Source organism: Setaria viridis, chromosome 3, assembly GCF_005286985.2.
Source record: "Setaria viridis chromosome 3, Setaria_viridis_v4.0, whole genome shotgun sequence".
Lineage (NCBI taxonomy): Eukaryota > Viridiplantae > Streptophyta > Magnoliopsida > Poales > Poaceae > Setaria > Setaria viridis.
Window position 1 is genome coordinate 30,890,966 of NC_048265.2, and position 72,089 is coordinate 30,963,054.

At 46.0% G+C, this 72,089-nt stretch overlaps 1 protein-coding gene and 2 pseudogenes across 2 annotated transcripts; all 3 read left to right on the forward strand.

The window, feature by feature from the left end:
• The first annotated feature begins 16,836 nt into the window (after positions 1 to 16,836).
• On the forward strand, positions 16,837 to 50,634 carry LOC117849208 (serine carboxypeptidase II-1-like; annotated as a pseudogene).
• LOC117851139 (small nucleolar RNA Z247) lies at positions 19,435 to 19,519 on the forward strand (annotated as a pseudogene).
• An 11,502-nt stretch (positions 50,635 to 62,136) lies between the features above and the next one.
• Positions 62,137 to 66,206, forward strand: LOC117850057 (serine carboxypeptidase 2). 2 transcript variants are annotated; one of them, XR_004639172.2, is made up of 9 exons: positions 62,137 to 63,022; positions 63,109 to 63,204; positions 63,278 to 63,370; positions 63,474 to 63,559; positions 63,643 to 63,927; positions 64,180 to 64,307; positions 64,567 to 65,122; positions 65,631 to 65,736; positions 65,950 to 65,984. XR_004639172.2 is itself a non-coding variant. In XM_034731836.2 (9 exons), exons 1-9 carry the CDS (start codon positions 62,596 to 62,598, stop codon positions 66,103 to 66,105), a joined length of 1,473 nt encoding a protein of 490 aa, XP_034587727.1. In that variant the 5' UTR covers positions 62,141 to 62,595; the 3' UTR covers positions 66,106 to 66,206. The 2 variants fall into 2 exon arrangements, 1 of the variants encoding a protein (XP_034587727.1); XM_034731836.2 differs by having other exon boundaries at positions 62,141 to 63,022; positions 64,567 to 64,662; positions 65,950 to 66,206.
• Positions 66,207 to 72,089: the final 5,883 nt, after the last annotated feature.

Sequence of the window (72,089 nt, forward strand, 5' to 3'; positions counted from 1 at the left end):
TCAAAGTTCTATGATAGAAAAGACTTGACCTCATTGATCAGATCAATGTTGGTGCCAAAGATCAGTATGTCATCCATATACAAGCATAATATAACTCCTTCACCCCCACCATGGTGATAGTACTGTTGGAGGTATGCCCTAGAGGCAATCATAGAGATGATGATATTCCATTTGTATCCATAATTTGTATGTTGTGGTCATTGAATATCCATTGAAGGCTACTTGAATTGAGTTGCAATTATGTGAATTGTATGTGAAACTCTTTACTTGTATGGTTATTCTAAAGTTGTCCCTAGTCGGAGTTCATGTGAGGACACACATGAATATTAGACTAGCACATGTATTAGTTGATGACTATGTTTCACAAGTCATGGGCATGGAGATGTTGAACTAATAATGTGGACACATGTAGAGACATGTGCTAGGACTGACCCAACATGAGAAGTAGTTCTCTCTTTAAAACAACATATACGCTTTGTCCTTAGACCTGAGACTGTCGCATGTATTCTAGATGTGGATCGACCTACTTAGGGGCTATCAAACGCTACGCCGTAACAGGGTAGTTATAAAGGTAGCTTTCGGGTTTGTTAAGAAGCATGCTATGAGACATGGTCAATCAAGATGGGATTTGCCCCTCTCTGATTGAGAGTGATATCTCTAGGCCCCTCGAGTGATCGGATCCGAAAATGCATGGCCATGCTACGTACGGTTAAGAGTTAACCTACAAAGGGATTCCGAATCACAGGATCGAGAAAGAGCGGTCGGCTTGAAGCTAGACCAAATATCGTGAGGCAAAGGGAATAGCATGTATATTATGTTGTGATGGTTCGTCTGATATGATCTTCGTGTGCGTATAGGAGTTGGCACGTCTTGCTAGAGGCCGCTACCGACTATTGGGCCGAGTAGGAGTACTCGGGCCATGTCTATACGTATCCGAACCCATAGGGTCACACACTTAAGGGGCTGGAAGCCCAATTCGGATCTGATCCGAGTTGGATTAGGTTTAGGAGTACTAATGGGCCTCGGATCCAGAGGCCCATCAGGAACCTCTATAAATAGAGGGGTGGGGGCGCCCTAGGGTTTACACCTTTTTGGCGAAACACACCTGCCGCGCCTCCCACGCCCTCGCCTGTTGCAACTCGCGGATCTAGCAGTCCGGCTTGTGACGCTTCCTCCCTGCACGTGTGGATACCTTGGAGGTGTTGCGCCTGCAGCACTTGGACGAGCCATCGACGAGCCGCCGACGAGCCACGACGAGCCGACGACGAGCCGCGGCACCGGAGGCGATCTTGCTGCACGTGGATGATCTGCTGAGGAGCTGCTGGACGTGACGTGATCGACTACGTACGACGACGTTGATCGACTACGTACGACTACGTGATCGTCTTCACTGCATCGACGCATATCTACATCTTCCGCACTAGTAGTGCGTCGAGTGGTAATCCCGTGATCCTTATACGGCAGTTCTTCCTAGTTATACGCGGTAGAAATTTTGATTTACGCTAGTGTAGCCTACCTCGTATCCCAACAAGTACACACATCTATCAGCCTCGTTAATGACAAAGCCCGCAGACATTAAAGTTCTGTCAAACTTATCATGCCATTGCTTAGGTGCTTGTTTCAGGCCATACAAAGACTTCAACAACTTACACACCTTACTTTCTTGACCCTTCACCACAAACCCATTAGGCTGATCCATATAGATCTCCTCATCCAACTCTCCATTTAGTAAAGCTGTCCTTACATCCATCCGGTGGACGATAAGACTATACGAGGCAGCCAAAGAATGTAGTGCTCGAATAGAGGTCTGTCTAGTGACAGGTGAATAGATATCAAAGAAGTCTTCACCTTATTTTTGTGTGTAACCTTTGGCCACAAGCGTAGCCTTGTAATTTTCAATAGTACCATCAATCCTAAGCTTCTTCTTGAGCACCCATTTATAACTCACTAGTTTGCAACCATAGGGTCATTCAGTGAGCTCCCATGTCCCATTAGAAAGAAATCGAATCTATCTCACTTTGGACAGCTTCTTTCCAATCGTCTGCATCTGGAGATGCATATGCCTCAGTAATGGGTGTGGGAGTATTGTCTACAAGGTACACAGTGAAATCATCACCAAAGGATTTTGTAACCCTCTATCTCTTGTTCCTTCTAGGAGCTTCACTGTCATCCTTCTCTAGGATGTCCTCATGCTCATGCTCATCGGGTTGTTCAGAAGACTCAACACATGCAGTAGGTTCAGGAGTTATTTCAGTAGAAAATCTAGAGTTGCTATGCATATCTTTAAGAGGAAATATATTATCAAAAAATGTTGCATCACGAGATTCCATAATAGTGTCAACATGCATATCAGGGACCTCAGATTTAACTACTAAAAATCTATAAGGATGCTCCTCTGAGCATATCCTAAAAAGACACAATCCACTGTCTTGGGTCCTAACTTGTGCTTCTTTGGAATGGGTACATTGACTTTTGCCAAGCACCCCCAAGTACGCAAATAGGAAAGTGATGGTTTTCTCCCAATCCACATCTCATATAGAGTTTGATCTTTATTCTTGTTTGGAACTCTATTCAGGACATGACATGAAGTCAATAGAGCCTTCCGCCCACCATGCCTTAGATAAACTGGTAGTATCTAACATGGAATTAACGAAGTCAGTCAGTGTGCGGTGTTTCCTCTCAACAATCCTGTTGGACTCGGGTGAATAGGGAGGCGTCCTCTCATGCATAATACCATGTTCCTCATATAATTCATTAAAGATTTTTGGAAAGAACTCGCCACCACGATCAGACCATAGACGCTTGATCTTTCTCTCAAGTTGATTCTCAACCTCAGCCTTATAAATATTAAAGTAGTCTAATGGTTCATCCTTAGTTCGCAATAAATAAGCATAGCAAAATCTAGTTGCATCATCAATCAAAGTCATGAAGTATCTCTTTCCACTTTTTGTCAACACACCATTCATCTCGCATAGATCAGAATGTATGAGTTCTAGAGGTGCCAAGTGTCTCTCCTCAGCTGCCTTGTGAGGCTTCCGAGGTTGCTTTGATTGCACACAACTATGGCACTTAGAACCTTTGGCAATGGTGAGGTTAGGAATTAAACACATGCTGGAAAGTTGACATTAAACTAAAATTAATATGACACAAACGTGAATGCCAAGTACTTGCATCATCACTAACGTTGCCACAATTATGGTTCACGGACTTATTACAAAAGTCTGCAAGAGAAAAGCATAACAAGTCTCTGCACTAATAGCCTTTACCAACAAATTGCCCATGTTTTTGACACGACTAATTTATTGGACTCTAATACTACCTTAAACCCGTCCTTGCACAGGACCGACCTGCTCACAAGATTCTTGTTTACGGTAGGAACATGATGCACGTTCCTCAGCTACACGATCTTTCCCGAAATAAACTTCAGATCTACCGTACCAACACCATAAACAGCAGCATATGACCCATTCCCCATCAGCACGGAGGAATCCTAGGCAACCTGGTAAGAGGAAAATATGGAGATGTCATCACACACATGAACATTAGCATCCATATCAAGACACCTACTAGTTGAATGAAAAACTGAAAGAACAGTAGGTAGATTACCGTACCCATCTCCAGTGTTGCCTATGGTCACTATGTTGACATCCTTGGACCCATTGGCCCTTCTACCCTTGCGGTCTGCACGATCTAGACAATCCTTAGAGAAGTGTCCAAGCTCACCACAAGTGTAGCAGTTCATCTTAGCATGATTCTTCTTCTTCTTGAAGGTAGTAGTCTTGACGACTTTGTTCTTCCCCTTGTTCTTGCCACGTGGGAATTTCTGGACCATGTTGGCGCTGGACTAACCTTGGTCTCCTTTCTCAGCAGTATCCTTCTTTCGAGCTTTCTCCTCAACATCAAGAGATGCTACCAGATTTTCAACTGATATCTCCTGTCTCCTATGTTTCAAAGTACTGGCGAAGTTCCTCCATGAGGAAGGCAACTTTGCAACTATGCCACCAGCCACAAACTTGTCAGGTAATTGACACTTAAGAAGCTCAAGATTCTTCACAATGCACTGCACCTCATGGGCTTGCTCTACCACAGAACAGTTGTTCACCATCCTGTAGTTCATTGCTTGCATCTGTTGCATCATACCTTGCAACTAGAGCATCCCACAACACATTCGCATCTATCCTGTCTATGTAGACATCAACCAGATTGTCAGATATAATACTAATGATGCATCCCATGAAAAGGTTATTGGCATCATCGAACTTTTTCTGCACTTCAGCAGTAAGTTTGCCTTTAGGTTTGCCAAGCCTTGTGTCCCAGATGTTCATAGCTTTAAACCTGATACGAACCTTTGATTTCCACCTCTTAAAATTCACACCGGTAAATTTTTCCGACCTCAGTGACTCAGCAAAAGCAGCCATACCAATATCAATTGATTGCCTAAAATAAGGTTTTTGGATTGTTGGAAAATTAGACAATCAAGGAAACATCAAGCACACCAACATAATCTTATAAAGCATGTTGAAATAGCAGATCAGATCATGGTGTACGTACTCAGCTATGACGACAAGCGGTGCTGACGGAACGGTGATGGTGTTGTGGACAGAGCGCAGTAGACAACGTCGAAGATGATGGCACGCCGTAATGTCGGACTTGGACGGAAGACGAGCCGTGGCGAAGATCCTGAGCGGTCGCACGGAGTGCTTCCCAAAAACCTTATTTGCCCTCTTCCGGTGTAGGTGTCGGGCATGCACCCCAGGCCCACAAGTAGACCTTGGATGGCCCACTAAGGGACATACTCAGATGTGATCAGGACAAGGGGATAGGCTTATCCCACTCGGACTAGTCAAGTATGCATATGGAAAACTACTCGGGCCATGCCGAGTAGAACTCTGTGATTGTACTCGACTAGGACTCGGACTTGTAACCCTGTCCTCCCGTGTATATAAGGGCGGGCAGGGACCCCCCTCAAACAGAACAACTCCAAGTGCATCTAAAATCAATACAAACAAACACACAGGACGTAGGGTATTACGCGATCTAGTGGCCCGAACCTCTCTAAATTGTGTTCGTTGCATCACCATTGATTCCTAGATTCTCGACGGCCCTTACCGCACAAAAGACCACCTAGGGTACCCCCTAGGCGGGTTGCCGGTCTAAAACACCGACAGCTGGCGCGCCAGGTAGGGGAGCTCGTTGAGTTTCTCAGCGCGAACTCAATGGCAACGGTCATCATCAAGCTCGTCTTCAATATCGAAGCGGGCGCAACCTTCATTTTTGGATCCTGGCTCTACATCGCCGATGGTGCTGGATCATTCCGGCGCTAAATCGTCAGCGTCCAGGTGAAGAAATCGGAGGATTCGATCAGCAAAAACCAAAATTTCAAACTCGACAACTTTGAGTTCGACTACACGTCGGACTCGACTTTGGTTCAGACTAGTCGGTCCCAGTCGCTCCTCAAATCGACTTCGACAACAAAACGGTTTCCAAACGGACTTCGCAATGCAGCCGAAACCCACCAGAGTTTCCTCACTTGAATTCAATATGAACTCGGGAACAACAAAGATGACGACTCCGACTCGGCCTATCTCCTAGAGATACCATTATCCGGACCAGCCCAAGGTCTCGTAATAACTACAACATCACAAGGCAGATTTGTTCACTGGCCAGGAATGCGACCATCCCTTGCCCGCGACTACGAGTCACGCCTTGTCGCTCACATAGATAACCTCCTATACCAGGAAGGCGTCCCACTCACTTCCAACCGCGAGGAAAGTTCCACAGAGATTACAACATCAAGCTCCGGAAGCTACTACCTAGACAGAGAAGTCTTTGCTATTACTCAAAACAACAACCCGCGTACTAGCCAGAACAGAACCCCCAGGCGATTAGCACAACTCGACAACATTTCAGAAGATGAGTCTACAACTGACGCCCCACAAAATGAAACCTCCGATCAAAGAAACCAAAGAAGGCCACGCAATGCTACTCGACCTGAGCGACGACAGTTGATGGCTACAAATATTCCCATCACAAACCTTGAAAGAGCATTTGACGCACTTCAGGCTCAGGAACATACCACTCCACTTGCAGCAATTGCTTCCATCAATCTTTTAACAACACTCATACCTCGAGACAGAGACAACGAGGCCACAGCTCAGCTCGTGCAGCGCGGCAACGGACTAATCGCACAACTCGCAGAGCAAGCTTCAAAGCTACTTGACAAAGAATAACCCCTCGCATCACAGCTCATCAAGAAGGTAGCAGAGGTGCTGCAGCCAACAACAACGATGCTCAGAGAAACGACAACGAAGTCGTGAATCAGCCAAGGCAACATAGCCAAGGTCCGAGTAAACAAAATGCCCCAATAAGCCAGAAGGACGTCGGGGAAGTCAGCTACACTAACTCCGTAAAAAATATTCGCCCTACTCGGAAGAACCACGAAGTGTCAAACTTCAGTGATCTACGAGAAATACTCAACAGTCGGCGTGAGCGAGAAGTCGACAACTACAACCACTTTCCTACTTTCACAAATAGGGTAATGAAGACAAGACTACCCGAGAAGTTCAAGCCAACAGGAATCACCAAGTATGATGGCAAGCAAGACCCAATTCAATGGCTACGATGCTACTCGCTAGCAGTCCAAGCAGCTGGGGGCAATAACGACACCAAAGTCATCCACTTTCCCATATGCATGGAACCCGCACCGCTGACATGGCTCGAGTCCCTCAAACCCAAGTCAATCGACTCTTGGACAGATTTGACAAAAGCTTTCACCAACAACTACGCCGGCTCCATGGCTAGACCAGGCAACAAGATCAACTTGAGCCAAATTAAGCAAAAAGAAGGTGAAACCTTGCGCGACTACCTGCGACGATTCTTTGAAAAGAAGGCAACTATAGTCAACATTTCAGAAACAGACGTCATCGAGTGTTTCAAGAACGGACTCTACGATAGATGGACATACCAAGACTTCGGTCGACGACGACCAGCTAACGTCAAAGACCTCAAAGTCTTGGTGCAACAGTGGGCGGACGAAGAAGATAAAGAGCACGAACGGTTTGGCTCTCATCGCAACCGAGAACGTGACAACAACAATGACCAGGATCGAACCCAACACAATGATACTTGAAACAACCTTTCAAGTAATCAGAATCGCAAAAGGAAGCCCGACACACCGTTGTTGCCATGACCAACTCCGGGAAAAAGGGATCCCGTAAAAATGACGAAGGGCCAACCTTCACCGAACTACTCAAAAAGAAGTGCCCATGGCACCCGACTAGCAAACACTCGGCGATAGACTGCTACAGCATGCGCCGAGTCATGCAAGACTTACCTGCACCACCACCCCCTGAAGAATACAGCAAGAAAAAGGATAAGGGCAAGAACAAAGTCCACAACGATGAAGAAGAAGAAGGCGACTTCCAGACCACCTCCAAAACAGTCAACGTTGCCACCCGACTAGCAAACACTCGGCGATAGACTGCTACAGCATGCGCCGAGTCATGCAAGACTTACCTGCACCACCACCCCCTGAAGAATACAACAAGAAAAAGGATAAGGGCAAGAACAAAGTCCACAACGATGAAGAAGAAGAAGGCGACTTCTAGACCACCTCCAAAACAGTCAACGTCATCTTTGGTGGAATCCTAGGCACCGCATCCAAGTGTGCCAGCAAACTCGTGCTCAGGGAGATCATGGCCATCGAACCAACAGATCCAACATCGCTAAAATGGTCAGAAGTGCCCATAACCTTCACTAGAAAGGACCAATGGACCAAGTTCTCAGAACTAGGCCGGTTCCCCCTAGTACTGGATCCTGTCGTGGCAGGCTCGAAACTGACAAAGGTACTCATTGATGGCGGAAGTGGCCTCAATGTCATTTTCGCCAAGACTCTAAGGAAAATGTGCCTCGACGTCATAGAAATGCTCACCCCCAATAGATTCACCCTTCTATGGCATCGTACCTAGAAACGTAGCTATACAGCTAGGACAAGTCATCCTTCCAGTCACCTTCGAAACTAAGGAACACTATTGCACCGAGTACATCAGATTTGAAGTCACCGACTTCGGGATATCTTACCATGCCATACCCAGAAGACTAGCACTCGCCAAGTTCATGGCCCTACCACATTACGTTTACTTGGTACTCAAAATGCCAGGGCCCAAGGGAGAACTAACGCTACGGGGAGATCTACGGCGATCCTACGAATGCGATACGGAAGCCGTAGAGATCACCGCAACTTCTCAAGCACCTAGTCCCATGCAAGAAGTCTTCACAGCTTCAAAAAAACTCCATCCAACCGAACACGAAATCCCGGCAAACAAGTCAGGATCTACAAAGGTGAAACCCGCAAGCGAGCAGGATTTCAAAGCAGTCGATCTCCAGACGGGTGACTCTTCCAAGACAGCCCTGATTGGAATAGGGCTAGATCCTAAATAGGAATCTGCGCTCGTTAGTTTCCTTCGGGCTAACCATGATATCTACGATTGGAAACCAGCTGACATGCCTGGTGTGCCCAAGGAGCTGATCGAGCACTCTCTAAATTTGGATCCCAAAGCTACTCTAAAACGGCAGCGACTCCGCAGGTTCGCTCAAGACAGACGAGAAGCAATCAAAAAAGAGCTAGCCAAGCTACTCGCGGCAGGGTTCATCAAAGAAGTCTTTCACCCTGACTAGCTAGCCAATCCCGTACTCGTTCGTAAGAAAAACAACGAGTGGAGGATGTGTGTCGACTACACCGACCTCAACAAGCAATGTCCTAAAGACCCTTTCAGGCTACCCAGGATCAACCAAGTGGTCGACTCCACTGCTGGGTACGCTTTACTATGTTTTCTTGATTGCTACTCAGGCTATCATCAGATAAGCCTCAAAGAAGAAGATCAAGCTAAAACAACTTTCATCACCCCTTTCGAGGCTTTCTGCTACAAGACAATGTCCTTTGGACTAAAAAATGCAGGGGCAACCTATCAACGAGCTATTCAGATGTGCTTCGAAAAGCAACTTCACCGCAATGTCGAAGCTTATGTGGACGATGTAGTCGTCAAAACAAGAAACTAGCTAGCGCCGATTTGGAGGAAACTTTCTCCAGTCTACGAGCTTTCCGATGGAAACTCAATCCTACTAAATGCGTATTCGGAGTACCTTCTGGCAAGTTACTCAGGTTCATCATTAGCCATCGTGTCATTGAGGCCAACCCGGAGAAAATATCTGCCATCACAAACATGCAAGCACCAGCTAGCATCAAGGACGTGCAGAAACTCACAGGCTACATGGCAGCTCTCAATCGGTTCATCTTGAGACTTGGAGAGCGGGGACTACCCTTCTTCAAGCTCCTCAAACGATAGGACAAGTTTAAATGGACAGTAGAGGCAGACAAGGCACTGACGCAACTCAAAGACTTTCTGTCAAAGCCTCCTGTACTCATTGCTCCATCTCCAAATGAGGACTTCCTCCTATACATAGCAGCTACTACTCATGTCGTCAGCACGACAATAGTAGTCGAACGGTCTGAACCAGGCCACACTTACAAGATCCAAAGACCTGTGTACTTCGTCAGTGAGGTACTCTCGGACTCCAAAACTCGGTACTCACCGATACAAAAACTCTTATATGCAATCCTGCTCACCTCCCGGAAACTGCGCCATTATTTCCAAGAACACAACATCACAATCATCTCTGACTTCCCGCTCGGTGAAATTCTCCACAACAGAGATGCCACGGGTAGAATCTCCAAATGGGCAGTTGAACTCGGAGCTCTGACCTTGGACTTCAAACCAAGGACAGCCATCAAATCATAGACTAGAGGACACCCTTCATCGAATACATCAAGGATCACAAGTTACCCTCTGACAAAAACAAAGCTGAACAAGTCTCTCGCCAAGGAAAAAACTACGTTCTAGTCGGAGACAAGCTCTACAGGAAAAGTGCATCATCAGGGGTACTCATGAAGTGTGTTACCCGTGAAGATGGCCAAGAAATCATAGAATAAATTCACAAAGGGATCTGCGGCAACCACGCATCTTCACAAACAATAGTTGGCAAGGCTTTCAGGGCAGGTTTCTACTGGCCAATGGCTCTAGCTGACGCCAAACAGTTAGTTCGGAAGTGCAAGGGATGTCAATTTTTCACTAAACAACAACATGTCCCCGCCTACAAGCTAGTCACAATACCTCCAACATGGTCGTTTGCCTGCTGGGGGCTCGACATGATAGGGCCATTACCAACTACGCGAGGAGGATTCAACCGAGTACTCGTGGCAATCGACAAATTCACCAAGTGGATCAAGGTCAAACCAGTCACTTGCCCCAAGGCGGATTGAGTCCTCGACTTCTTGGACGAAATCGTACACCGTTACGGTTTTCCAAATAGGATCATCGTAGACCTAGGGTCAAACTTCAACAATCATAGACTTCTGGGAGTACTGCAAGAATAGCGGAATCGATGTCCGCTATGTCTCAGTTGCTCACCCGCGAGCTAACGGACAAGTCGAGCGTGCCAATGGCATGATACTTGAAGCTCTCAAGAAGCAACTACATGACGTCGGCAACACAAAGGGAGGCAAATGGCTCAAGGAATTACCCAATGCTCTGTGGGGACTACGAACCCAACCAGGCAAGACTACTGGGCTCTCTCCCTATTTTCTTGTATATGGCTTAGAAGCTATACTACCCGTAGACATCATGTGGCAATCTCCTTTAGTCGAACAATACGATGAAGAACTGGCACAAGAAACAAGGCACACAGATCTAGATAGTCTAGAAGAAGAAAGATGTGCAGCGCTAGTGCAATCTACCAGATACCTCGATGGGTTAAGGCGTTACCACGACCGCAACGTCAAAGAACGATCTTTCAACTTGGGCAACATGGTCCTCAAATGAATCCAAGACACGTCAGGGTTGCATAAACTCAATTCGCATGGGAAGGTCCTTACATCGTATCCAAGGTTACGGGACCCAGATCTTACAGACTACAAGAGCTCTCAGGAGAACAAGTACCAAACTCTTGGAATATAGAACACCTTTGACGCTACTACCCATAGCAAAACTTGAGTAATTGCTTCGAGCAAAAACTCGTCAACTACTCGAGCCAATAGCTCGACTACCAACTAGAAGATGTACTATTCTTGACTCAAGACTACCAACCTAACAACCATTCCAACTCTGGTACAAAGCCTCAGCGGTATAGTAATTCTTTACTCGAGACCGAAGATGCATCAAGATTACATACGAGTACAGGCACTCGAAATACAATACAAGAGGATTGCAAGCAACTGCCTACTGGCGGGCTGCATTTAAGGCTCAAGCTTTTACAATATCACAAGGCCGCTCAGGCCTGCCGACTACAATAGGTGGGACCTACACGCAAGGAAGCTGCGGAAAACGCAGCCATATCCAGGTCCTCTACCCAAGGTAACGCCAGGTACTCCTGCACCGCCGCTGCCTTGATAGCGGCAATGATGAATCTCGTGCGCCGTGCCAAGAGGGAACCAACGCTGCTCTTTTGCTAGCCTTGCTGAGCCAACCCATTCTACGGCCACACCTCGACCTCTAAGTGACCGGGATAAAGACCGCGACACTCATCACCCATCACCCGTGAGTTCTAACGCGTACTCCGCTGGATCACGAGCTGCAAGATGAGGCGCACGATGAAACCTCCTACGAGGATTCTTCTAGCATCGCGGCTATCCCTACGAGCGCTAGAGTCTGTGAAGGGAAGGTTGTCTCAATCTACAAGGAATCTTCTAGCACCGGTGTACTCTTTGAAGGCTCTCTACTCTCAAACAACAGCAACCGAAGGCAATCCATCGCTACTCAGAAGCTTGATTCGGGTCGACCTCCAGAGGTGGCCTATTTATAGCCAGGTGCTACAACTACCAACCACCCAGGAGTTACTATGCGCCTGTGATCGATGAGTCTGATGACCCCTAACTCTACCCACGTGAAAGCATTCACGCCAAAAAGGATAAAAAAGTACAGTACACCCGTGCACCCCCAGTTCAAAAAGCAGGGTACTCGACAAACACCGCGACTACTCAAAACTCAGAACTACTCCAGCCAAGCATGGCCTGCGCTCAAAACGCATCCTTGTCTCGGGGGCTTGGATAAGTCCAACCCTCTAGGCCAGGGGTTGGGCGATATGAAGCCTTACAACAAGGGGTCGGGCACATCCGACCCTGGGACCAAGGGTCGGGCGAGGCGGAGTTTCATCCTCAAAGGGTCAAGCGTGTCCGACCCCAGGATCTTGGATCAGGCAAGATGGAATAAACTACTCCTCGCCCACGTCAAGACAACCACTTCAAAAACAACAATATGTACAAGGGTTCATTCATCAGACAAAGTATTGTTTAGAGTACCCGGCCATTTACAAGAGTGCATAAAACTTCAAGGCTCCTCCAGCGATACAAATTCAGACATCTTGGATGCGATTGGCTCCACCTCCTCGAGGTACTACGCATAAGCTTCTTCTGTGCAGTTGTGAGCAACACCGTCACCAGCCGCCGCCAAATCTACCCTCGGGTAGTATGACTTGACCACAGCAAGGACTTGTTTGCAAACAGCCTTGCAGAGGTTGGCCACCTTACCCGGAGCAGCCTTCAAATGCTCGACTAATGATTGAGGCCCTGCGTCCTCTTCCAAGGGGGCAATAGCATTCACCAAGTCTTGAGCGGCATCAGTTAGCTCTTGGAGCTCGCCTCGAAGTCTTCCTACGGTCTGGGCATGATCCCTGCATGCCACCATGGCCATAGCAAGCATCACCCCATTTTAGATCTTCCTGTCATGTTGATGCTCACAGGCAGCTTGTGCTTCCGTCAGCGCGGTCTGAAGATGTTTAGCTTCATCTGCCACTCGGTCATGCACGTTTCTCCAATCAAGGAGTTGGCTACTCGCAGCAGCCTCTTTCCTCTCAAGCTCTGCAAAAACAGCCAAGTTCAAACACAACCGACTATAGTCGGACATACTCGGAAGATGCAAAGTACTCACTTTGATACTTTTTATTCAAAGACTTGTAGCGGCTCTCCAGTTTCTGCTGCAAGACTTCATTATCTGACCGCTCCACAACAAAGGATTTTGCTCCAGCTTCATGAACCCTCAAGGATTCTGTAAGTCGGGCACACTCCTGCTCCAATTGATGGTTTCGTTCCTGAAGGGCCCGAGTGTTCCTTTGCGTCTGGTCATACAGCTCCTGCAAAGCAACGCAATCGGTCAAGTCCATTAATCATTAACTCTGTTAGACAAAGCAAAGAAAACACACCTGGAAGCTACGAAAAATATCAACGGCCCTCTGAAACTCCGACTCAGATGGAAGCCCGAGTACTGGACCCTCAGTACTCTTCATAGCATGCGGAGCCGCACCCAAGGCTGTACCTAAGACACAAGCATCAGTCAACTCAATATCACGACTACAATACCAAGACCCCGGTTACATACCTGCAACAGTTGGTTCTTTGGATTTCTCCACGTCCACTATAGCCAGAGCTCCGCCAGTTGATGCCGTCAAAGTTATATTTCCTGAACCCGAAGCAGCCGAGGGGTCCTCCACCAAGCGGATCACCACTTGAAGCATAGACATGGTAGCTCCAAGGCAACCAGCATCAACTCCGGATACTTATTCAACAATCAAATCCTCCAAAGGAGCAGAAAGCGTAGTAGGGGGACACAACTCTACTCCTGCCTCCACAGGGATAGTCTCCTCCACATCCCTACATCAAAATATAAAGTCATCTCACGGCCTCAAGAAAGCTTGAAGGTACAAACAAGGACAAACAACTCACCGAGTTGATCGTGGTGGCAATCGCACACGCTTCTTCTCAGCGACAGGCGGTCGCGTACTCGGCACCACAGGAGCAGCTGCTGGTGCTATCTTCTCGCCAAGACCTGAAAACAACAGGGTCAAGACTACAACAAACTCAGACCAACAAAAAAGTCGGGAAGAGAACTCACCACTAGCAATCACATTGGATAACAAAGAACCAGTAGCAACTACTGGCGATACCTCCTTCGCAATGCCAGTCCCTCCGGCAGGCAAACCCAGGACTGCCTGGTTAGAGACTAGCAGCACAAAAGCCGATGGAGCCTGGACTGTCAGCTCGGGGGCTACTCCAGCATCTTCTGGCGGCACCCCCTCTAGCACCTTCTTAACAGACGTAACATCACCGCCCTGGGTAGTCATGACTACTTCATCCGAAGTAGCCTCATCATCACCAAGCGCCGCGTCGTCAGCCTTTTGAGGCAGACATAGTGATCAAAAAGATTACAAGTTCAAATCCATCAGCTACAAGTGAGTACACAGCTACACACCTTGGTACCTAGAGACTTCTCAGGAGGAGAAGTCGAAGCAGACTTAGCAGCAGACCTCTTGCGAACTACTCGACGTTTCTTCATAGGAGGAGAAGGCTCGTCCTCAGACTCCTCAACAACAGATTCTTCCTCTGATTGCGCCAGATAGCCAGCAAGGACTCGGGACTACATAAACAAGTTGATATTCAAAACAAATATCCCAAAAGTTCAAAAAGTACAAATCAAGTGAAAGGACATACCACTTCTGGCTCATACCAAGCATCATACTGACAAAGAGCTGAAGGAATAACTGGTACTCCTTGATAGTTCCTGAAGAACTTGGCCAGCAGCGCCTCCACATCATCATCAGATATATCCTCATTAGACATACGTGATGGATCGTTAAATCCCAAGTACTCACCCCCCGAGTGAGCCCGTTTCTGAAGAGGCTGGACCCTTCTCTTGAGAAAACTGGCCGCCATGTTAATCCCAGTCAGACCGAGTGCTTTCAACTCGGTAATCTGGTGCAGCAAATGGTCAAGCTCTGAGGTATATTCAGGTTTGCTCACCAGTTCTCTGCGTGCTTTGGTACGTGACCAGTAACCACCGGCAAGCAAGAATCATGGTTCCCAATATAGAACCACCTTTTTTTCCACTCCCCATGGGAGTCAGCCAAATTGTATTCAATATACACGCTCGAGTACCTGAGTTTGAACCCCGCGCCTCCAAAGACCTCCATCCTAAGTGCACTAGGTTGAGGTTTACAACGAAACAATTTCCTAAACAGTTCAAGGCTAGGAGGAACCCCCAAGTAAACTTCGTAGAAGTGCACAAAAATTGACATATGCAATACACCATTGGGGTTCAAATATACAAGTTGAAGCTTATAGTACTCGAGGATACCTCTGAAGAAGTCGGAGGTGGGCACTGCCAACCCCCTCTCCACAAAGTGTGCAAGCATCACCATCTCGTTGGGGTGTTCCTCGAACTGCCACGCATTCGCAAAAGTAGGGCGCCACTCGAGTACCTCTTTCGACTGCAAAAGCTTGGCATCGACAAGCGCCTGAATAGCCTCCTCCTTCATCACCGAATGTTGCCACGTCGCTCCAGGCGACAGCGGCGCAGTCTGGTTCATCGGCCCCACCTTCGGCGCCGGCAACACTAGCTCCTTCCTCTTCTTTGACTTCACCTTGCTCGCCGCTGGAGCCTTGCCCTAAGCCTTCTCGGGTTTCTTCCCCATCTTCTTGGTGCGTATCCGCCGGTTTCAACCTCAGCAAAATGCACTCACCCTCGGATCTCTCTCAAGGGAGCAGCAATGGTGGCGGCAGCACTAGACAATCGCGACGGCGCAAATGCAGAATAGAAGCGCAGGGGAGGAAGAAAAGCAGATCTGTTACAGTGGCGTGTAAACCTAACCAAAAGAAGGCCCCCTAGTTATATCTCCGCCACCTCCGGATTCCAAGCGTCAGTTATGCAACGGAAAGGTTTAAAGTAGATTAATTGCCTTAAACACCAAACGGCTACTCTTTTCAATGGGTTTTGACCACTTCAATGACAAAAATCGCCTAAGTGCTCGGGGGCTGCGGGTACCGTACCCGATGGTCAAATTTTTTTTCAGTTACCAAGGGTAAAAAGAAAGATTGACCCTAAGCCTGACTCTTCGACTCAACCTGAGGCTTGGGGGCTACTCCATATGGAGTGCGATTGTCATCGCACTACCGTATAAAAAATTCTCGGAACAGAAGACACTCAAAGGAGCAAGAAGAGTACCTTCCAGCCACGCGACAGTACTCGAGCACTTCGGACACTGCAACCTCTACGATGAAATACTCGGATAGTGCCCACAGTACTCGACACTATGGTGCACAAACGGAACAACTCCAAGTGCATCTAAGATCAATACAAACAAACACACAGGATATAGGGTACTACGCGATCTAGCGGCCCGAACCTGTCTAAATCGTGTTCCTTGCATCACCATTGATTCCTTGATTCTCGACGGCCCTTACCGCACAAAATACAACCTAGGGTACCCCCTAGGCGGGTTGCCGGTCTAAAATACCGACAGCAGGATCACAAGACCAAGAGGTTCCGGAGACCTGCTCTCCCATTCGTTGATGCAAGCCAGCGCTCGAGATGGAGTAGACTACGGTGGCGGCGCAGCAGCGAGAAGAGGCAAAAACCTAGCTCGATTAGATATCTTTTTGGTAGAGGCCAATAGGTCGTATATATAGGAGAACCTAAGATCTCACGTTGCGATCGTGATCTAAACCGATTAGGCTTCCATATATCTTGCTGACTTGAAGGTCAAGTAACCAAAAAACAAAATGGCAAAAGGAAACCGCGCCACCACAAGGCTGGAGGCCGGATTTCGGTGGACCATGCACGTAGGTGTCGCACGCCCGCGCCCTTCGCCCTGCCCCACCCTGCCCGGCGAGGTGAGGCGAGGCGAGGCAAGCGAGTGCGCGTGTGGAGATTTCCTTCTCTCCCCACACACATAGCTTGGAGGAGTGGAGACAACCTCCATATTTATGTTGGTCATCCTTCTCCTTCACTAGCAATGTGGGACTTAAGGTTTGCACCACTCCAACCCCTTTCTCATGCCCACATGGGCCTTTCAGATTTTTTTTGGAATTTTTGACATTACAATGGGCAAAGCCCATTATTTCATCAAGTGCTCCTGAGGCCCAGCCAGCGCCGCTCGTCCTATGGCTGAACGGCAGGCTAGGGTGCTCATCGGAGGCGTACGACGCGTCGGAGGAGCTCGGCGCATTTCACATCCGGCTGGATGGCGTGACGTCTTCCTCAACATGTATTGGTGGAACAGAGGTGTGTAAGCTTACTGCCATCTATGATCTATCTGAGCTTGCCTTGTTGAGATGATGCTGAGGTTGAATTTTGAGTGGGTGCAGCGGCGAAGATCCTGTTCCTGGACTCGCCAGCTGGAGTGGGGTTTTCGTACACCAACACCACTTCTGACCTCTACACCTCCGGCGACAACACAACAAGTACACTTTGATGCACTTGACACTGCCTTGCTTCCATGTTCTATTATTCTAATGCTCTGTGGCTCAATAATCAACACTATGCGAAAATAATGTTGTAGCTCATGATTCCTATGCTTTCCTGGTTAAATGGTTCAAGAGGTTCCCGCAGTACAAGTATAGGGATTTCTACATAGCCGGGGAGAGCTATGCAAGTGGAGTGGGAGTACTTGCTTTTTTTCTTCTGACCTATATATTTCGGGATGTGTCTCCTTGTCAGTCGATTGCTTTCTTGGTTTTCCGTCAGTCACTGGTATTGACCATTAGATTGCGATCAAATGGCTCCCGTCCTTACCTTTCCTTCATGTTCAACCCGAATCTACTGTCCTCTATGGTTGAGACCTCCGTCCGCGGTCCACTGAACCATCACCGCCTTCCAGTCCATGCCCCATGCTTGCCCGGCGCCCCCATCTTCTTCAACTCCAGCGCGACCATCTTCTTCTGATCTTCAACTCCGGAGCCTGACGCCCCCATAGCCACCGCATCCCGTCCGGCTCTAGTGGCACTGCCGTCTCCGCCGCCGCCCTCGGCCGCGGCCCAACACTAATCCGTCTTGCTAGACGCCCCTGCTCCTCCATCACCCACCGGGTGTCCCCCGCCACCCGGCTCCAGCAGCGCCCTCGCCGCCTCCGCTCCGCTGTCATTTCTCCCGCCTCCACCACTAGCTGGCGAACCACCCCGAAGCTCTCTCTACAGCTCGGCACTGAGGTAACTCCAAAACCCAAATCCCCCAAATTCACTCAACGCTAACCTCAAATTCTCATCCCCATTTAATTTCCAATGCAATTTTGGGTGACTGATGGATAGGCAAGATTTCAGTCACCTGAGGAGGAGTAAATCTCTATATTTTGTGTGTTCACTGAAACATCATCACAAAACTAATGAAATTGGCAGGGCACTACACTTCGTAGTTGTCCCAACTTGTGTACCAGAATAACATCGGCATCGAGAAACCGATCATAAACTTCAAGGGCTTCATGGTACTTGCGATCTCTCAACGTGTTTCATTCTTCTGTTTGGAACGACGAACCACAACCACCACACCTGAAACCATATATTAACCTAAAACCTTGTGCAGGTCGGGAACGCGGTGACCAACGACCACACCGACTACACCGGCATGTTCGAGTCGTGGTGGAACCACGGCCTCATCGCCGACGACACGTACCGGCTGTTTCGTGCCTCCTGCACCCGTCGCTGGCGTGCAACGCCATCCAGGATGCTGCCGCTGAGGAGTAGGGCAACATCGATATGTACAGCATCTACACGCCCCTATGCAACCAGACATCGTAGTCATCATCCATGCCATCATTAGAGAGCAAGAGCTGGAGGTCCATGCTGTTAGAGATATTGTTTGTAATCACATGTAACCGAGTACAAGTATTGGACTCGGATTGATCCTCTGGTTGTTGTGTTCAGGTTCGGTTGATAGCTAGATTAGAGATAGATTACTTCTTGATCTAAATTACACCAACTGAACCAGATAACAACAACCTCCTCAATTGTATTATGTTGGGATTTCTCCCTATATAAACACGCAACCATGGCAATGCCGAGATAGGCAACCACGTTCTAATCTTTTACATGTTAATCAGAGCACTTCTTCCACAATACATCTACACCACCAAATACATCCATGGCACCATCATCCTCTACTCCATCCTCAGCACATCTTGGAACTCTGTAGCTAAAAAGCTTACACGGGAGAACTACATCTTGTGGAAGGCCCAATTTCTTCCTACTATGTGTGGTGCACAGCTTATGGGGATCCTAGATGGATCTATCAAGGAACCGGCCAAGACCATGGAGTTGGTGAAGGCCGATGACAAGAAAGAAATAGTTGCCAACCCTTAATATGATCTATGAGTGGCCAAAGATCAGCAATTGCTGAGCTACCTGCTCAACTCCATCACCAAAGAAGTGCTTGCGCAAGTGGTGGTGGAGACAACTTCGGCAGGAGCATGGAGTGCGTTGTAGACAATGTTTGCAGCTCACTCAAGAGCACGATGAAACTATGCATGCGGCTATCTACTCTCAAGAAGGGTAGCATGACTTCATCAACCTACTTCACAAAGATGGTAGCCATCAAGGATGAGCTTGCCATGGTAGGAACAATCATTGATGATGGTGAGATGGCATCTCATATACTTAATGGTCTTGATTATGAATACAATCCCTTTGTTTCATCGATGCTTGATCGTGCTGATCCTTCCTCTCTCTCCGAGCTATACTCTCATTTGAAGTCTTATGAGCTGTGCCTTGAGGCCTACAATGAAGGGGGTCAGTACACGTCCTCAATGAATTCAGCTTACCATGGAGGCTTTCGAGGACATGGTAATGGAGGCATAATCGTGGACGCAACAATAGTGGTCGTGGAAACCAGCCCAAGAAAACTGTCAGCCAAATATGCAAGAAAGTTGGTCATGAAGCATCAAAGTGTTGGTATAGATACGAAGATGATGATCAAGAGAATACCAAGACGGGTAGAGCTGCAGCTACTGACTATGGTTATGATACCAATTGGTACGCAGATAGTGGTGCAACAAATCATATTACTGGAGAGCTTGACAAGCTAACGATCAATGACAGGTACAATGGTCGAGTACAAGTTCAAGCAGCTAATGCTTCCGGTATGAAAATTAGTAATATTGGTCATTCAACATTACATACCCCTGGTAGAAAATTGCATCTGAACAATATCCTCCATGTTCCTAGTGCTCACAAGAGTCTTGTTTCTGTTCATAAATTAGCATTTGATAATAATACCTTCCTTGAATTTCATCCAATTTTTTTTTATTATGGACCAGGATATGAAGAAAATTCTTCATCAAGGTAGATGCAAAGGAGGTCTATATCCCTTAGAATCCATCTCGTCAAAGGACGGAGTCAGCAAAAAGGTCTATGGAGTCAGTAAACTATCCACTTTTAAGTGGCATAATCGCTTAGGTCATTCTGCTTTTCCCATTGTTCAGCGTGTGCTTAGTAATAATAATCTCCCTTGTGATAGCATTGCTAATTCTGAGTCAGTTTGTGATTCATGTCAAATGGCTAAAAGTCATCAGCTTCCTTACTCTAGCTCAATAAATTCGTCCAAAGCTCCTCTTGATCTTATTCATTCATATGTCTGGGGTCCTGCACCTATGTCTGTTGGTCATCATTCTTAATATGTGAGCTTCATTGACGATTACAACAGATACACTTGGATTTATCTTCTGAAAAAGAAATCTAATGTCTTTCAAGTATTTAAAGACTTTCAGAATCTAGTTGAATGAAAACACAACAAAAAGATTGTATCTATGCAAACCGACTGGGGAGTGGAATATGAAAATTTGAACTCATTCTTTCAACAAATTAGTATAGCACACCGTGTTTCTTGTCCCATGCTCATCAGCAAAATGGCTTGGTTGAAAGAAAGCACTGCCATATTGTAGAAGTTGATCTTGCCCTTCTTGCAAATGCATCTATGCCTCTCAAATTTTGGGATCAAGCCTTCTTGACCACCACCTACCTAATCAATCTACTTCTAAGCAAGGTTATCAATTTTGAGACCCCTATAGAATGCTTGCTTCATGAGACACCTAACTACAGCTCTCTTCACATATTTGGGTGCACCTGCTGGACGAACTTGAGGCCTTTCAATAATCAGAAGCTTCCTTTTCACTCCATTAGATGCACATTTCTTGGGTATAGTTCTATACATAAGGGGTTCAAATGTTTAGACCCAACCACTGGTCGGATCTACATATCACGTGATGTTGTCTTCGATGAATCTTATTTTCCCTTTGCTCATCTACACCCAAATGGAGGAGCTGTTCTTAGAAAAGAAATTCCTCTTTAGCCTAATCATATTTGTAATCAAGGGGATGTAAGTTTTACTAACCGTATTACTAATGCTCCTGATTGCTCAGATATTAGCAATGTGCAGGACAATATACATACAATAGCTTTAACTAGCTGGATCCTGGCCGATGTAGAAAATCCAGGCGGCAGTCGCCAGGTTGATGTGCTGACTCCTCCAGGTGAATCACCAGGTGAATCAGGCTCGGATCCCATGCTTGATCCGCCTGCCCCTGCCCCGGTCACCACTATCCCGACAGCGCCCGCCTCCACCTCTCCGATTTCGACGCGTGGGGGGGAATTTGTTGCCACGCCAACACCCATGCCAGCTTTGCCCGCTTCCACTGCGGATTCTGTGCCCGGCACAAATACGCCTGGGCTCGGCGTGCCCAGATCTTCTGCAGTTTCTGAATCAAATGTGGATGCTTCTTCGGCTCCTGCAACACCGTCTTCTATTCCGTCGCCTATGCCTACTACAGTATCTCACCGACGTAGCAGCCTTCAAAATGGCATAACAAACCAAAGCAATTCAAGATGGAAAGCAAGATTTTCAGGTATGGCATGTTTTCAGGTATGGCATGTTTTCAGCTACTAGAGAACCGCAAGATTTTCATGAAGTGTTAAGTGATCCAAGATGGAAAGCATCTATGCAAGATGAATATGATGCTCTCATCAGGAATCAGACTTGGCATTTGGTTCAAGAAAAGGAAGGGTAAAAATATTATTGATTGCAAATGGGTATTTAAAGTTAAAAGAAAATCAGATGGTGCTATAGATAGATTGAAGGCAAGACTTGTTGCAAAGGGTTTTCGACACCGATATGGAATTGATTATGAAGATACATTCATTCTTGTCGTTAAAATTGCAACTGTGAGGTTGGTTCTATCTATTGCTATTTCAAGAGGATGGTGTCTTAAACAGTTAGATGTATAGAATACGTTTCTTTATGGTGTTCTGGAAGAAGAGGTATATATGAGGCAGCCCCCAAGTTTTGAGCATGAGGAAGGTTCACATCTTGTGTGTAAATTGGATAAGGCCATATATGGATTGAAGCAAGCACCTCGAGCTTGGTATGCTAAGCTAAATTCTAAACTTATTTCACTTGGATTTACAGCATCTAAGTTAGATACTTCCTTGTTTATTTATCAAAAGTGTGACATCATGATTTATATGTTAATTTATGTTGATGCTATCATTGTCACAAGTTCATGTAGTGATGCCATTGTGGTATTACTTGTTGATTTAAAGAAGGATTTTTCTCTAAAGAACTTGGGGAACCTCAGTTATTTTCTAGGAATAGAAGTGTAGAGAGAAAAGGATCGGCTATTGTTAACTTAAGAAAAGTATGCAAAAGTAATTATAACTTGAGTAGGTATGATTAATTGCAAACCGTCTTCTACACTATTATCTACTAGTGAGAAGCTCTCAAAGCATGAAGGTGATCTGCTAAGCTTAGACGACAGCACAAGGTATAGACGTGTAGTAGGTGCTTTGCAATACCTTACATTGACTAGATCTGATCTAGCCTTTTCAGTGAACAAAGTATGTCAGTTCTTGCATGCACCTCCTACTGCTCATTGGACTGTTGTGAAAAGGATACTTCGGTATATCAAAAATACTCTAGATATTGAGCTGAGTTTTTGTTCGTCCAGTTCTACTTTGATTAGTACTTTCTCTGATGCTGATTGGGCAAGAAGTGTTGATGATAGAAGATCTACAGGAGGTTTTGCGGTTGATTTTGGGCCTAATTTGATTTCCTGTAGTGCTAGAAAACAAGCAACTGTCTTAAGATAAAGCACGGAGGCTGAATACAAGTCAATGGCTAATGCTACTGCTGAAATAATATGGTTAGAACCTTTGTTGACAGAACTTGGTATAGTTCCTGATCAAACACTGTGCCTATGGTGTGATAATCTAGGTGCTACTTACTTGTCTACATATCCAGTATTTAATGCAGAGATAAGCATATAGAAATTGATTTTCATTTTATTCAAGAGCGTGTTGCAAATAAACAACTGTAGGTGCGTTTGATTCCTTCGAAAGAACAACTAGCCAACGGCTTTACTAAAGCATTGCCAAGCAGGATGCTAGAAGATTTCAAGAGCAATCTAAATCTCAAGAAGAAAAAGGAGTTTAGATTGAGAGGGGCTGTGAGAGATATTGTTTGTTATCACATGTAACCGAGTACAAGTATTCGACTCGGATTGATCCTCTAGTTGTTGTGTTCAGGTTGGGTTGATAGCTAGATCTTGATGTAAATTACACCAACCGAACCAGATAACAACAACCTCCTTAATTATATTATGTTGGGATTTCTCCTCTATATAAACACGCAACCATGGCAATGCCGAGATAGGCAACCACGTTCTAATCTTTTACCCATACGCCGACACGTGAGTGACGAGGATCTTCCCGTGCCTGAAAAGTTTATAGTTCGGAGTTTGCAACGCACGCTTTATGTTGCATCTTTTTCCCCTTTCCTTTCGGTTCACTGATCATCTGGTCGTCTACGCTGACTACGCGTATGCGGGTGCGTGTACTTTCAGCCATGGATGAGAGGATCGTATGACCCGTGCACTGAAAGCCACTCAACAGTTTACTACAACCGGCCGGAGGTGCAGAGGGCCCTCCACGCTAACGTCACCGGCATAAACTACACATGGGTGGCCTGCAGGTTCGTACTTGATGTGTTTGCTGGCAAGGGGTCATATCTTAGAAAATAAAGAGAAAAAAGAGTATCGTGTTGGCTAGGCCTTTCGAATGATGGATTTAATTCGTACATGAAACTTTGTAGAAAAGGTGTTACGGGGTGCTTTAAGTCGTTCCCACATTGCTTTCATATATGGGATGTATATATGCTTATTTGTCTTGTTCCATGATCGGCACGGCAGTGACCCTTTATATGATCACTGGGAAGATTCACCAAGATCCATGCTTCCTATCTACAAGGAGCTTATTGCAGCTGGCCTTAGGATATGGGTCTTCATGTTAGTTCCTCATTGCACCCTGATTGGCTAAAATTTGGCCACGCTATTTCCTTCTCAACCAGATGTTAAACAGTTAAAGCTTGCATGCTAAGTCCCAATTCAAAACACAAATGTTTTCAGGATTCCTGCAGGAACTTAATAGTTATACTCTGAAGTTATAAAATTGCATGCACTAATTCGACTGAATAATCACTTTAGAAGGTGTAGCTCGGGCATTGCGTCATCGTTAGAATATTCCCCTGTTGACCCGTCGTTTTCCTGAATAGTCGCAGGTCACAAATGGACCACTCAGTTGTCTCTTCCTCCAGCTCCTTGCCCTACATAGTGACGTTTGCGTACTTGTTGTCGTCTCACTACTAGAGAACTCGGTATTAGTACTGGTTCGTAGGGTGCATATCTCCCGAAAATGCATCCGGAATTAACCCGTCGAGATAAAAGGGGGCGGTCTTTTATCACGGGTCCCTAAACCAGGATATAAGACCCTCTTTTAGTCCCGGTTTGTAAAACCAACCGCGACTAACAGGGCTACCACGTCAAGCGCTGGATAGACCCCTTTAGTAAAACAAACCGGGACTAATGTCTCCTCTTTAGTCCCAGTTTTACAAACCGGGACTAAAGTGCATGTATACAGCGCCATGCAGGCGCCTGCATGGCGCCTACAATTTCGTGCATCACGTACCCCTTTAGTTAGTTGAGAGTTTTTTTATAATTAATGAAATCAATCAAACTATATATAGTATTTAAATGAATCAATTTAACTATTACATACTTATATATACAATTCTTATACAATTAGCTAGTAGATGTACAATTCTTGATTAGTATATATATAGTACAATTAATTCCTAGCTAACTAGCTATATAGCTCTAGGATCTTCGTCGAGGTCTTCCGATCCAGGTGTTGCTCGGTGCTTCTTAATTTCATCTACCGTAATGAAATTCTCCTTGTGGATTTATCATCTTGTCCAGCAGGAATCCTACGAGACTTTCGCATATTGTATCTATTCTTTTCTTCTCCAAGATCTTGTCTCAAATATTATGCATCTGTAATTTGGAAGTGAATAATGTTACAGGGACAATTAAATATAAGGAGCTAGAAAACAATTAACTATTAATAGTATTATTTTATATTACGTACTTCCTATTTTTCCTGCGGCGTCAACCTGACCTTGTGTGACTGAAAACTTTGCATGTTCTCACAGACTTAGTACCCACATAGATTATTCCCTTGTTCCTATCTTAAGCACTTTAGTGGGAAAAAAACAAGTTATAAAATATTCGTCATATAGAATATACAAAATATGCAAACTTCATACGTACCGGGAAGTCTGTGTCCCATGTAAGTTTTTCTTGGAATGCACCTTGGCGTCGTTTTTTGATGAATTGTTTCCATGCCCTACGGATTTAAATAATGAATGATATAGTGTTAGGAAAAAATTTATAAAACACACTTTTGTATTGAGATAAAGGTCCAAAATTGTTAATTACAAGTGTAGAATGTCTTGAATCTCTTGGTGCTCCGCTAGTGGTTTCCTCAAGGAATCGAGGACGGTAACTCAGCTTCTATCAAGCTCAATAACTATTAGGTTCCAGTGGTAACAGTGTATGTAAATATTCATTAATCAGATAAGGAAAAGGATACTAAGCTAGACGGTATACGTACATATGAACACTTACTTGAAGTTGTATGGAAGTAGTATGTAGCTCTTGCCACCTTGAAGGTCCAGCATATTGAAACATTCCACCAACATTTTATCTGTAAAATCTCATAGTTGGGTTTGGTTAACTACGGATGGATCCATGAAGTCAACATGCAAATATCCTTCTTGTCAGCACTTCTGAATTAGCCGCCTACATAAAAAGGAAGACAAAGTTAGTAGGGTGACGCATGCATAAAAAATAATGATATGGTCCAAAATTTACATATAGATAAACGGATACTTACAGAGCCCATGCGCTGATGAGAGAGATGTCTAGAGCATCTTTATGGTACACTTCGTATATATCTTTGAATTTCAGCCAGAGGCATTTCTTGCCTTCGCCGTAAAAATCTATCGGTTTTACCTTAAGGGCGAACATGGAAGTCTGGTCGGCGGACGTCTTCATGTACCATTCATGGAATTTGTACATCTTCGGTGATAGGCTCCCTAGCAACTCCGGCCTTACCAGAGACTTTCCTAGCTCAAATGTCCATCTCGATTGAAATGGCTATGAAGCTGCTGGCTCGTGACCACCTAGCTCTATACATTGATCAAGTCCCACTCCAAATTCTTCCATGAATTGCAATACTTGATCTTGTTGAGACTTGGGCATTGCTGCTATCCTTCTAGCGTCTCCTTCTGGTAGATGATGAAGGCGGCAATCAACAACACTTGAAGATGACTTTCTTTTTCTTTTTTTCCCTATATTCATCGCTTCCTTGTTTGAATGTGACATCTTTTGAAAAAATTATAATTTAGTTGGATCAATTGTTGGTTGTGGCTCCATCTCCCTTGCTTTTTTTTCAGCCCTTTTCCTGAACAAATCCTTCCATTCTGCTTGGATTTCGGACCAGCGTTCCTCTCGAGTCATTACATTCCAGCGTTCCTCAGGAGTCAATTCAGGCTCCTTATTTGTTTTCCTCTTTTTAGGTGCTGGCTTTGGAGCCGCTGGTTCCGACTTCATAATCGGGTCTCCAGCAGGTTCTTTTCTCGGGGCTGCAGGTACCTTACTTGGGACTGCTCTTATTCCCAGCGTCGTCGGTGAGCGGGGAGGAGTGTTGCTATTGTCATCGTTGCTAGCTGGATGTGGAGATGGAGACTTTGCTTGAGCATGCATCGACGATGGTCCTGGTACTGAAGGTCCTAGTGATGATGGTCCTGGAATTGACCGTGGTGGAGAATTCGGTGTTTCCATTTGAGGAGATGGTTGTGGCTCGGGTTCTTCTAGGAGGGGTGCTGCGTCCATGCCCGAGATGATGATGTAGTGCTTGTGCCATGGAATGATGCCTCCTTGAACTACATCTCCTAATGTCCTTTCCGCAACGCCTCCCGGGAGCTTGAGCCCATAGCCTTCATATTTCTGATCAACGAGCTACTCTACCGAGACACTAGCATAGCCACGTGGAATCTCCATGCCATGGCTCGGCTACGTTGCCCAGCTTGGTAAGGCACTCGCGTACGCTACCTGTACATATAGCAGAAATAAAGATGTTATTAAACTCCAATCCTGAGGCGTGGTGGATCGATGGATTGAGAAGATTATTGCATAAATATTAATTATGTATAAGAGTATACCTTATGCCGACTGGTACATGCAGCTCACAAGAGGTGCGTTGCCTGACGAAATCAACATGAACTGTTGGTCCTATGGATCGGGCTGTGCTTCTGATTGTGAAAGGGCCACTCGACGATTGACTTCATCATGCATTCTTTGTTCCATAGATTGCACTTGAGATTCTAGGTTGCGCCACCAGTTCTGCTTGGCACGATCCTTTCTTCGCTTGCGGCTTCTGTAGGAGTCTCTGTCTTCTTTGAAACCGTACTTCCACAGAATGATCCCGAACCTGCGGACACGTCCTGGGTGCTCAGGATTCCCGAGGGCCAATGTGAGCTCATCCATTTCTCGATCCACCACCAACCTCCCAGCCTTAACATCTTCAATGTTCTTGGCGAGCTGTTCGCCCTTGAGACCTATTTCCTCAGTTAAGATCAACATCCCATCCTCTGGGTTTAGTTTGCCTCCATGAGTGAAAAACCCATTTTTAGCTTGTTGGCTCCATTCATGAGTTGCTGGTACGATACCCCGTTCGAGCAGGTCTTGTTCCATCTTCTGAAATTTGGGCACTGCTGTTTTGTAACCACCTCGCCCTAGCTTATGGTGCTCTTTCTTACGACTAGCATTTTCAACGTTGGTGTTGACTTTTTGCTGACCATCGTGGCTCCTCTTGTGCTCGATAAATGCCTCCCAGTGGCCGCTCAACTTTGGAAATTCATTGAAATCTGGATTTTTGTCCTCCTTAATGTACTTTGAAACTAGAAATTTCTTGAATGTTTGAAATTGTGTGGCCATCTTCTTCAGCGCCCACGCTTTCACATCCTTTTCAATATATCTAGTGAGAAATATGAAATGTTGCTTGACCTGTTCCCACAGCATATCCTTTTTTGTTTGCGGCAACGCGTCTGGATCATTGCTTTTTCCTCTCCATTTCTTGAAGCTGATGGGCACATTGTCCCTTACAATAGCCCCGAGCTGAGTCACGTACTTGTTTGCCACATTGACGGGAGCAACCGGCCTACCGTCTTCTAACACTTCTGTGATCTTTAGCTTTTGCGATCCATCCATCACCATGCTTCGACCTCGTGACTTCTTAGGGTTCATCGATCTAGACGGCTAACAGTTCAAGATTTGTTAATTAGTACATAATAACAAAGAAGAAGACATTCTAAATGGGGTACAACATTATTAATGACATATACCTCGGCGGTATCTTCTGCAGCGGCAAGGTTTTGCTCGGGCTCTTCATTGCCATCGGAGGATATGTTGAGGTACGTGTTTGTCTGGTTACTCTCTTCTTTGGTGTACGTTACGTTATGATCTCTACCAGCAATAATGTCCTCTAGCATGAACCTTGCATTCTCGTCATCCGCCATCTCAACTCAACTACTCCAAACACACATGAAATCATAATTACATGTACGTTATGGTATATAAATAAAATCATAGAAACGTACACATGAAACCGTACATGAAATTAAACTTACATGAAAACTTCTTAATTACATGAAAACTAACATGAAATGTCTTTAATGTATTACAAGTTAATGTATATACATGAACTTATATAAGAACAACGTGAAACCATACTAATTTCTACTGAATTCTATCAAAATTGAAGCGTAATTTATTTATAGAGATTTCTACTAATTTATTGGAATTTTTCTAAAAATTGTACTGATTAGTACAATTTCTAAGAATTTCTACAAAATTTTATAACTAGATAATTTTATAACTACCAAATTCTAATTTCCTATAAAATTTTACTAATGCATAATTTTCGATCAAATATATAACTAGCAAAAAGTAAAAAACAAGGCTTGCATCATCACTGCCAAATGTATTAACTAGCTAGAGCGGCGGGTGCTAGGGTCGACGAGGCGCGAGGGTGGCCGCGGCGGCAATGCGTGCGAGGCGGATCGGCGCTCGAGGCATGGATGGAGGACGGCGCGCGGACGGAGGAGGGAGGATGGGGCACCGGATGACGGATCGATGATGGAGTACATAGGAGGACGGGAGCCGGACGGAGGAGGGGAGGACGGGACGCCGGACAGAGGATGAAGGACGGGGTGCGCCAACGGAGGAGGGAGGACGGGGCGCCGGACGGAGGAGGCTGGATGGGGCGCCGGATGGAGGTGATAGGTCGCGGACGACGACAAATGGCAGCGCGGATGGAGACGGAGGATGACGGCATGGACAGAGAGGAGGCGGCGACGGGGATGAAGACCACCGGCGGCGACGGCGACGGAGGCGGCAGTGTGACGCTCGTGGTGCCAGCGACAGAGATGATGCGGAGGCTAGAGAGGAGTAAAAATTTTGCTAAGTTACCGGGTGCGGAGGGAGTAGAAACGCCAGTTACTTTTATCCCCCCTACCATTTATCTCGATTTGTAAGAAGAACCAAGAGAAATGGGCTTTTAATCTCGGTTCTTCTTACAAACCGAGATAAACGGCCTGCCCTTTTATCTCGGTTTGTAAGAAACCGAGATAAAAGGCCTTACCTTTAATCCAGATTTTGATGCACCCGGGATTAAAGGGCAACCCTTTATCTCAGTGCGTCAGTAGAACCGGGATAAAAGGTCACGTCCAGGCCAGAACTGAAATTTACCCTTCTGTCCCGATTGTAATTATGAACCGAGATAAAAGGCCTTACCAACCGGGATAAAATATCCCTCTCCCATTTCTCATCTCCCTCTTCTTTTTTGGAAATAAATTTTTTTATGTTTTCACTGGATTTCATGTAGCAAAAATTAAAATTTTACATATTTCGAACATGCAAAAATATATTTAATTAGCAATTATATTTAAAATAAGTTTGAATGACCCATTAATTCTACACTAGTTATATTACCTTCTTAAATAATTATTTTACTGCATCACTATCATCAAGAAATTATTAATTAAATAATTTATACGTGCGAAAACAACTAATTTAAGCACACATGAAATTGTATCAAGTAGTACATGAAATTAATCATAAATGTGAAGCAAATTTAACGCATTACAATGTAACATTAAAAAACTTCTTCATCAAGAATGTTCTGTGGTCATGATCACGGTGCAAGTATGGAGCCTCTTCTTTGGATAGCAGGATGCTAGGGTCAACTTCAACAGCGAATGGAGGCATGCCTGCAAACTGATCATAATCATCTAATTGATCTGTTTTGTCCTCGACTCCCACAATTTTTCTTTTACTTGGAAGGACTATGTGGCGCTTTGGCTCCCATGGATCTTCTAGATTTCTCTTAGGTTTGCTAGACATGTCCTTCACATAGAAAACTTGATGCACCTCATTGGCGAGTATGAATGGTTCATCACTGTATCGAGTCTTGCTAAGGTCCACTATTGTCATTCCATACTGATCTTTGGTTACACCATTTAGTTTCACCCATTGACAACAAAATAGAGGGATGCACAGCGGTCCATATTCGATTTCCCATACCTCTATGAAACCATAATAAGAGTCCATGCTACTATTTCTGCCTATGGCATCTATGCGAACGCCACTATTCTGGTTCGTGCTTTTTTTATCTTGGCTCTCGTGTAAAATGTATAACCATTTATCTCGTAGCCTTGGAATTTCATGATTGTGCTAGAAGGTCCCCTGGCTAACCAAGCAAGCTGTGGTTGAATCTTAGATTTACCCATGAGTTGTTTGCGCAACCAGGAGGGAAAAGTTTCCACGTGGCTTCTTGTAAGCTAGGCATCGGATCTCGCCGGGTTTTCGGAAACTAACATCTGCTTGTGCTGATCGATATACGGAGCTACAAAGGTTGACTGCTGTACAACAGTGTAGTGTGCCTTGTTGAACAAATCAGCATCATTGCTCAAACATACTTTCCTTCCAAGGGTGCCCATTCCCCGCAGCCTCCCCTGATGGTGTGAAGTTGGAACCCCAATCGGGTCAATTGAGTCAATAAAATCAACACAAAACCCTATCATCTCCTCTGTTCCATATCCCTTGGCGATGCTTCATTCTGGACGGGCACGATTAAGAACATAGTTTTTTAGACTGACATGAACCTCTCGGAAGGTCACATATTGTGCAGGCATACTAGTCCAAGAATATTAATCGCTTTTACTAGGTGAACCAGAAGGTGAGTCATAATATTGAAGAAAGATGGTGGAAATACCAACTCAAAGCTGACAAGACATTGCACCACATCGTTCTATAGCTTTGTTAGCTTCGATGGATCGATTGCCTTCTGCGAAATCGCATTGAAAACGCGCATAGCTTTACGAGCGGAAATCGAACATTCTCTGGTAGAACACCCCTCAGTACAACCGGAAGCAACTGGGTCATCAACATGTGGCAATCATGGGTCTTGAGATTTGTGAACTTCTTTTCTTTCGTATTTATTATTCTCTTTATATTTGAGGAATACCCATACGGGACCTTCAGACTATTCAAGCATTCAAACATGCTACCTTTCTCTTCCTTTGCTGAGAGTGTAACTAGAAGGGCGTAAGTAGTGCTATCCATTATCTCTTTTTTCCGGATGTAGGTCATCCCGTTGCCCCATTTCTTTAAGGTCCCATTGTGCTTCCAGTGTATCTTTTGAGGGCCCATAAACACCCATGAAGCCTAGCACGTTGACACAACGGTTTTTCGTCAGGTGCATCACGTCTATTGCGTTGCGGATATCTAGGGTTTCCCAATAAGGTAGCTCCCAAAATATTGACTTCTTCTTCCACATGGCTGCACATCCGTCATCGTCGTTCGGAACAGGTTGGCTACCAAAACCTTTTCCAAATACTACCCTTACATCCTTTATCATCTCAAAGACACATTTTCCATTCCGATGTAAAGATTTTTTATGAGTTTCTGGTGCCCCTTTGAAATGCATCCCACTTTCTCGCTGCTGGTGGTGAGCATGGAGAAATTGATGATGACCCATATATACTACCTTCATACAGTGCTTCAAATACATGCTATCTGTGTCGTCTAAGCAATGGGTGCAGTCTCGATATCCCTTGTTTGTCTATCCCAAAAGGTTACTTAGTGCAGGCTAATAATTGATGGTTACGAACAACAGTGCTCGCAGGTTAAACATCTCTTGTTTATCCTCATTGTCACATACACCTTCTTCATTCTAGAGCTGTAAAATTTCATCTACCAACGGTCTTAGGTACACATCAATGTTGTTGCCAGGTTGCTTTGGGCCTTGGATAAGCACCGGCATCATAATGAACTTCCGTTTCATTCACATCCAAGAAGGATGGTTAAACATACATAAGGTCACAAGCCAAGTACTATGACCACTACTCAACTCACCGAATGGATTGAATCCATCAGTACTTAAACCGAAACTTATGTTCCTTGGATCACCTTTAAACTCTAGGAATGCTCTATCAATTGATCTCCACTGAGCCCCATCAACGGAGTGTCTCAGCATCTTATCTTCCTTATGTTCTTCTTTGTGCCATCGCATCAACTTAGCATTCGCCTTGTTCCTGAACAAGCGGTTCAAGCGTGGTATTATAGGGAAATACCACATCACTTTTGCGGGAACTCTCTTCCTGGGAGGTTGCCCCTTGACATCACCAGGATCATCTTGCCTAATCTTATACCACAGCACTTCGTACACGGGACACGCATCCAGATCCTCATATTCAGCACCGCGATAGAGGATACAATCATTAGGGCATGCGTGTATCTTCTAAACCTCCAATCCCAGAGGGCAAACAATCTGTTTAGCTTCATATGTTGTGGATGGCAATTCATTATTCTTGGGAAGAATCTTCTTAACAATTTCCAACATCCCCTGAAATGCCTTATCGGACACACCATTTTTGGCCTTCCATTGCATAAATTTTAGTGTGGTACCCAACTTTTTATGGCCTCCCTGGCAATCTGGTTATAGTAATTTCCTGTGATCATCTATCATGCGCTGCAACTTTGATGCTTCCTTCTGAGTTTCGCAATCTCTATGTGCATCCCTAAGCACCTGACCGAGGTCATCAGTATGGCCATCTTCTGCAAAAGATTGGCCTATAGCACAGTTCAGAATGTTGTCATCCTCCTCCTCCTCTTCACCGTCTTCCATTACAACCCCTCTTTCGTCGTGACGGGTCCAAACCAAATAGTTAGGCGTGAAACTGTATCTAAACAAGTGGCTGTGAATAGTTCCCAGGAAGCCTTTGATAGCACTTCTGGTTAGTACATTGGGCGCATGGACAAGATATGAACTCGTTCTCTAGCTTGTTCACTTTAGCCACTTCAAGAAAATTATTCATGCTAGCAATAAACACCTTGCTCCGCCTGCCCGCGTTATACATCCATTGCCTATCCATCTGCATCGTATTACGCAAGACATCAATAAAATAGATCACAATAAAACTATCCATCACATTGCTACAATTTTAGATAGAAATACACAAATTATTAGCTCATATTTAATTTACAAATAACTAAACTATTAAAAAATTCAATATTTCCCATATAATGTACTTATTCTAAAAATGGCTAATTGCATACCTCTATCTGAAAAGTACTAAAGTACAAATTACACCTACAATTTATATGCCTAATTTATAAGTATTAAAAACACATTTACTCTAATTTTTCCCTAATACATAAAATTGAAATAATCTCAATTCTACTTCACATTTACTGTCCATTGTCCCTCACATTCAAACTATCCATCACATTGTAGCTCAAAAACATGTATAAATACAAATCCTCTACATGCTTAACAACAAACAAACTAATTTTTCTCCTTCTCTAAAGTATAACAAAGCTTAACAACAATAAATGAACGGAGCATGAAGTAGCTAACCTTCACAACACTTTGGATGGGTGAAATCCCCATGAAAATGAGGAAAAAAATTTCAGCAGCACCTCCCCTAGGCTTGCTTCGGCGCCATGGAGAGGATGACCTTCTCTGTCTTTGTGGAGTGGAGTGGCTCGGGCTGGAGGAGTGGAGGAGGAAGAAAGGGTACTTGTAGGAAGAAAGGGTACTTGGTAATGCCAACTAGGACAAAAGCTTCAACCTTTTGTCCCGGTTGGAATTACCAACCAGGAGTAAAACATTTATCCCGGTTGGTAACTCCAACCGGGGGTAAAGGGTGTGTCGGGACTACTCCCCGGACCCACGAGTAGGCCTTGGACGGCCCACTATGGGACGTACTCGGACGTGATCAGAACAAGGATGGGCGTATCCTACTCGGACTAGTCTTGTATGTTTATGGAAAACTACTCGGGACGATACCGAGTAGAACTCTGTAATAGTACTAGACTAGGACTCAGACTTGTAACCCTGCCCTCCCAGGTATATAAGGCCGGGCAGGGACCCCCCTCAAAACAGATCCCTCAGGACCAGAACATACATCAATACAAACCAACACACAGGACGTAGGGTATTACGCGATCTAGCGGCCCGAACATGTCTAAATCGTGTTCCTTGCGTCACCATTGATTCCTTGATTCTCGACGACCCTTACCGCATAAAAGACCACCTAGGGTACCCCTAGGCGGGTTGCTGGTCTAAAACACCGACAGCTGGCGCGCTAGGTAGGGGGACTCGTCGAGTTTCTCAGCGTGAACTCAATGGCGAAAGTCATCATCAGGCCCGTCTTCTTCATCGAAGCCGGCGCCACCTTCGTTTTCGGATCCTAGCTCTGCGTCGCTGAAGGCTCGGGATCGTTCCGACGCCAGATCGTCGACTCTCAGGAGAAGAAACCAAAAGAAGTAACCAGGAAAAATCAAGATTTCAAAGTCAACAAGGTCGAGTTTGGCTACGCGTCGGATTCGACTTCGCCTCGGACTACCCTAGCGTCTTGCTCCGGGGTCAGGCACTCCCGACCCCAGGACTCGAGGTCGGGCGAGGCGGAGTCTCGCTCAGGGGTTAGGCACTCCCGACCCCAGGCCTGGGGGTCAGGTGAGGCGGAGCTACCCTCCCACAGGGTCAGGCTCTCCCGACCCTAGGACTTGGGGTCGGGCGAGGCGGTGCTCCACTCAGGGTCGGGCGAGGCGGAGCTACTCCCTCACAGGGTCGGGCTCGGCCGACCCCTGGACTCAGGGTCGGAGTCGCTTCGGATTCGTTGACCCTAGTAAGCATCCAAATCAGTTTCAACTTCAAAGCGGTTCCAGCACGGACTTCGCAACACGACAAAAGTTTATCAAGATTTTCTTGCTCGAACCTGAGTTGAACTCGAGCATGACGAGGACGTTGACTCCAACTTATCCTACTCACCAGAAATACCATTATCCGGTCCAGCCCAAGGGTTGGTAATAACTTCGACACCGCAAGGCAGATTCGTCCACTGGCCGGGACTGCGACCATCTTTCTTCAACCGTGACTACGACTCGCGCCTCATCGCCCATATAGACAACTTGCCATATCAAGAAGGCGTTCCACTTACATCCAACCATGAAGGAAGCTACACAGAGATTGCTACATCAAGTTCCGGAAGCTACTACCCGGACAGGGAGATACTTGTTATTACTCCAGTTAACAACCCAGGAACTAGCCAGAATAGAACCCCCGGGCGACTAGCACAAGTCAACAACATCTCTGATGATGAGTCTACAGCCGACAATGAAACTCCTGAACAGTGCAAGCAACGAAGGGCGCGCAATACTACCCGAGCTGAGCGTCGACAGTCAATGGCTACAAATATCCCTATTACAAATCTTGAACGGGCTTTCAACGTAGTTCAGGCTCAGGAGCACAACACTCCACTTGCGGCTATCGCTTCCATCAACATTTTGACAACATTGATGCCTCAAGACAATGATAACGCAGCCACAGCTCAACTCGTGCAGCGTGGCAATGGACTAATTGCACAACTCGCAGAGCAAGCTTACAAGCTGCTTGACAAAGAATCTCCAATCCCGTCCGTTCCTCGCATTACAGATGGAAGCAGGGGGGCTACAGATAAAAATGCCGCCCCACGAAATGATGAAGCAGTCAACCAGCCTCGGCAACACAGCCAAGGCCCAAGCAAGCATAAAACTCCTACACAACAGAAGGATGTAGGTGAAGCCAGCTGCACCAACTCGGTTAAAAGTGTTCGCCCTACTCGGAAAAACCGCGAGATGTCCAACATCAGCGATCTACAAGAAATCCTTAACAATCGATGTGAACGGGAAGTCGACAGCTACAACCACTTTCCGGCTTTCACAAACCGGGTAATGAAAACAAAATTACCCGAAAAGTTCAAACCGACCGGCATTACCAAGTACGATGGCAAGCAAGATCCAATTCAATGGCTACGCTGTTACTCGCTAGCCGTCCAAGCAGCCGGAGGTAACAACGATACCAAAGTCATTCATTTTCCTATATGCATGGAACCCGCACCACTGACCTGGCTCGAGTCACTTAAACCCAAGTCCATCAACTCCTGGGCAGACTTGACAAAGGCTTTTACCAACAACTTTGCCGGCTCCATGGCTAGACCAGGCAACAAGATTGACTTACAACAAATTAAGCAGAGAGAGGGCGAAACCCTGCGCGACTATCTACGGCAGTTCTTCGAAAAGAAGGCTACCATAGTAGACATCTCCGAAGCAGACGTCATCGAGTGTTTCTAAAATGGACTCTACGATCGACAAACATACCAAGACTTCGGTCGCCGATGGACAGCCGATGTCAAAGCACTCAAGCTCATGGTGCAACAATGGGCCAATGAAGAAGACAAAGAACGTGAACGGTTCAGTTCCCACTGTAACCGCGGATGCGACAACACCCACAACAATGACAGAGACAAAACTCATCACAACGATGCTCGAAATTCCTATCCGGGTAATCCCAATCGCAAAAGGAAGCCCGACAACACTGTTGCTGCCATGACCAGCTCTGGGAAAAAGGGACAGCGCAAAAACGACGACGGACCAACCTTCACGGAGCTACTCAAAAAGCAGTGCCCATGGCACCCGACCAGCAAGCACTCCGCATTGGACTGTTATAGCATGCGCCGAGTTATGCAAGATCTACCAGCCCCACCAACTCCCGAAGAGTACGCTAAAAATAGAGACAAGGGCAAAAACAAAGCCCGCAACGATGAAGATGAAGACGGCGATTTCCAACCAGCCTCAAAAACCGTCAACGTCATTTTTGGCGGCATCCCTGGCACAGCATCCAAGCGAGCCAACAAACTTGTACTCAGGGAGATCATGGCCATCGAGCCGACGGACCCCACACCGCTAAAGTGGTCGGAAGTTCCAATTTCTTTCAGCAGAAAGGATCAATGGACAAAATTTTCAGAACCCGGCCATTGCCCACTAGTCTTGGATCTAGTCGTGGCAGGCTCAAAGTTAACCAAAGTACTTATCGATGGTGGGAGCGGTCTCAACGTTATCTTCGCCAAAACATTAAGGAAAATGTGCCTCGACGTCATAGACATGCTTACTCCAACGGATTCTTCTTTCTACGGCATTGTGCCTGGAAACGCGGCCATACCATTGGGGCAAGTTGTCCTCCCAGTCACCTTCGGAACTAAAGAACATTACCGCACCGAGTACATCAGATTCGAGGTCGCCGACTTCGAGACTTCTTATCACGCCATACTCGGACGGCCGGCACTAGCCAAGTTTATGGACATACCACACTATGTCTACCTGGTACTCAAGATGCCAGGTCCCAAAGGCGAGCTCACGCTACGAGGAGATCTCTGGAGATCCTACGAGTGCGACACCGAAGCCGTGGAGATCGCTGCGACTACTCAATCTCCTAGTCCCATGCAGCAAGTCTTCACAGCTTCAAAGAAACTCCATCCAACTGAACTCGAGATCCCGGAAAACAAGCCGGGCTCCACAAAGGTGAAACCCGCCAGCGAGCAAGACTTCAAATCGATCGACCTCCAGACCCGAGATTCTTCCAAGACAGCCCTGATCGGAACATGGCTGGATCCTAAATAGGAACTCACGCTCGTCAGTTTCCTTCGGGCTAACCACGATATCTTCGCTTGGAAGCCGGCCGACATGCCAGGTGTGCCCAAGGAACTGATCGAGCATTCCCTTAATGTTGATCCCAAAGCTACTCAACAACGGCAACGACTACGCCGTTTCGCTCAAGACAGACGCGACGCCATCAAAAAAGAGTTAGCAAGGCTACTCGCGGTAGGATTTATCAAGGAAGTCTTCCATCCTGACTAGCTCGCCAATCCTGTACTTGTTCGCAAGAAAAACAACGAATGGAGAATGTGTGTCGACTACACCGACCTCAACAAACATTGCCCGAAAGACCCTTTCGGGTTACCCAGGATCGACCAAGTGGTCGACTCCACTGCTGGGTGCGCCTTACTCTGCTTCCTTGATTGCTACTCCGGCTATCATTAGATAAGCCTCAAAGAGGAAGATCAAGCCAAAACAGCGTTCATCATGCCCTTTGGAGCTTTCTGCTACAAAACAATGTCCTTCGAACTCAAGAACGCAGGAGCAACTTATCAAAGGGCCATACAGATGTGCTTTGACAAACAACTTCATCGCAGTGTCGAAGCTTATGTTGACGACGTCGTCGTCAAAACAAGACACCGGGAGGAACCCATTGCCAACCTGGAGGAAACCTTCTCCAGTCTACGCGCTTTCCGATGGAAACTCAATCCTACTAAGTGCGTCTTCGAAGTACCTTCCGGCAAACTCCTCGAGTTCATCATTAGCCATCGCGGCATTGAGGCTAACCGGGAGAAGATATCTGCCATCACAAACATGAAGGCTCCAGCCAGCATAAAGGATGTACAGAAACTCACAGGCTGCATGGCCGCTCTCAACCGATTCATCTCGAGACTTGGAGAACAGGGACTACCCTTCTTCAAGCTTCTCAAATGCCAAGACAAGTTCAAGTGGACGGAAGAGGCAGATAAGGCATTGACACAACTCAAAGACTTTCTATCAAAGCCTCCTGTACTCACCGCTCCCTCGCCAAACGAGGACTTGCTCCTATACATCTCCGCTACCACTCATGTCGTCAGCACGGCAATGGTAGTCGAACGGTCTGAACCGGGCCACGCCCACAAGGTTCAACGACCTGTCTACTTCGTTAGCGAAGTACTCTCGGACTCCAAAACTCGGTATTCACCGATACAAAAACTCCTATATGCTATCCTGCTCACCTCGCGGAAGCTGCGCCATTACTTCCAAGAGCATAACATCACGGTCATCTCCGAATTCCTGCTTGGCAAAATTCTCCATAACAGAGATGCCACGAGTAGAATCTCCAAATGGGCAGTCAAACTCGGAGCTCTTACTTTGAGCTTCAAGCCAAGGACAGCCATCAAGTCTCAGGCTTTGGTCGACTTCATAGCCGAGTGGACCGAAAATCAGGTTCCAACTCTAGTCGAGCGACCAGAGCATTGGGGCCGGCGCAAGCGTCTTACTCATCGCCCCCAAGGGAGACCAACTCAAGTACGTGCTGCAGATATTCTGGGAAGCATCCAATAACGAAGCCGAGTACGAAGCACTGCTACACGGCCTTCGTCTAGCGATCTCCCTCGGTATCAAACGGTTACTGGTGTACAGCGACTCCCTAGTCATCATAAATCAGGTTAACGACAAGTGGGACCGCAACAAGGACAATATGGACGCTTACTGCAGAGAAGTCCGTAAACTGGAAAACAAATTCTCTGGCTTGGAGTTCCATCACATCATCCGCGACAACAACGTTGCTGCCGACGTCTTATCCCAAATGGGCTCAACTCGTGCAGAAGTTCTAGCAGGAATTTTCGTACACGAACTACGCAAGCCATCCATACCTGAACAGGTCACACCGCCAGCAGTCCCGACTACTGACGGTTCTCAAGAGATCATGATGATAGAAGTCGATTGGAGGACACCCTTCATCGACTACATCAAAGATCACCAGCTACCATCCAACAAGAATAAAGCTGAGCAAATCTCCCGATGAGTAAAGAATTACGTTCTAGTCGGAGACAAGCTCTACAGGAAAGGTGCATCATCTGGAGTACTCATGAAGTGTGTCACCAGAGAAGATGGCCAAGAAATCCTAGAGGAAATACACAAAGGAATCTGCGGCAACCACGCATCTTCAAGGACAATAGTCGGCAAGGCTTTTAGAGCAGGGTTCTACTGGCCGATGGCTCTGGCCGATGCCAAGCAACTAGTCCAAAAGTGCAAAGGTTGTCAATTCTTCAAAAAACAACAACATGTGCCAACTTACAAGCTGGTCACAATACCTCCAACATGACCATTTGCCTGCTGGGGGCTCGACATGATTGGCCCGTTACCAACTACGCCAGGAGGATTCAACAGAGTACTCGTGGCAATTGACAAATTCACCAAGTGGATCGAGGTCAAACCAGTCACTTTCCCAAAGGCAGACCGAGTTCTCGACTTCTTGGATGAAATCGTACATCGCTATGGTTTTCCTAACAGGATTATCACCGATCTCGGGTCAAACTTCAACAATCATGACTTCTGGGAATATTGCGAGAACAGCGGCATCGACGTCCGCTATGTCTCGGTTGCTCATCCACGAGCCAATGGTCAAGTCGAGCGTGCCAATGGCATGATAGTCGATGCTCTGAAGAAATGACTACATGATGTCGGCAACACCAAAGGCGGTCGATGGCTCAAAGAGTTACCCAATGCCTTGTGGGGCCTACGTACCCAACCATGCAAGACTACGGGGCTATCACCTTACTTCCTGGTATATGGCTCAGAAGCCATACTACCCGCCGACATCATGTGGCAATCACCATCCGTCGAACAATATGACGAAGAGCTTGCCATAGAAACACGGCGAACGGATATCGACAGTTTGGAAGAAGCAAGATGAGCAGCACTGGTGCAATCTGCTAGATACCTTGACGGTTTAAGGCGTTATCACGATCGCAACGTCAAGGAAAGATCTTTCAACTCAGGCGACATGGTCCTTAAGCGTATTCAAGACATGTCAGGATTGCATAAACTCAATTCACCCTGGGAAGGTCCTTACATCGTATCAAAGGTTACAGGACCCGGATCTTACAGACTCCAAGAGCTCTCAGGAGAACAGGTTCCAAACTCTTGGAATATAGAACACCTTTGTCGCTATTACCCGTAGCAGCACTCGAGTACTCACTTCCAGGCAACTACTCGGGATGACTACTCGGCTATCGGCTTCAAGGGGTGTTCGCTTCAGCGCACTATCAATACAACTCTACTTTATTGAAACAACAGTACATCAAAATTACATACAAGGACTCAGCTGAACAAAGACTACAAGCAACTGCCTACTGGCGGGCTGCATTTAAGTCTCAGGCTTTTACTATATCACAAGGCCACTCAGGTCTGCCGACCGCAGGAGGGACCTACACGCAAGGAAGGTGCGCAAAACGCTGCAACGCCCTAGTGTCCTACCCAAGGCACGTCCAGGTACTCCATTACCGCCATCACCAGGACAGTGGCAACGTCAAAACCTGGAAGACGCGCCTAGAGGGAACCAAGGCTGCTCTTTTTGCTAGCCTTGCGAAGCCTATCTGCTCTATGGCCGCACCTCTACCATCTTTCAAAGCGGGATGAAGACCTCAGTACTCATCACCCATCACTCGCTGCGAGTTCCAGCGCGTACTCTGCTGGATCAGTAGCTACGAGATGAGGCAGGCGACGAACCCTCCTACGAGGATTCTTCTAGCATCGCGGCTATCCCTACGAGCGCAAGAGCCTGTGGAGGCAAGGTGGCCTTAATCTACGAGGAATCTTCTAGCACCGGTGCGCTCTTTGCTGGCTCTCTACACTCAAACAGAAGCAACCGTAGGCAATCCATTGCTACTCAGGAGCTTGAGTTGGCTCGCCCACCAGATGGCCCTGTTTATAGCCGAAGGCTCCAACTACCACCGGCCCAAGAGTTACTGTGCACCCGTGATCAATAGGTCTGACAACTCCTGACTCTGCCCATGTGACTGCACTCATGCTGCAATAGACAAAGAAGCATAGTACACCCGTGCCTCCGCAACGGACAAAAGAGCTCAGTACACCCGTACGACAACAAAGGATAGTTGAGTACAGTACACCCGTGTCCCTCAGAAGACGAGTACTTAAACAACATTACGACTACTCGATACTTGGGTCTACTACAAGCCAAGTTTAGCCTACACGATGGGGGCTCCGACTACTCCGATCCTGGGACCTGAGGTCGGGCGAGGCAGAGTTCCACCCGCGAGGGGTCGGACGAGGCGGAGTTCCACCCGTGAAGGGTCGGGCGCATCCGACCCCAGGCTTCGGGGTCAGGTGAGGCGGAGCTACTCCCTCAAAGGGTCGAGCACAGCAGAGTTGCAACACTTCGAAGATTCAACAACATTTTTCGAACGACAACGCACCCCAAAATCCAAAAATCTTGATATTCAGAAGTATCAACATACTTGGTACAAGAACAAGAATACACACAAAAAGCTCAAAGTTCTTCTAAAGAGACGAACTCCGACATCTTGGCTGCAATGGGCTCCGCCTCCTCAAGGTACTGCGCATAGGCCTCCTCTGTGCAGTTGCGAGCCACGCCATCACCAGCCGCCGCCAAGTCTACCCTCGGGTAGTAGGACTTCACAACTGCAAGCACCTGTTTGCAAACAGTCATGCAAAGTCCTGCTACTTTACTCGGGGTAGCTCTTAGTCGCTCCACTAGCGATTGCGGCCCTGCGCCTTCCACGGGGGCGATGGCGTTCACCAAATCCTCGGCCGCTCCAGACAGTTCTTGGAGTTCGCCACGAAGTCATCCCAAGGTCTGGGCATGATCTCTGCACGCCACCATGGCCATGGCAAGCATCACGCCGTTCTGCATCTTTCGGTCCCGCTGGTGCTCGCATGCAGCTTCTGCTTCAGCGAGCGTGGCCCGAAGATGTTCGGCTTCATTTGCCACTCGGTCGTGAGCGTTCCTCCAATCAATGACTTGGTTCCTTGCAGACGCCTCCTGTTTCTTGAGCTCTACAAAGCAAAAGAACATAGGCCACAGCCAACTACAGTTGGACACACCCAAAGTAGTCGCAATGCTTACCTTGATACTTCTTGTTCAAGGATTTATAGCGGCTCTCCAGTTTCTCCTGCAGAACAGCGTGATCCGCGCGTTCCACGGCAAAGGATTTCGCCCCAACTTCATGAACCCGAAGCGCTTCTCTCAGTCGGGCGCACTCCTGCTCCAGCTGGTGGTTTCTTTCCTGAAAAGACCTGAGTACATTGTGGTAAGTTTCACACCTCACGACTACTCGGGTCCTGCAGTAACATCAGCAATATCTACCTGGACGCCCCGGAACACATCCATGGCCCTCTGGAGCTCCGAGTCAGAAGGCGGGCTAAGTACTGGCCTTTGGGTACTCTCCACAAGAGGAACTGTACCCAGAGCAGCACCTACAACATTCACCATATCAGCTACCAACCACAACTACAATAACAAAATACAGGCATTTACCTAGAGCAGTCGCTTGCTTGGATTTCTCAACTACAGCCAGCACTCCGCCAGAAGATGAGGACAGGTCGGCACTTCCCAAGCCTGATGCAGCAGCAGGTTCCTCTAATGAGCGAATCACATCTTGAAGCATCGACATCGTAGCTCCAAGACGACCCGGGTCAACCTCGGGAACTTCTTCAACAATCATGTCCTCAAAAGGAACAGATGTTGTCGCCAAAGGGTCCGGTACTACCCCTGTTTCTACAGGGATAGTTTCCTCTACATCCCTGCACCGCCAAAGTGTTACTACATGATTTACAGACAATGCAACATCGTTCAAAAGGCCAAGGGAGCACACCGGGTTGAACATGGCGGCAGTCGCACACGTTTCTTCTCGGCAATAGGCTGCCGAGTACTCAGAGCCGTAGGAACGGCCGCCGGCGCCGTTTTCTCACCAAGACCTACAGAACTGAAGTCAAGACTACAGTACTACTCAAATGACTACAATTGACAAGGACAGCGCTTACCGCTGGTGATCACGTTTGACAGCAAAGTGCCAATAGCAAGTACTGGTGACACCTCCTTTGCCACTCCAGCAGGCAGCCCCAGAACCACCTGATCAGCAGTGGGCGGCATGGCAGCTGATGGAGTTGGCACGGTTAACTCGGGGGCTGCCACAGTTGTCGATGGCACTTTCTCCAGCAAGGTGTCAACGGCCGCCCCACCGACTTCAGGGTCGGACGCGGCTATCTCTTCGGAGACAGTCTCATCTACAGCCTTCATGAACCAAGACATGATTCACCACATCAATAAAGCATCTCAAGTTCATCAGTAACATACAAGTTATCGAGTACATACCTTGGTACCCTGAGACTTCTTAGTGGTTGCAACAGACTTAGCTGCAGCCATCTTGCGGACTACTCTGCGCCTCTTGACAGGAGGAGAAGGTTCATCCTCTGATTCCTCGACGGCGGCTTCTGACTCTTCTTCCGACTGTGCCACATAGCCGTCAAGTACTCGGGACTTCTAAACAACAAAACGGTGTCAGCAACAAAAATCACAAGTCAAAAGCAAACAAGTCAGAAAGGAAATACTTACCACATCTGGCTCGTACCAGGATTCATACTAGCAAAGAGCCGTAGGGATTACTGGTACTCCCTGATAGTTCTTGAAAAATTTTGCCAGCAGTGCCTCCACGTCATCGTCGGATATGTCCTCCTCAGACATACGCGATGGATCTTTCAGACCTTTGTACTCACTTCCTGGGTGAGCGCGTTTTTTAAGTGGCTGGACCCTTCTTTTTAGAAAGCTGGCTGCCACGTTGATCCCAGTCAGACCGAGTGCTTTCAACTCGGTGATCTGTTGCATCTGAAGATCCAGCTCCAAGGTATCCTCAGGCTCGCTTATCCAATTTTCCGCATGCTTGGGCGTGTGACCAGTCACCACAGGCAGGCGAGGATCATGGTTCCCAATGTAGAACCACCTTTTCTTCCAATCCCCATGGGAGTCGGTCAGATTGTACTCAATGTATGCACTCGAGTTCCTGAGTTGGAACCCGGCGCCTTCAAAGACCTTCGTCTGCTGAGCACTCGGCTGAGGCTTGCAACGGAACAATTTCCTATAAAGCTCGAGGCTTGGAGGTACTCCCAGGAAAACTTCGCACAGATGTACAAATACAGCCATGTGCAGTACTCCATTGGGATTCAAGTGGACGAGCTGAAGATTGTAGTACTCGAGAATACATCTGAAGAAGTCGGAGTTAGGCACGGCCAATCCCCTTTCCACGAAGTGAGCAAGCATCACCGTTTTCGCCGGATGTTCTTCAAACTACCACGCATTGGGAAATGCGGGGCGCCACTGCACGATTTCCTTTGGTTGAAGAAGCTTGGCATCGACTAACGCTTGGACTCCTTCTTCCTTCATCACTGAGTGTTGCCAAGTTGCCCCAGGTGACGGCGGAGCAGTCTGGTTTGTGGGCCCCACCTTCGGTGCCGGCAGCACCAATTCCTTCCCCTTCTTGGATCTAACCTGGCCCGTCGCCGGAGCCTTGCCTTGGATCTTCTCGGGTTTCTTGCCCATCTTCTTGGAGCGCATTCGATGGATTCAACCTCGCCCTAGGGAAGAGTTTTCCTCTCGGATCTACCTCACAAAAGCGGCAGTGGCGGAGGCGGCAGCACTGGTGGCGGTGGCACAGAGGAGGAAGACGCAAAACAGATCTAATGCCCGTACGGCGTTACGGCAACTGCAAAGGGGCTATTCCAGATTTATCTCCGATGGCTCCGAATTTGACGCGTCAGTTGCGCAACGGACAGATCAAATCGCGTATTAATCGCCACAAACACCCAACGGCTACTACAGTCAACGGATTGATGACCACTTCAACGACAGGAATCGCCTAAGTGCTCGGGGGCTGCGGGTACCGTACCCGTTGGTTAGTTTTTTCTTTTTCAAAATCTCCGAAGGTAAAATGGGCAAAGGTTGGTTTGACCCTAAGCCTGAGTCTTCGACTCAACCTAAGGCTCGGGGGCTACTCCATATGGAGTGCGATTGACATTGCACTACCATATAAAAACTACTCGGGACGGAGATAACTCGAAACTGCAGAAAGAGTACCTTCTAGCCACGCGACAGTACTCCGACACTTCAGTCCGCGAAACTACTCGGGTAGTGCCTGCAGCGCTCAAGACTATGGCACACGACTACAAAGTACTCGGGGGCTTGTCGGGACTACTGCCCGGACCCACGAGTAGGCCTTGGACGGCCCACTATGGGACGTTTTCGGACGTGATCAGAACAAGGATGGGCGTATCCTACTCGGACTAGTCTTGTATGTTTATGGAAAACTACTCGGGACGATACCGAGTAGAACTCTGTAATAGTACCAGACTAGGACTCAGACTTGTAACCCTGCCCTCCCAGGTATATAAGGCCGGGCAGGGACCCCCCTCAAAACAGATCCCTCAGGACCAGAACATACATCAATACAAACCAACACACAGGACGTAGGGTATTACGCGATCCAGCGGCCCGAACATGTCTAAATCGTGTTCCTTGCGTCACCATTGATTCCTTGATTCTCGACAACCCTTACCGCATAAAAGACCACCTAGGGTACCCCTAGGCGGGTTGCCGGTCTAAAACACCGACAGGGTGGCGCCGTCGGTGCCCGGAAACTAGCCGTTTTAAACGAGACTAAAGGGTGACCTGTTGAAAAAAAAACCGAGAGTAAAGGTGCACCCCATTCCAGCCTACCGTAGCGCACCCCTTTTCTCCCGGGTCGAAATTAAACCGAGACAGTAGTGTCTGTATATTCGGAAAATTTTGCCAACGATTAAATTTTTTTCAGTGATATTGAATTTCGAGTCACTGTCAACCTGTCATCAGGAAGATTATTGCTTGAAAAATATGTAGGAAAGTGAAACAAAACTGCATTTGAATTCAACTACTCGAACCATTTCTTTTCTTGGACGCGTGGATAGGCTTCTGTCCAGTAGGTATTACCCTACACGCAGGCCAGTTTTCGATTTTGGACAGCGAGATCGATCAGCAGAAAATGTGACGACCTGTCATCTTCAGCACCACAAGGACACAATTATGTTGAATTTGTATAGCTGCCTTATCTACATGAACGAATTGAATGTTTTGATCCTTTACTAATTTGGCAGCGGAGACACCGACGCAGTAATCCCCTTGACATCAACAAGATACTACATCGTTGCTCTGGGCCTTTCAACTACCACGAGCTGGTACCCGTGGTATGATAACAAGCAGGTCAGCTTCATTTTCGCTCAACTCGCCTTCCTCATATGAACCTAATGACGGACATTTATGAATTGTAGTTATTAGCTAGGTCACATTGACGGTCATTATCCGGTATCCGCACATATCCTAAAACATAACAACTCTCGGCCGGGTTGTATTTAATCTTTTGTTTGCGATTAATTTTGAATAGGTTGGCGGATGGAGTCTAGTGTTTGAAGGCTTGACCTTGGTGACCATTCGTGGTGCAGGGCACGAGGTTCCTCTTCAACGCCCTCGACATGCACTCATATTGTTTCAGCACTTCTTGCAGGGGAAGTCCATGCCGAAAAACGGAACCACCTCATAGTTGTTATTCACTAGTAGAGAATTGGCCTTTAGTCCCGGTTGGTAGGGTGCATATCTCTCGGATATCCATCCGGGATAAATCAACCGGGACAAAAGGGGGGTCTTTAGTCCCGGGTCTTTTAACCGGGAGTAAAAGACCCCCTTTAGTCCCGGTTGGTGTCACCAACCGGGACTAAAGGGGGTCCCTTTAGTCCCGGTTGGATTTTCCAACCGGGACTAAAGGGGTCCCCTTTAGTCCCGGCTCGATTCCAACCGGGACTAAATGGCGCTTGCATGGCACTGCCGTGACGCCTGAATTTTTCATGCATGCATCACGTATACGTAGTACCGCGGCCCTTTTAATTTGTTAACCTTGTAGTTGAGATTTTTTTAGAACGAAATCAACTAGTATTTAAACGAATGGGATTTGTAATTATACAATTACTATATATATACACAATCCTTATACACAATTCATATACACAATTCAACTAGCTTAGTACAAATCGATCATAATTAGCGTGTATTATATATACAAATAAATCAAAGTATCTTCCTACAATCTTCCCGTCGTGGTGTTGCTGATCGGAGTGTCTAATTATCGTCCATCGTAATAAAATTCTCCTCTTGGATTTACCACCTCGTCCATTATGAATCCAATGAGACCTTCACATATTGCCTTCAAGAGTCCTTGTTGAATATTTAACATCTATAATTTGGAAATTTGTGAATGTTACATGAACAAATACATATAAGGAGCTAGAAAATAATTAACTAGTAATATATTTATTTTACGTACTTTAAAGTTGTGCGGCGTCATCTTCGGTCCCTTGGGTCCCAAAAAACTGTGCATGTGCTCACAGATGTAGGAGCCACATAGATTATTCCCGGGTTCCTGTCTTAAGCACTTCAGTGCGGAAAAAAATAAGTTATGAAATATTCGTGTTATACAATGTAATAAATGTGCAGACTGCATACGTACCGGGAAGTCTGTGTTCCATGTAAGAGTTTTTTTGAATGGACCTTTGTGTGTCCTTATGAATTGTTTCCATGCGCTGCGGATTAGAATAATGAATGACATAGTGTAACAGGGATAAAATTTAGGAAATAAATTTTTGCATAGAGATAAAGGTCCAGAATTATTACAAGCCGTCTTGCAATTCTTGGTAGTCCACCGGATCTTTCCTTAACGAATCAAAGACAGTGACGTGGCTTCTTTCAGGCTCAATTATAATAAGGATCCAGTGGAAGCTGCATGCGTAAAATGTTCATGCATATTAGAGCTAACTAACATGTAGAGATAAGGAAAAAGACATCGAAAGTAGACGGTATACACACACTTACTTGAAGTTGTATGGAAGTAGTATGAAATCCTTGAATGTTTGTTTGTGTAGGAAATTGTATATTTCCGCAAAGGTTTTTTCCGGCGCTAATTGTATCTGTTGTTGGTTAACTACAGATGGATCCATGAAGCCTACATGTAGGTACGCCTCTCGGCGGCATGTCTGAATTAGCATCCTACATGAAATGGAAGATGAAGTTAGTACGGTGACGCACGCCAAAATTTACATGTAGAGATAATAAACGGACACTTACAGAATCCAAGCGCTGATCAGAGAGACGTCCAGGGCATCATGATGGTACACTTCGTATATATCCTTGAAGTCTAGCCACAGCACTTTCTCCCCTTCACCGTGAAAATCTATCGGTTTTACCTTCATGCCGATCATCTCCCTCGAGTTGGCGGATGCCATCATGTACCATTGATGCAATTCATACATCTTTGTTGATAGCTTCCGTACCATTGAAGGCTTTACTAGAGGTTTGCCTAGCTCATAAGTCCACTTCGGCTCAGGGGGCGGTGCAGTTGGCGTCTCAACTTGCCCTATGCATTCATCAAGTCCCAGACCTGTTTCTTCCATGAACTTCAATACATTTGCTTGTTGATCCAAGGACATTGCTTTTACCCGTTGAGCATCTTTTTTTGATAAATAGCTGAGGTCGGGGACTGGACCGCTGGAGGATGATTTTCCTTTCCTTTTATCCTTTTCATCAACCTTTACTAGAGCCCGTTCATAGTTTGACAAGAGTGGTATCCTTTTCTTGGCTCCTTCTTCCATCCTGATAAAAAAGTTTAAATCTCGCCGACTTACTGGCGATGGCTCCATCTCCCTTGCCTTTTTTAATTCGGCTTGTTTCTTGAACCACTCACTGGCCTCTCGTTGGATTTCTGCCCATTGTTCTTCATGAGACATTGCCTCCCAGCGTTCCTTACGAGCCACTTCAGGCTCCTTTGTTTTCTTCTTTCTCTGTCTTTGCTTGGGAGGCGGTTCTCGTGACTTCTTTAGTGGTGCTGCAGGTTCCTTCAAGGGGGCCGCTCTTGGTGCCGGCGACGGTGATCGGGGAGGGGTGTTGTTATTGTCGTCGTCGCTCCCAGCACCAGGATGTGGTGGAGATGGAGACCTTGATATAGATGGAAGGGACGGTCCTGGAGCAGGAGATGCCGGTCTCGAGGTATGAGGAGAAGGTCGCTGCTGGGGATCTACGGGGAGCGGTCTTGAGGTCTGAGGAGATGGCTCCGTGCCGGGAATAATGATGTAGCGTTTCTTCCATAGAATGATCCCATGAAGCGCATCTGCCAATATCTTTTCCCCGTCGCCTCCCGGGAAGTCGAGCTCTAGACCTTCATACTGGGGATCAACTATTTGCTCGACGCAGACGTTGGCGTAGCCTGTTGGAATGTCCATGCCATGACTGCTCTGCCCTGCCAGGGTTGCTAACGCACTCCTGTACGCTACCTGTACATATAGCAGAAGTAAACAAGTTGAACTCCGATCTCGAGGCCTGGATCAATTGACAAGATTGCATAAATATTATGTATAAGTATACCTTAATAGTGAGGTTGCCGACCGGTGCATGCAGCTCACATGAGGTCCGTTGCGTGATGGCATCCACGGGGAACCGTTGCTCCTCCACGGGTAACCTGGGCGTCTGCGCATCGGGGACCCCTGTAGAAGCACAACTGCTCCCGAGGCGTTGAGAAGGGCTGGCGGTGTTAGGATTCGGCATTGCTCCAGATTGGGCCAACTCCGCAACTGTGTCGGCCACCCGCCGATTGATTTCATCCATCATTCTTTGTTCTAGCATCTGCCGCCAGCTCTCCTCGATCTGTTCCTTTCTTCGCTTCCGGCTTCTGTAAGAGGCGCTGTCGCCTCGGAAAGCGAACTTCCACGGAACCACCCCGAACCCCCGGCAACGTCCTGGGTGCTCTGGATTATCGAGGGCCAATGTGAGCTCATCATTTTCTCGGTCCACCCTCAACCTCCCAGCCTTGGAATCTTCAATGTTCTTCATGAGATGTTCGGCCTTCTCACGTATTGTGTCATTGAAAATCAACGTCCCATCCTCTTGGCTTAGGGAGCCTCCATGAGCGTAGTACCAGTTCTTTGATCATTCGGCCCATTCAATAGTTGCAGGTACGATTCCCCGTTCGATCAGATCTTATTCCATCTTCCTCCACTTGGGAATTGCTGAGCCATACCCACCTCGCCCCAAATGATGGTGGTAGCCCTTCTGACTAGCATTTGCTGTGTTGGTCGTGATCTTTTTCACACCTTCTTCACTCCTCTTGTATTCAACAAATGCATCCCAGTGGTCCCTCAACTTTGGCCACGCGTTGAAGTCTGGAGTTTTGCCCTTCTTGATGTAGTGGGTGTCCAGCATCTTCTTGAATGTCTGGAATTGAGTAGCCATCTTCTTAAGCGTCCACGCTTTGACATCCTTCTCACTATATCCTTTGGGAATGTGAAATGTCTCTTCATGTCTTCCCACAGCATATTCTTTTCTGTCTCTGGAAGGGTGTACGGATTATCGCTTCTGCCCTTCCATTCTCTGATGCTGATAGGCACGTTGTCCCGGACGATTGCCCCGATTTGACTCACGTACTTCTTTGCTACTTTCTCGGGAGCAACCGGCCTGCCCTCTTCTGTAACTTCGGTGATGACAAGCCTCCCTTCCATCACCTTTGTACGACCTCGGGTCTTCTGCCCTTGTGTCGATCCGGAGGGCTAACAGTTCAAGATTCGTTAATTAGTACGTAGTAGTAGCGGTGGCGTGAAACAATACAAGAATGGTTGTATATACCTCGCCGGAACCTTCCGCCACGGCAAGTTGTTGCTACGGCTGTTGCTCTTCATTCCCATCGGCGGACATGTTGAGGAACATGTCCGCCTGGGTGCCCTCTTCATCCGTGTATGATAGTGGAACGTTGTCGCCACTACCATCACCAGCGATTATCTGCTCCATGATATACCTTGTGGTCTCATCGTCTGCCATTTCAACTATTGATGGAAACATACATGGAATCATACATGACAGTCATAGAAATCGTCTTACTAAAAATTTGTACAAAGTCCTACAAAGTCCGGAATCATACATGTATATAATGAAATCATAAAATAACATGAATCGTACAAAGTTCGGAATATTTATACAAATTTCTATGAATTTTGACGAATTTCTACAAATTTCTATGAATTTCTACAAATTTCTACGAATTTCTACGAATTTCTACGAATTTCTAAAAAATTTCTACGAATTTCTACGAATTTTGACAAATTTCTACGAATTTTGACGAATTTCTACGAATTTGTAACAATATCCACGTGCGGTGCCTAGGTTGTGACGGCGGCGATCAGGGCGGCGGAGGCGGGACGGCGGCGGTCAGGGCGGCGGTACGGCGGAAGCGGGGACGGTTCACCGGAACCACGGGCGGTGCCTACTAGGTTGTGATGGGCGGCGGGACGGCGGCGATCACGGCGGCTACTCGGCGGAGGGGACGGCGGTGCATCCTACGAATTTCTAACTTCATTTTCTCTGTATCAACTCTAACTTAACAAACTAACTAGAAATCTAACTTAACAAACTAACTAGAAATCTAAAAATCTAACTTAACAAAATTAGAAATCTAAAAATCTAACTTAACAAAATTAGAAATCTATCTAAAAATAAAACTTAATTTTCTAACTTAAAAAGAAAACCCTCCCGGCGCTGCCGGCCAGCGCGGCAGCGGACCTCTCGCGCGCGGGGCGGCGGCCGGGTCGGCGGGACGGCGGCGGCCGGGGCGGCGAGGACGGCAGCTAGCCGAGGCGACGAGGATGACGGCGGCCGAGGCGACGAGGACGACGGCGGCCGAGGCGACGACGACGACGGCGGCGTAGGCGGGACGGCGACGAGGGGCGACGAGGATGGAGCCAGCGACGAGGATGTGGAGCCGGTGGCCGGAGGCGACGAGGTGGCCGGGGGCCGGGCGCGTCGACGGACGAGGAGGGGATCGAGGCGGGCCGGTCGGGGGACGACGACGGCGCAATAGGGGACGTTGACAGCGCAATGGGGGACGACGACGGCGGCGACCGGCGAGGGAGGTGGACGGGCGGCGACGGCGGAGAACGCGCGGGACTTGGCGAAATTTTGGCTAAGTGTGTAACTGGCGGGGGTAGAAGGGAGTACAGTGCCTTTTAACCCCCCCCCCCTTTTATCCCGGTTCGTAATGGGACCCGGGACAAAAGAGCCTTTTGTCCCGGGTCCCGTCACCAACCGGGATAAAAGGCCCCCCCCTTTTATCCCGGTTGGTGACGGGACCCGGGACAAAAGGGTGCCCCCGCCAGGTGGGGCTGGGAGCGTACCCTTTTATCCCGAGTCCCGTCACCAACCGGGATAAAAGGGGGGGGCCTTTTATCCCGGTTGCAGTTGGCAACCGGGATAAAAGGGTACGTTCGGGCGGGAGACGAAACGTACCCTTTTATCCCGGTTGCCGTTTGCAACCGGGATAAAAGGGGGGCCTTTTGTCCCGGTTGCTGTTAGCACCCGAGAAAAAAGGTCTTTTTTCCTATTTTTCTTCTCCCGCCTATTTTTTGGAAATGGATTTTATTTTACCTTTTCACTGCATTTCAGGATGAAAAACAAAACCTTCACAGATTTTGTACATGCAAAAATATATTTAATTAACGAGTAAATTGACAATAAGTATGAAGTAATCATTAATTCTATACCAACTGATTTAGCCCGTAAAATATTTATTTTACTGCATTGCTGTGATCAAGAAATTATTCAATTAAATTATTTGAATGCGCAGAAAAATCCATGTTAGTATGTGGTTAACAATGTTCATGTTTATCTAAAAAATCTTCACCTAACAAATTTAATAACACATGAAATCATACATAGGGTAAATTACAAATTGTATCAATTAATACACAAAGGTCATGTACATTTAACGCATTACAATACAACGTTGTAAAATTTCTTCTTCACGAAAGTTCCTTGATCATGATCGCGGCGTAAGTACGGAGCCTCTTCTTTGGATAGCAGGATGCTTGGATCAACTTCAACGGCGAATGGAGGCATGCCATCAAACTGATCATAATCATCTGATTGGTCTGTTTTATCCTCGACTCCCACGATTTTTCTTTTACCTGGAAGAACTATGTGGCACTTTGGCTCCCATGTCTCTTCTGGATTCCTCTTGGGTTTGCTGCACATGTCCTTCACATAGAACACCTGATGCACATCATTGGCAAGTACGAATGGGTCATCACTGTATCCAGTCTTGCTCAGATCTACTATTGTCATTCCGTACTGATCTTTGGTGACGGCAGTTAGCTTCACCCAATTGCAAAGAAATAGAGGGATGTACAGCGGTCCGTATTCGAGTTCCCATATCTCCTGTATGAAACCATAATACGACTCCTTGCTATTATTTCTGTCCATGGCATCTATGCGGACACCACTATTCTGGTTCGTGCTTTTCTGGTCCTGTGCTCTCGTGTAAAATGTGTAATCATTTATCTCATAGCCTTGGAATTTGACGATTGTGGTAGCAGGTCCCCTGGCTAACCAGGCAAGCTGTGGGTGAATCTCAGAGTTACCCATAAGTTGTTGGCGCAACCAGGAGGGAAAAGTTTCCATGTGATGACGGGTAAGCCAAGCATCGGATTTGGTCGGGTTTTTGGAAGCTACCATCTGCTTGTGCTGCTCGATATACGGAGACACAAATGATGACTGTTGTAGAACAGTGTAGTGTGCCTTGTCGAACCAATCAGTATCATTGCTCAAACTTGATTTCCTTCCAAGGGTGCCCATTCCTCGGAGCCTCCCCTCGTGGCGTGAAGTTGGAACCCCAATCAAGTCAATTGAATCAATAAAATCAACACAAAACTCGATCACCTCCTCTGTTCCACATCCCTTGTTGATGCTTCCTTCTGGACGGGCACGATTAAGAACATAGTTTTTTAGGACTGCCATGAACCTCTCGAAAGGCCACATATTGTGCAGGTATACAGGTCCGAGAATACCAATCTCTTTTACTAGGTGAACCAGTAAGTGCGTCATAATATTGAAGAAGGATGGTGGAAATAACAACTCAAAACTGACAAGACATTGCCCCACATCGTTCTGTAGCTTTGATAGCTTGGATGGATCGATTGCCTTCTGCGAAATCGCATTGAGAAACGTGCATAGCTTTACGAGCGGCAACCGGACATTTTCTGGTAAAACACCCCTCAGTGCAACCGGAAGCAACTGGGTCATCAACATGTGGCAGTCATGAGCCTTGAGATTTGTAAACTTCTTTTGTTTCATATTTATTATTCCCTTTATATTCGAGGAGTACCCAGACGGGACCTTCATACTATTCAAGCATTCAAACATGCTATCCTTCTCTTCCTTGCTGAGAGTGTAACTGGCAGGACGTAAGTAGTGCTGTCCATTATCTCTCTTTTCCGGATGTAGGTCATCTCGTTGCCCCATGGCTTTCAGGTCCTGTCGTGCTTCCAATGTATCTTTTGAGGTTCCATAAACACCCATGAAGCCTAGCACGTTCACGCAAAGATTCTTCGTCAGGTGCATCACGTCTATGGCGTTGCGAACCTCTAGGATTTCCCAATAAGGTAGCTCCCAAAATATTGACTTTTTCTTCCACATGGGTGCATGTCCGTTATCGTCGTTCGGAACAGGTTGGCTACCAAGTCTCTTTCCGAAGACTACATATACATCCTTCATCATCTCGAACACACGCTTTCCATTACGGTGTGCAGGTTTTTTACGATGGTCTAGCGTCCCTTTGAAATGCATCCCGCTCTTTCTCAGCTGGTGGTGAGCAGGGAGAAATCGACGATGACCCATATAGACGACCTTCTTACAGTGCTTCAAGTACATGCTGTCTGTGTCGTCTAAACAGTGGGTGCATGCCCGATATCCCTTATTTGTCTGTCCTGAAAGGTTACTCAATGCAGGTCAATCGTTGATGGTTACAAACAACAGTGCTCGTAGATTAAAGATCTCTTGTCTATCCTCATCCCACACACGTACACCTTCTTCCTTCCAGAGCTGTAAAAGGTCATCAACCAACGGCCTTAGGTACACGTCAATGTCGTTGCCGGGTTGTTTTGGGCCTTGGATAAGCGCCGGCATCATAATGAACTTCCGCTTCATGCACAGCCAAGGAGGAAGGTTGAACATACAAAGGGTCACAGGCCAAGTACTATGACCACTACTCAACTCACCGAATGGATTGAATCCATCAGTGCTTAAACCAAACCTTATGTTCCTTGCTTCACTTTCAAAGTCTGGGAATGTTCTATCAATTGATCTCCACTGTGCACCATCTGCGGGGTGTCTCAGCATCTCATCTTCCTTACGGTCTTCTTTGTGCCATCGCATCAACTTAGCATTCGCCTTGTTCCTGAACAAGCGCTTCAAGCGTGGTATTATAGGGAAATACCACATCACCTTCGCGGGAACTCTCTTCTTGGGAGACTGCCCCTCGACATCACCAGGATCATCTCGCCTGATCTTATACCGCAGGGCTTCGCAGACGGGACAAGCATCCAATTTCTTGTATTCATCACCACGATAGAGGATACAGTCATTAGGGCATGCGTGTATCTTCTGAACATCCAATCCGAGAGGGCAAATAATCTGTTTAGCTTCATATGTTGTGGACGGTAATTCATTATTCTCGGGGAGAATCTTCTTGACAATGTTCAACATCCCCTGAAATGCCTTATCGGACACACCATTTTTTGCCTTCCATTGCACAAATTCTAGTGTCGTACCTAGTTCTTTATGGCCCTGCTGGCAACCTGGGTACAAAAATTTTTGGTGATCATCTATCATGCGCTGCAACTTTGCTGCTTCCTTCTCAGTTTCGCAATCTCTGTATGCATCTCGTATCACCTGACCAAGGTCATCAGTAGGGTCATTTTCTGCAAACTCATCTTCATCAGCCTCGCCCATTGTAGTACCTGCAAAAGCTTGGCCTGCAACCCAGTCCGGAATGGTGTCATCTTCCTCCTCCTCCTCGCCATCTTCCATTACAACCCCTAGTTCACCGTGCTTGGTCCAAACCAAATAGTTAGGCATGAAACCGTATTTAAACAAGTGGCTGTGAATAGTCCCCCAGGAATCCTTTGAATACTCCTTCCTGTTATTGCATTGGAAGCATGGACAACATACGAACCCATTCTCTGGCTTGTTCGCTTTTGCCACTTCGAGAAAATAATGCAAGCCATCAATAAACGCCTTGCTCCGCCTGTCTGCATTATACATCCATTGCCGGTCCATCTGCATCGTATTACGCATGAAAATGGATTACACTTGACAATGGATTACGCGTGAAAATCGATTAAAGATCCAAACAACATGGTACAATACAACAACATGAAGATCCAAATACACATATTTAAATTAAAGTCCCAAACAATATGATACAATACAACAAGCCATCCACTGGTTATTATCACGGAGGACTTTAAGCATCCTTGGACGGTGAAGACGAAGGTTCCGTTGACCCAACCTCATCCTTAGGTTTACTTGTGCCGCCTGAAACGGTAGTACTAAGTGGACGTGAAATACCCGGGACTGAGGGTGGAGCATAACGACCACCAAAAGGAGGTTCCTGACCCGCGGCAACAGCTTCTTCATGGCGTTGCTGCAAATAACGAAACATTGCTTTTTCCAGCGCGCTCTTTTTCTTCAGCTTATGCTGAGGGCCAACTATGATTGGAACCTTGCCATAATAGGAACCACGATCGCCCCCACCATCACCACTTCCTCCAGTAGCAGAAGCCATCTATGTACAAAAATTATTATCTTAACACTGCATAAGTTGTTCAACTTGAAGACCGTGATCATCTCGCGAGGATGTCCTCAACTGGGCGGCACCGCACTTCGTCATGAAAGAGGTTAGATGCTACGGAAAAGGGGACATGGTCACGATGTCCGTATCCACTCTTTCTCGTAGAATCGAACCTCCTTCTTGACATACGTTGCTGCTTGGCGGAGAACATCCTCGGCGAGATGAACACGGTATGCAAGTTCAACAAGTAGCAGAAGTCATCTATGTACAAAAATTCTTTCCTTACCACTACAGAAGTTGTTGAACTTGAAGACCGTGTTCATGTCGCGAGGATGTCCTCAGCTGGGCGGCACCGCACTTCATCATGAAAGAGGTTAGATGCTACGGAAAAGGGGACACGGTCACGATGTCCGTATCCACTCTTTCTCGTAGAATCGAACCTCCTTCTTGACATACGTTGCTACCCGGCGGAGAACATCTTAGCAGAAATAAACACGGTATGCAAGTTCAACAAGTAGCAGAAGTCATCTATGTACAAAATTTTTTTCATTACCACTGCAGAAGTTGTTGAACTTGAAGACTGTGTTCATTTCGCGAGGATGTCCTCAGCTGGACGGCACCGCACTTCGTCATGAAAGAGGTTAGATGCTACGAAAAAGAGGACACGGTCACGATGTCCGTATCCACTCTTTCTCATAGAATCGAACCTCCTTCTTGACATACGTTGCTGCTCGGCGGAGAACATTCTCGCCGAAATGAACACGGTATGCAAGTTCAACAAGTATATGGATTTAAAAAACCATATTGAATTTGATAAGATAAACCGTCTAGACAAGGTAGCATCATTTTTAAACACTGAAATAATGCATACTATATATGACACATCAATCTCCCTCACATTCTAGCTCAAAATACCTCTCCATTTTTCTACTTCATCATCACATTGTAGCAAATAATCTTTCCATCTCCAAAGCATAAATCAAAGCATAACACGAGGATGAAGTAGCAAACCTTCGCAACACTTGTGTTGGCTGAGTCAAATTCCCACGAAAATGAGGGAAAAAACTTCGGGCAGCACTTCCCTTGCTTTGGCACCACCGGAGAGTAGGTGAAGCTCAGCTCTCTATCAATGTGCTGGACTGGCTCGGGCTGGAGGAAGAAGAAAATCTCTGTCTCGGGATATAGTGGGGGATGAGTTTTTATCCCGGTTAAAAACTCCAACCGGGACAAAAGGAAACACCTTTTGTCCCCCGGTTGGAAGTTTAGTCCCGGTTGGATCCTCCAACCGGGATAAAAGGTGAACCCTTTTATCCCGGTTGGAGGCACCAACCGGGGACTAACCTTTTTATCCCGGTTGGTGCCTCCAACCGGGATAAAAGGGTGAGGATCCAACCGGGATAAAAGGGTCCCGCCACCGACGCCCCCCAGCTAGCCGTTGCAACCGGGACTAAAGGGGGGCCTTTAGTCCCGGTTGGAATTACCAACCGGGAGTAATGCTCCCCTCCAATTTTCCCCACCCCGGCGCACCCCCTTTTGTCCCGGGCCAACTTTAAACCGGGACAAAAGGGGTCGGATCGAAAGCCAATTCTCTACTAGTGATTTATTCGAGATGGCACAAATAAGGTGAAATAACACATTAGGCATATTTGTGTTGTATGCTTAGGGTTCCAGTAGTTAAGTTTTCCAATGTATGCCAAATGTGCACAAGCAGAAAAATGGAAGAAAAAGAAGCACGCACGAAGAGATGCAGTTCCTGTCTGTTTTTTTAGTTTAGTTGTTATAACAGTTAAGAGGATGAGATAGATAACTGGTCCCGTAAAGTCTGGACAATCTTGTTGGATCATAAGACTACGGCGCATTAGTGTTAGTTTTGGCCCCTTGTGGCCAATGCATTAGGGGTGTTTGGATACACCCTACTAAAATTTAGCACATGTCACATCGGATGTTTGGATACTAATTAGGAGTATTAAATATAGGCTAATTACAAAACTAATTGCACAGATGAAGTCTAATTTGCGAGACGAATTTATTAAGCCTAATTGGTCCATGATTTGACAATGTTGTGCTACAGTAACCATTTGCTAATGACGGATTAATTAGGCTTAATAGATTCGTCTCGTGAATTAGCACAGTCTCGTGAATTAGCACAGGGTTCTGCAATTAGTTTTATAATTAGCTCATGTTTAGTCCTCCTAATTAGCATCCGAACATCCGATGTGACACTGCTAGCATCTAGTATCCCAACATCCCCTTAGTGTGGTGGTCCCACCGTGAAAATTTGGGGATGTTCAGAATATTTTTTTATAATGGATAGAAATCTGACCTCTATATCCACAAGTGAACGTATATAACTTGCAAGAGTTGCAAGAGTTCTTAGGGTCCAAGTCTCAAACTTGAGAAGCTTATAAAACAAGATAGAAAATTAGAAGACTAAAAAAACTAGAAAGAACTTCTATATCCTGCTTCAAACTTGTTTGGTCTTTGTGCAGCAACTGTCATTAACATCTTTTATTTACTTAAAAACTCTTGATGTTGGAATCTGCCAGCAAACCATAATCTCGTGTAGAAACCGCACTAGATCATGACCTCGAACATAAGCAAACCGTCAAGAATCAATCCCAGCGCGGAACCACCTAAGGACGCCTTCAAGCAAATGTGCTGTCATCACTTGTTCATTTGTGGGTCCTTTTCATTTTCAAATATCTTACTTTTTTACCCCATTTTAAAGCTGGTATTTCTTTTGCACTAAGACCCGACTTATAGTGGGCCAAAACAAAGCCCAATTTTTATTTGTCGATTACCAACCTAGTCTCCACTTGGGCCTTAGCCATTCCAGGCTTAGTTCCCGAGTGGGCCTACCCCATATACACATCAAAGCACATTTCCATCACAACACACATCACAACCAAACACAGCTCAGCTCATTCATTACAACCAAGCACAACCCAACACATTCATTCCAGCAATGACCAAGTAACTGACAACACAACATATTCACCACTTCTCCGAAAAACAGCAAGTCGCTGGACTCACGGATTAAGGTTCCAGATAGGTTACAACAAGTCACATACGTCCAAGCAAGTTGCAAATGAATTGTCCAACCAGGTAGCACAATAAAGACGCATAGTTTCAATCCAGCCAGCAGCCGGGTAGCAAAAATAAAAATGCCAAGTCTCAGGTCCAGGTAGCAAAATGGATTTTGTACAGAGTTGTTCGGGTAGCAAATGATTCGACCACATGAATCTGTATGGAGTTAAGGAAGGACCTACTCTTTGTTGAGGCATAACAAATGGCAAAGAATGGCATTGGTCTCCTCTTCTTATTTCAAACTTTCGATCTCTTCTAACTGCTTCTGCCTTGATGCTTCAGATTCTTGCACCTTTAACTTCAAGACTTCCAATTCATTCTGTTGGTCCTCAATTTGACCTCTAAGTGCTGCATAACCCTGCTTCTTAGCCTCAACTTCAGCCTTGAGTTTTTGTACTTGTGTATCAACAACGGATGTAGCGCTCCTCTTAGGTGCTGAGGTCTTAAGGCCAACATTTTAAAGAAATTTTGTTGATGGCAAGACTTGTGCATTAGTTTTGTTCAGACAACGTGGCAAGAAATTTTGTTCAGTCATGACGGCTACCATTTGTTCCTATCATGAACCAACAAAATTAGTTTGCATTAGTATCAAGAGCATTAGTTTGTTTAACGATTTCAATTCAGAAAAAATAAACAGTCAAACAAGGCCCTTCAATTATTATTTTATTATTACCAGGTTGCCACAGAGTTAAAGAATTTGGGCATCACAACCACTGACAAGAGAAGAAAAGAAGGCAAATATATCTAATGCAACATCACTAAAGGAAATTTCTCAAAAACAAGAGATAAACCAATAGACTGCACACAAATATGCTGTAAATTCCAAATTAAGTAGTAGGACATAATGTTTAAATAAATATTCTGAATACTTTACTATTATGTATAGAGATAAGGATTATGCAAAACGAGAGAAAAAAGGAAAATGTTTAATGATATATAGGGATATATTAAAAATAGGTTCTATATAAATGGCATGTAATCACTTCGTACAATTTATAGTGGTTTTAAATAAGAAATTGTATTTGATGATGCAATAAAAACCCTTTTAAACAGAACCATTTCCGGTGAGGCAATACACTCTCAGAAATTTTAGCAAAAAGATCCATCCGCCTGCAATATTGAATTATGATGAATGGTTTTTCACCGCACAAATTCACGTTTGTTGCAAGAAGGTTTAGCATCCGTCTGTTGTATTTCGTCGATTTTGACTGTTTCTGTGGTAGTGTCATTCAACCAAGTACATTCTTTTACATAATTTCAAGCAAAGTACATGCACGAGTGTGTTTGGATTTCTTATAGCCGCTTGTTATGACCATCCTGAAACTGTTGTGATAATGTCACAATCTTCATCCGTATCAGTTTCAATAATTTCACAATCTGGCTCACCATTTTCTTGTCGTAGTCAGATTTGTCCAGCGAACTGAAATTTGGAAAAGGAAGGTAACGTTCTTGAAAGCGTGTGGGCCAAACCGTATCTGTTCCGATATTTTCAGTCTGGCTCAACTCCTCTATTTATACTACCAGTGTTAAGCATAAAATGAATTGAACTATACAGATTGTTTTCTAATTCATGATCAAATTGCCCCAAGAAGAGGTAGGAGATTTTGATCCAAGAACCGGCACCATGGCCGGTCGTTTCCATGTAGCTCCAGTACTTGTGGCTGTGCTTCTGGCATGGGCATGCCAGCTCCGGCCAACGGCGGCGGCCACGGCCATCGGCCATGAAGCAGGCCGCATCGGCCGGCTGCCCGGGCAGCCGGTCGTGGATTTCCCGATGTACTCTGGGTATGTCACCGTCGACGGGCGCGCAGGGCGAGCACTGTTCTATTGGCTCCAGGAAGTGCCTGCCGCGTCCCAGCCGGCGCCGCTCGTGCTGTGGCTGAACGGCGGGCCAGGGTGCTCGTCGGTGGCGTACGGAGCGTCGGAGGAGCTCGGCGCGTTCCGCATCCGGCCGGGCGGCGCGACGCTCTTCCTCAACAAATACCGGTGGAACAGTGGTACGCGCTTGTTTGTTTCACCGGCGGCTTTTGTCGGCGTGACTAGTGAGGATGACGTTGAACTGTGAATCTGTGAACGGCTGCAGCGGCGAACATCCTGTTCTTGGACTCGCCGGCCGGCGTGGGATTCTCGTACACCAACACCACCTCAGACCTCTACAACTCCGGAGACAGGAGAACAGGTTCGTCCTTTGGCGCTGTCTCGCTTGCGGTTTGTTCCATGGCTTTGACGTTTTGCAAAACTTTTGCACGCAGCACATGATTCTTACACCTTTCTGGTGAGATGGTTCGAGAGGTTCCCACAATACAAGTACCGCGATTTCTACATTGCCGGGGAGAGCTACGCGGGTAATGCATACTCGTTTTTCTCCATTGATTTGTGCTATCCTGTTCAGTTTGCTGGATTTCTACTTTCGCTGCAGTAAATCGCAAAATTGTCTAAAATTGACAGGGCATTACGTTCCCGAGCTGTCCCAGCTGGTCTACCGGAAAAACAAAGGAGTCAGCAAACCTCAGATAAACATCAAAGGCTTCATGGTACTGATCTCGTGCATTCATCCATACTGAAAGTGATTTTATTCCAGAAAGTCATTATACAGTGACCTGAGACCCCGTTCCAGGTCGGGAACGCCGTGACGGACGACTACCACGACCAGGTGGGCACGTTCGAGTCGTGGTGGAACCACGGGCTCATCTCCGACGCCACGTACCGGCGGCTGAAGGCCACCTGCGTCTCCACAGTGCACCACGACATCGAGCACACGTCTCCACCGTGCGACGCCGCGTACGATGCGGCGACGGTGGAGCAGGGCGACATCGACCCTTACAGCATCTACACGCCCACATGCAACCAGACGTCATCGTCGACGACGGCGAGGAAGAACTGGAGGCTCAAGGGGCATTACGTGAGTATAGTAGCTAGTTATTATATCTTCCCAAGTCCCCATCTCTGAACTCTCTTTCTCAGCTTCTTTTTCTCGTGTAAATTTAAGCAACGCTGCTTTTGCTATCCGAACGTCCCTTGGACTTGGAAATTAAACAAGTTAAGCTGGGAGTTTTGCTGGCAAAGTTTGCAACGTACGCTTTGTGGCACCTTTGTTTTCCCTTTCTTGTTTTTTTTTGTCTGCTGATCGATTTCTCGGCTGTGTACACGGCAGCCCTGGATGAGGGGATCTTATGACCCATGCACCGAAATGCACTCCACGGTGTACTACAACCGGCCGGAGGTGCAACGGGCTCTCCACGCCAACGTCACCGGCATAAACTACACTTGGACGACCTGCAGGTTTGTGCATGATGGCCACATGAAGAATAGGCTCCAAACTTATTCAGTAACACTGGTCTGTTGTTTTCGGTGGTGATAATTTGAATAGGTTGATTGCAAAAGGGCGTTATTCTTTTTAAGTAGTGGTATTCAGATTGTTACATACTTTGATTATGAACCTGCAATAATCACTGCAAAAGGGTGTTATTCTATTAAGTAGTGGCAAGTTTGTGGTTCTTGTGGTTGTGCTCATGTATACGTGTTGCTCAATGACCCGCAGTGGCATCATCAACACCAACTGGGGAGATTCACCAAGATCCATGCTTCCGATCTACAAGGAGCTTATTGCAGCTGGCCTGAGGATATGGGTCTACAGGTTCTTTGCACCCTGATTTCCTTACGCATATAGTACCGCACATTATATTAATTTCCATGCATCACAGTGAATACTTAGAGCTCCACTGCTTGCTAGACAGAGTTGTCCAAACTTCTTGTACCTCTTGTCATTGCAGCCGATTATATTATCACGCATATATCTGCTCATAAATTAAATTTGTACGACAAAATCATACTGTAATTTTGGAACCAGTTCAATATTTGGGACTATATAATCCACGACGTTATCAGATTCATTTTATATATTCTCTTGACTACTACTGAGAATCGTTGGGTCGTCCCTGTTGTCCTAAATAGTCTTTGACAAGATCTCGCTTCTCCGCTTAAGGGCCTGACCGAAACTTCTGAATCATGGGAGATGTGCACGCAAGCAGCCAGGGATTGAAGTCAGTTCATGACTCACGTGCATTGCACTGACTCAATGATTATCGTCTTAGTAGGTACAGTGAGTTCAATCGTGCAAAGAATACAAACTAACATGCAATGTGTCATATGTAAAAAGTATTCTCCAGATTGAATAGTCATTTTCTCGAGTGGAATTGTGGAATAGCAGCAGGTCACTAATGGACTACTATCCTTTGCCAACTTTGTAGTCATGTACACTGCACCAAAATTCGGTCAATTAAATATACGTTTTCCTTTGGTAGAATTCAGTGCCACTATCGACTTGTCATCAAGAAAACTGCTTTATAGCCAGAAAAAAGTTGGAAAGTGACTTAAAACTGCATTTGACTTCAGCTACTCAAATCAACATTTTATTTTACTTTGCCCTATTTTCTTTTTTCTTTGTCCTGGATCATGTAAGATGTTGATAGCAAAATGCAATGGCAGGAAATTATAATTAGAAGCCTGAAGTTTTTCCCATTATGCACACCATCAAATATGTCATTTGGTTGATCATCTTGGCTGTAAAATTAATAAAATGGTTGATCTTTTGTTTATTTCCAGTGGAGATACAGACTCAGTAGTCCCTTTGACAGCAACAAGATACTCCATCGATGCTCTGGGCCTTCCCACTGTCGTTAGTTGGTACCCGTGGTATGATAAAAAAGAGGTCAGCTTCATTCCTTCCAGCCTACCTCTCTGATATGAAACCGATGGACGCACTATATTATTTCTAAATTAGTTATGAAGGACTAATAAATTAGTCAAGTATACTTACGACAATCATATACACCTTGTAGATCCTCTACAGTATGTAGACATCACACAAGATCCATGTTAACAATTGTGCTTGTGTTGTTCTTTGCGTGATTGCGTTGAATAGGTTGGTGGATGGAGCCAAGTGTACAAGGGGCTGACCTTGGTGACCATTCGAGGGGCGGGGCATGAAGTTCCTCTCCACCGTCCAAAACAGGCGCTCATACTGTTTCGGCGCTTCTTGCATGGCAAACCCATGCCTAAAAATGGAACTGTTGTGTAGTTTCCCTTTATTTTCGTACCATGAATAAGATGAAATATCAACTTGAATTGCATGTAAGAGGATATGACAAAGCATGGAATGAATAAAGTTGCATTGTGAAATTTGCAGATGTACATGCAGATTATACATACACAAAAGTAAAGGAAGAGCATAGACAACTACAAGAACAGATGTGAAACAGTAACAACTCTTCTTGAAATACGATGAGATATGTGTAGTCGGAGTGGTTCAAGCCCGTAAAGAGGACAGGGCTGACCATATAGTAAAACTGTTATTAAGGTGATGGTCTATGATTGATGGGCACGGTAGCATGGCAGACCGACTCGACATCCTGCATGAAAAAAGATGCTCACAGTTTGGCAGTCTTCTGTGCCGTTCATTTTAAAAAAAGAATCCGAAGAACAAGCCCCTACTTATTATATTACATTTATATTAAAAATGAAAAGGTATTTGCAAGAGGAATATTTGGAGATACATCTGGGTCGTAACGGATACTCATCTCAGCGTGCTTATACATTCATGAAGGGCCATAGGGAAATACGTCTCATACAAATGGTTTTGGAAATGTACTTGTCAATCCAAACACAAAATGTTTTTTTCTAATCCTTAAAGACAGCACTGCTGAGGAATCCCCTTTAGTACCGGTCCCAAACCTCCCTTTAGTACCGATTGTGCAACAGGTACTACTATATCTATATTAAAGGACCACTAAAGGGGGTCTTTTAGTACCAGGTCAAATAACATGTACTAAAGGGGGGTCTATAGTACCGGTGGGGTACACCGACAAGTACTAAATTGGCTGCCACATCGCGTGTGGTCGAGACCAATTTAGTAATTACGAACCGGTACTTAGGCCCTTTTCTTTTCTGATTTCCTTTTCTGTTTCTTTATTATATATTAGTATTTAGTATTTGTTTAAAGAAGTTCTAATACACTAATATATATAAAGTTGTATTTGATTTATAATATTACATTTGAGATAATATTATATATAGACAAGTCTTGTGCATACATATATATATGAATAATATTACATTGTATCAACTTTTCAAGTTCAACATTTGGATCAACTATTCTGAACCCGAGTCCTAATGGTGATGCAGATTTGATCCATCATTATGGAACTTTCCCGCTGGATTTACTACCTCGTCTAGAATAAATCCACAGAGTTATTTTTGAATTGCCATGATTTTTTCCATCTCGAGGAGTGCTTCCTTCATGTGCATCATCTGCGTCATTGGCACATGTTATTATATTAGATCAATGGTTCTATATAATTGGAACTAATATATTGTTAAGAATTTTGTCTACGTACTCTAAGTTCCTGGTCGGTCACATGCTTGGGACTTACAAAGCCATGGATAAACTCACATATGTAGTATCTGCATAAATTATTCCCCGGATCCTATCTCAAACACTATATATATGGCAAAAAAAGTTATGAAATATTTGTTGTGTTAACGGAAGTGACACGAGATGTGCAAATTCAATACATACCGGGAATGGTGGCTTGACAACAAGTTCCTCCTTGAATTCACCTAAGTGATGTTGACGGAAGCGAGCTCATACTTTGTTAAGCATGACTATGAGGTTGGAGTATTGATCTCTTGGTCTCCTCAAAGAGTCCAGTATATAGACCGCGCTTCGATCAAGAACGATAATAAGGAGTATCCAATGGAAGTTGTACATATATGCATAGTCAAAGCTAGTTAGTCTTATTTTTAATTGCTAGTTCAAAAAAGAAAAGAGATGGAAAATACACTCACTTGAAGTTGTACGGCAGAAGTATGTATTTCTTGTAATGTTGCTTGTATAAGAAATTATATATATTCTTCAAGGTCTGATTTGGTTTATCTCTTGCAGTTTCCTCGTTTATAACATCCGGGTCCATGAAGCCGATGTCATAGTGTCCTTTCCTCCAGCAAGCTTGAATCTCCATCCTGCATGATAAAAAATAGAATAGGAGATAAGACGTCGCACAATGACTAGAGCGGGGATTTTGAGGTTAGAGAAAATGAAACACTTATAGAACCTTGGAACTAATGAGTGATTTGTCAAGTGCGTCTTGATTGTAAAGGAAATAAAGTTCCTCGAGCGCACATTTATAATGACATCCCCATGGAAACATCTCCAATCTGAACTTCGAGCATGAGTAAACCGTTGGTTGAAGCCTCCATGTACTATTGGTGCAATTTGTACATCTTCGTCTCCGTCAACTATGGCCACACAAGCTCTTTTCCTAACTCAAATTTCCATTTACCAGCCCTAGGGTGGTTTGTGATGTGATCCTCCCCTCGAATTAGAGTTGCGGTGAGATTTGTATCTTTGATGAATATAAGCAGGTTCTGATCAAACTCCGAAAGCACCTAGAGTGGGGCAATCGATTGGTTGGATTAGGTTCCGAGCTGTGGAATACTTGACCCTCTTTTCTTCTTTTGAAAGACTTTGTTATTGAGCGGTCGTAGTCAGATAGCATTGGTTTCTCTGGCTTTGTAGATATTTTTTAATGAAAGCCCGCAATTTAGCCTTATCAACTTGTGGATCTTCCTTCACGGGAGGCTTACGTACGAAGTGAGCTTTAACATTAGCATCCACTTGCATGTCGATCTCCGCATCAGTCATCTTGTAAGCTTTCTTGGGCTCTTGTTGCTTCTCCTTCGGCTTCTTCTGCCTCTTCTTTGTAGTTGTAACAACTCTACCTAAATTAAGTGCTTTTAAAAAGAAACCAGTGGTTAATCACTAATTAAAGAGGTGAAATGACCATTTTAACCCTAAGAAGCTCTTTTTGGAGTTTAAAATAAAACTTGAGATTTTATATGCAAACTTAAATTTTTCCCCGAATAAGAGTTGTAAAACTTTTAATTTCAAACAACTTTTGTTAAAGGCACTTTGACTAATTCGGAGTAGGAGGAAGTCAAAAATAGGAATCAAAACCGGAGTACTAAAGAACCCTATAAACCACCTAAGATCTGGAATTCAAGTTTCCTCCAACTTTGCAACCGGTTATCTCACAATTTCATATCTAAACTCAAGTCAGGCTCTTAATAGAAGTTGTAGTCCCTCGATTGTGTTCCAACTTTATTACACTGACCCAGGTCCAAATCGAATCCGAACCTATCCAAAAATCTTGGTCAAAGCTGGGTAAAACAGTCAAGTCAGCCGCTGGGCGCTACAACGCCAAGTCTGGAAAACTACTCAGAGTACACCTCTTGGCGAGGGCGTTCCTCCAAATTTCTGAACTAAACTTAAGAAATACCCTAAATAGAAGCTGAAGTCCTCAGTCTGGAGAGCAACTCCTTTAATAACACTTTGGTCTAATTTGACTTAGAAGCTGCTCTAAAGTCGACTCAAACATAGCTAAGTTCCTGAAACTTCACCCTCTCCGGCCGAATTTAACTAAGTGTGAAATTACACATTATTGGCAACTTTGGCTCGAGATATCTCCAAATCCTTTCACAATCTAAACAAGCACCTTAAACCAAGTTTGAACTACATCCAGGGTTGAACAAGTTTGCTTAAAAGAGTTTTGAAAGTTGAGTTGCAAAATGTTGAGAAAGGAGCTCCCAAAGCTGGTCGGGCTAACTACCCGAAGCAACCTCGATGCCCGCGCGCCGCGTGCCGCGTGGCCGCCAGCCACCGGCAGTTCGCCGGCACCCTATCCACGGTGAGACAGTGACAGGGCAAGCCACGGCGCCCAACCTGTGCCTGCGACAGGACGGGGCGAACGTCGGGCTGGCCAACCGCCAGCCGCGCGCGTGCCTTCCCCCTACCGCGTATCTGCTCCGCCCAACCCACGCTTCGCTTGCCTGCCGGAGAAGCCGCCACGCCGATGACGTCCCGCGCCTCCGCCCACTCGCCCAACCCCCGTAGTGGCCCTTCGCTTCGCCCGCCCGACAGACCGGAGGCACACGGCATGCTCCGCCCGAGGCCAATCGAGGCAGGAGAACGCCTAGAGCTCCACCTCCCCTGCCCAATGGCGCCGCTGGACAATGGCCGCCTCGCCCGCACACCCGGCGCTCCCTGGCCTTATCCTCCTGCCACCGGAGCCCCGCCTCGACCCTCCACTCCACCGCTGCCCTATAAAAGGGTCACGCTCGATGTCAACGCCACCCTTTGCCACTGCTTGCAACCGCGCCTGTGCTTTCTCCTCTGCGCCGCCACTAGGCTCCCATGGAGCTCACACCTCCGAGCCACCCCTCACTCTGACGACCTCTCCACCCGGTTCGCCACCCCTCCGCACACGTCTCCGAGCAGCCCGTGGCCTCCCCAACGCCACCGGTGTGCCGGAACGCCTCCTGCACCGCCGCTCGCCAAGCTCTACTGCCGCCACCGCGTTCCGACCCCCGCTGGCCATCTTCATCGCCCCAACCCTACCAAACCGAGCTTAGGTGAGCCCCTGCGCTCCTCCGGCAACTTGTTGCCCTATCCCCGCTGGCAAACCACCAGGGATTTCCTCACCGTCGCCGCGCGCACCCCCGGGGACGACATTGCGTCTTCCCCATTCTTTCCAGGGGCCTGGGTGCAAAACTCAGAGACAACTGCGTAGTTAACCCATAGACTCAGGGGGTAGCTTGCAAGTTTGCCTTTGCTTTTTATTTTAAATATAGGCCAAAAAATAGTTAAACTTTGTAAATGCCCAGTAAATTGTAGAAACATCATAAAAATTCCAAACCACTTTTGTTGGAATCCTTGCTCTATATAGTTGCTAAGAAAAATAAGTTTGCCCATGTTACTGTTGTAGTTAATATCCTATGCTTTTAAACATGGTTTAGGCCTTTTAAATCCTAATAAATAGAAGAATAGTGAGAAAAATGTAAAACCAACTATGTGATGCTTGTTTCTATGTGTAGAAGCTCAGAAAAATGGTTAGGGCTCTGGTCTAGCAATTGAAGTCACTTTCTTAACTTTAATTTGGGAATCTAAGGTTAAATCTTCCTTTTTGCATAAGTTTTGATCCAGAGCTCAAAAAAATATGAAACTAGTTGGGTTGAGTTTGTTTTGCTGTGTAGTTTGCACGAAAAATATAAGTTGTTGTGCAAATCAGAAAGAAAAACACCTTCCTTGTTAAGCATGTTTAATTAAAAGGAAAATAGAGAAAATAGTTGCCCTTCTCCAAAAATCATGAACAATTCACCAAAGCTCATGTAACATACCCTTAACATACTGGTTAAATTTCACCCTCTGTTGCACTGTAATTTCGGAGATAGAAAAAGTTAAGCTCATGCTACCTTTAATAATGAAATGCATGTAATTCCTTTTTGAGTCATCCAATGGCCCCAAAAATTATACAGTAACTTAGTGATGGCTTAAGTGAGGTGCTGTAATTTTCCGAGTACCTTTAGCTACTGTTTGGTTATGAAGTCATTTTGGTTAATTAATCAACCTAAAGGAATAAAATAAAAGCACAAATCCTAATACGATAAATAAGTGGAAATTGAAAGTGGTACATAAAAACATTCAAAAGAAAGTAACTCTCCTAATGCACTTGAACCACCCAAACACGACCTTTCACTCTCTTTATGCAACTCTAAATTGTAAGAAACAATATATGTACACAATCGCCATCAAACTCGAACTCAAGTTTAAACCGACCACATTCGTTTGAAGTTAAAAGAAAGTTAAACCTCATCGAAGTGAATGTGGTTGTTGCAATTCCTTGTCTTTAAGCCATGCCTTGTATCGTTAAGTAAACGTGCGAGTACAACTAAACTCTTGCATGTGCATGTCGTATAGAAGCAAATCTCGCCGACGAAACCTATGAGCTCCACCCGGCACCGGAGGAAGACCCCGCTGCGGAGCTTCACCACTTGGAAGGCGAGCCCGAACCGGATCAAGACCCCGAGGACCCGCTAACTTTTTCTGAAGGCAAGCCTCGGTGCATGAATTCCCTGTTTACTTTATGTAAATTGTTGATGCTTATGATTGTGCATTTATGTTGGTAGGAGTTGATTGAAACCGTAGATGCATGAACTTAGTACCTTGTT

What these genes read in the sequence shown, in the direction of transcription:
- LOC117850057 (XM_034731836.2), top strand. Translation starts at nt 62,596, where the DNA reads ATGATCAAATTGCCCCAAGAAGAGGTAGGAGATTTTGATCCAAGAACC. An exon ending in TAAACATCAAAGGCTTCATG is followed by an intron (nt 63,560 to 63,642) that starts GTACTGATCTCG and finishes ACCCCGTTCCAG; the next exon opens with GTCGGGAACGCCGTGACGGA. An exon ending in CGTGGTATGATAAAAAAGAG is followed by an intron (nt 65,737 to 65,949) that starts GTCAGCTTCATT and finishes TGCGTTGAATAG; the next exon opens with GTTGGTGGATGGAGCCAAGT.